Source organism: Numenius arquata, chromosome 1 (assembly GCF_964106895.1).
Source record: "Numenius arquata chromosome 1, bNumArq3.hap1.1, whole genome shotgun sequence".
In the NCBI taxonomy this organism is placed as follows: domain Eukaryota; kingdom Metazoa; phylum Chordata; class Aves; order Charadriiformes; family Scolopacidae; genus Numenius; species Numenius arquata.
In genome coordinates this window covers 122255884-122327972 of record NC_133576.1, presented here as the reverse complement: position 1 = coordinate 122327972, position 72089 = coordinate 122255884, and the positions used below count along the sequence as shown (strand labels likewise).

Here is a 72089-nt window from a genome sequence, read left to right as displayed (position 1 = left end):
AGCATTTGCAATACAGTGGTTTTTCTAGAGGTTGTGCAAGTCAGTCACTTGCCAGACAAGCTACCATATAAAGAACCCATCATCTTTCTCACATGCACTCCTGCCTGGGCTCAGAGCAGAATCTATCAGGAGTCAAGCATTTCGTGAGCATCAAGAAGTCAGTATTACCCATATTGCTCACATCTCTTCTGTGACACCCATTTTCTACAAAACATCTGCCTACGGAGATCTGAAAAGCAGCACAGCTGAAAGTATCTAGCTGCCAGCATGTCTCAACAAGTTTCTATATGTTTGTTTTCCAATGTGATTTTGTGCCTGCCACTAAGTTCTCAAATAAATGTCAGTGATGTTCCCAAAGCAGCAGAAACACTGCTCACAAGACAAATGGGGAAGGAAAACACAACAGCTTTTTTTATAGTTACCAATCTTTACAGAACTCTGAGGTCAAGGGATGATGACATTCAGATCTTGATAATGAACATGACATTTTCACAGTTACATTATCTTCTCTAAATGTCAGAACTGAGTACTCCAGTCACAATACATCAGTGCACTCAGAGGGGATCCAGTCTTCCATTCCCTCACACCAGTTTTATACCAGTTTGACTTCACTTACATTAATAGAACTGTAAAATAAAAAAACAAATTTAAAAATAAAAATAAAAATAAAAATAGGAATACAGCAGAGGTATGAAGCCAGTAATGACTTCTGAATTTCGGTGGCGAACATTTCCCTAAGTAAGATATCTTGGACACTGTAGCAGTTGTAAAGATGATTATATTTTAGGAAGAAATCAACTCAGCCGTTCTCTAATATTTCAGACAGTACAATGTCTGAGGCTTTTCTCAGATGTAAACCAAGACTGACACTTTCCCTGGTGTTTGGTACCTCTGTAAATGACCCTGAAAATTTGAATTAGACTTGCAGAAGGACCTTTACAAACTGGTAAGCAGAAAGCGAAAAGAGCAAACTGAAAAGAAAGAATCAACAGCCAAAATATTGATGCATACCCTTCAGCACAATCAATCCAGAAACTTTAGCCTTTTTGCTCAGAATAGTTGGTTGAAAATAGCAGACAGATATGGGCACATTGACAGTTAGAAGAGCTATACTGCTAAGACCATTTGTCTTATCACTTTTTGGTACACATGTAAAACCTCTCAGTGAAACTAACACAATCTCTCGCTCCTTATCTCTTTTTGTCTTTGGCAACTCACATTATTAGATTCAGAACCTGTGGTACAAGAAGGAATAATGAGGGAGCACTTAAGTTTTAGATCTTTGCTTGATTCCCCCCATACTCTCACAACAATGTTCGTACTCTCATATTGATATTTTTCCTTTAAGTACCTTTTAAAGGGTATAATTAAATAAATACATACATACATAAATCCATTCACACATACATAGCTTTGACAAACTCATGCGTCTGCAAATTTGAGTGAAAAAATAAATTTGTGTAAATTGGCAGATGAGAAACTTTACTTTAGAAAGCAGAGAAAATGACAAGGGTGTGACAGGGTAACCAACTGAATACGAGCTGAGACTGATTTAATTTGAGCTGAGAGCAATTTAATTCTAGCTGAGAGCAAAAATGCAACCTTACAGTGCATTAACAGACACTATGCAGTAGGAGTGGTGAAGCGGTAATCATTCGGTACACATCATTTTGTCTGGTCCTTATGTCACACAGACAAAGGTTCAGAACGCTGTTCAAACAACAGTGGTATGTCCAGATACAGCCTTGTTATCGAAGAACTAAGTTTCTCTAATGGAAGGCGAACAAAGAGCTTGATCAGTCTCTAGAGATCTAGCAGAGAAATTTCTGAAAGTGGAAGGATTTTTAAGCTAGCTGAGGAAAGACACTATGAGATTCAATATGTAGATATGGAAGCAGGAGACTGACCTAAAAATAGGTGGAAACAGCTAACAAGGAAGTTAACATTCTTATAAATGTGATGAGTTTGATTTACAGTCTTTAAAGCAAAACTAGATACAGTTCTAAAGACTATTAACACTCATGGCAATTAACAGCTAGCACAAAACACAGGGAAGAAGAATAAGAGTGATTTTTTCATAAGTAACTAGCTTCTTTAATTCAGCGCATGTTTAAATCATGGCCACCCTAAGTGGCAACAAAAGTTACAGGACATAATAATTACTGCGAGAAATTTAAAAAACAAAGTATTATGGTTAAACGTGTTGACCCAGAACATACTTGGGACAGTTTGATTTCCACTTGACTCCTCTCCCAAAGCCAGTGGCTTTTCACCATTTAAAGAAAATCACACATTGCAAGTGTATTTCCCACATACAAGTACTCAAACATGTTTTCTCTGTTGATGTTAACGACTAGCAATAGAATATAAGTAATCATATTATGTACAGAGAACAGGTAAGAAAAAAATGTCCATTTTCAGACGAGGCAATGGAGCAAGTAAGAAGAGGAAGAAACCCCAGCCAAGTTAAGCCTGGTCTGATGCAAAACCTCTCCTGTGCAATGGCTGGACACAGCTCAGGAGGATGCACAGATATCAGAGTTCAGGCACACTGAGATCTCACCACCAGAAAAGCAAGAACCATGAGAAGTAACTCCTCCTTTCTTCCTTAAATAAAGTGCATTTCTCTTGTTGAGAAATGAGCCTGATATGTTCAAATTAGTTCTGATTGGAACAAATGGTAGTTCTGATAGATGATGCCCTATATTAGCACGATAGCAAGATGTAAGCATTACCTGTTCTTTATCCTGCAATTCAATACACAGTGATGAACATAGAAATAAAAATACAAAGAACTGATAAGTCCAATATTTATAGGAATGCTTTAATAAATAATATACTAACATATGAGCCATTTAGATCTTAATGGTATTATTTTGAAGTGTTTGGATCACTGGCAGGTATGTGTCCTCATACAGCTCTAGCACCCTCTTTAGAAACCCCTTCATCACTTGCTAGTAAAAAGAAGAGGCAGGAGCATACAATGCTTTCCAAGCACAGGTTTTTTAAAATATTTTAAATGACAGAGAGAATAGCTCTGCATAAAGATTTTTTTTCCTCACACATTTTCTATTTATTTCCCACACTGTTCACCTCTCTCATCATGTTTAAGATATCCATTCCAGCACCCTGCAGCAGACCCAATGTTTCGAGAACTTTTTCGCCTTCATGCACTAAAAAGTGTGCTGTTCCATTTGGAATTAATTTCTTTATGCTTCTGCGGTTACTGCTTAATGTTGCCTGCCTGACATCACAAGGATTTCTACTGAATCTTCTGTTTATTTACTTTTCTTCCTGAACCTTCTCTCTCTCAGCCCTGTGTTCATTCTTAGAATCATAGAATCATAGAAGCATCCAGGTTGGAAGAGACCCTTGGGATCATTGAGTCCAACCATCTACCCTACTCTGCAAAGTTCTTCCCTATATCATATCCCCCAACACCACATCTAAACGTCTCTTAAACACATCCAGGGATGGTGAATCAACCACCTCCCTGGGCAGCCTATTCCAATGCCCGACCACTCTTTCTGTGAAAAATTCTTTCCTAATGTTCAGTCTAAACCTACCCTGCTGGAGCTTGAAGCCATTCCCTCTCATTCTGTCATTAATTACCTGTGTGAAGAGACCAGCACCAACCTCTCTACAGTGTCCTTTCAAGTAGTTGTAGAGAGTGATGAGGTCTCCCCTCAGCCTTCTCTTCCTCATACTAAACAGTCCCAGCTCCTTCAACCGCTCTTCATATGATTTGTCTTCCAGGCCCTTCACCAGCTTCGTTGCCCTCCTCTGCACTCGCTCCAGCACCTCGATATCTCTCTTGTATTGAGGTGCCCAAAACTGGACACAATACTCGAGGTGTGGCCTCACCAGTGCTGAGTACAGGGGCACAATCACCTCCCTACTTCTGCTGGTCACGCTATTTCTAATACAAGCCAGGATGCTGTTGGCTTTCTTGGCCACCTGGGCTCACTGCCGGCTCATATTCAGCCGCTTGTCAATTAGAACCCCCAGGTCTCTTTCTTCCAGGCAGCTTTCCAGCCACATTTCCCCAAGCCTGTAGCGCTGCTTGGGGTTGTTGTGGCCCAAGTGCAGAACCTGGCACTTGCCCTTGTTGAAACTCATGCCATTGATTTTGGCCCAATGGTCCAATCTATCTAAGTCTCTCTGTAGAGCTTCCCTATCCTCCTGGGAATCAACACTCCTGCTTAGCTTGGTGTCATCTGTGAACTTGCTGATGATACACCCTATGTCCTTGTCAAGATCATCAATAAAAACATTAAAGAGAAATGGTCCTAACACTGAGCCCTGAGGCACACCACTCGTGACCGGCCGCCAGCTTGATTTAAATCCATTGAGCTCCACTCTTTGGGACCTTCCAGTCAGCCATTGCTTGACCCAGCGGATCGTATGCTCATCCAGGCTGTGTGAAGCCAGTTTTTCCACAAGAATTGTATGGGGGACAGTATCGAATGCTTTTCTAAAGTCCAGGTATACAATATCAACAGCCTTTCCCTCGTCCAATAATCTGGTTATTTTGTCATAGAAGGAGATCAGGTTCTGGCAGGACCTGCCTTCTATAAACCCATGCTGACTAGGCCTGATCCCCTGGTTGCCCATTATGTGGGTTTTGATGGCACTCAAGATGACCTGCTCCATGACCTTCCCTGGTATCGAGGTTAGACTGACCATGAATGAAACAGTTTCACGTGAGTTATGTAAGATGAAAAAAGATATCATAGAGAATAAAATAGTGGAAAACTCTTAGTACAACAAGAAAAACTAATCCAAAACTTCTTGGCAATAACATTGGTCTTCTCCTTACCCAGCCCATCCTTGCATGCTTGATATTCTCACAGTAAAGGTAATTTTATTCTCCCCATTTTTTAAATGAAAAATGCATGTTAAAGATTAGATTTTATTTGATTTTGCTAGCTGCTACATTTTAATGTACATTTATAAGTGAGAGAATGTATTTATAAAAATACATCTCCTTATGTGTTGGTTCCCTCTCCTGCAATGAGCTGAGCGCTGTAAGCCCTCTGCCATAGCGTATGGCAAGAAAACAGTGTTCAAACCAGCCCCCAGAGGAAAGGCTGTCAAAGGGACAATCATTCAAAAGCTTCCGAGTTTTGTTTCTCCACAGAGGCATAGTGGAATGCCTTCTTTAACAGTTTTTTTTTTTAAATAAAGCTGTTAAAGAAGAAAAAAAGGTGGGTTAATTCTCAGGGCTGGTCCCTCATAACCTATTCTACCTCCCAGTTAGCCTAAAAAGTCTTCTGTTCACAGGCTCTTCTCCAGAATTCTTAGGGTATGCAGTGCACCTTCCTGAACCGCAAGAGCACATTGAGTACCTCCTGTGCGTGCCCAGCCAGCTGTGTCAGCAGGTGCTAGTGTGCTGTTGGACCTTTGTGTGCTCTCCCCTTCTCTCCATCACAGCAGGCCAGCCTTGGTGCTTAGTCCAATCAGCAGAGCTCCCATAGGGAGGCTGTCCCAGTGGAGATGCTGAGAGATGCTTTCTGACCTTCTCCATACAGACATAGCAGGACAGTTAGTACAGCCCTCCTGTGTCCTTTGTGCTGGAAATATCCATCTGCTTGAACTCTGTGACACATGGGAAAGGTGTGCTCCCTGCACACTCTTCATCTTTCTAATTTACAGCTCAGCAGACTCACGAAGGGGCAGGGGGAGCAGAAAGAGGAAAGGAATTAATGCTCTTAGTGCTCTGTGGCTCAGCAGGACATTGGGTTATCATCTCTGTCTGGTTTTGGCTGCTGCGTATGTACCTCACCCCCTTCACAATGCAATGCAGAGGATGACTTTCACAGGAAACATTCCTAATCCCAGTTCCTCTGATTTTGTATTTTATGCTAGTTAAACCTCTTTCTCCAAAGCTGCCTCTATGGACATTTTAATTTCATGAGTGGACTGTAGTAATGTTGAAGAGCAGTGTTTGAAACACACGCTCAATCTTGTTCTAGAGTAACTTTCTCACACAGACAGACCCTTATGCCAGCTGAGATAATCACGTGGGGACAGATAGGGAAACCTATAATTTCATGCAGAGCAAAATGGCCTGAACCCACAAGAGCTATGGCTGAAGAACCATGTGCGAGCTAAAGGCCAAAGGAGTAGATTTAACTTCCATAGCCAGCCATGCATGTCCCACATAATGAATTGAACTTATTCAGAATCCAGCCTTTCTAGCATCATTTCTCTGTCTTGCTCTATTTCACACCTTTGTTTCTTATTTTTCTAATTTTTTTTCTAAAATCCAGGTAATTTCAAAATTACATGAAAAGAGCTGGAGTTTTTCTTAATTCATTACGTTAAAAAACCAAACAAAACAGTACCCAGGAAACATTTGTCCAAAAATGTTCTTTGAGAAATGAGATAAGATTTGTATATTTTAAGTAGTCTAACATTATCATGTTCTGAACTAGTGAAGAGAAAAGCAAGAAATTCAGTTCATAATGGCAACATGTTTTAAAAAACAATGTGGATTGTATCCAACATAACTCAAGTTAATCCTCAACCAGGTTCTTGCACACAAAAACAATCTTTACTTCAACTGGATCAGGACCAGTTAGAAAGTTTTATTATTTTTGGTAATGACAGTAGTAACCATAGCAGTAGAAAAACAACTTTAGTAATTTAAACGGCATTTCAAGCATTTTAAAAGCACAATTTATTTTTTACATTATTGAAAATACATTACTCATTCATTTTGTACTGTTTGAGAAAAGCTCTAAGAGTAGTTTTCCAAGATTGTAACTCAATATATGACTTAGACGGTGCTGTCAAAGTACAAACATATTCTAATATCAGTCTTTGCACTGTATTCTTTTAAATTCACATGGCTTTACAGAAAGGCTTTCAAATGTGCAAGATGCACAATACATTTACATAGCTATATATATATAAAGATATCTAGAAATTCACTCATCACCTTTTTTTATCTGTTAGCCTCTCTCATGGTTGCAGAGACCCTTCTAAGCATGAAGGAAGTTCATCCAACATTATCTACGCAAGTACACAGTCATAAGTCCTCCTCTGCTGGACTCCCTGCTTTAAAGCACACAGAAGTCACCTGGAACCAAAACTATCTCATCAAGTAGCAGTCGTATTAGTAGTTCAGATAGGGTAGGCACTGGAGTGAAAATAGATCCATTAGGAGTTGAGTTGCACCATGGCGGGAAACATTACCAAAAAAAAATAGAAGCCTTTTGAAGACAAGAAAGGGAAATGAGCAGAGAGATAAAAGTGAACAAAATAAAGCAGCAGCCTAGAGTGGACCAGATTTTCTTAGTTATTTGCAAATGTAAACAAAAGACACTAAATATACTGTAAGGACCAAAGTGTATAGTAACCACAGAAAGTCACATTCTCCCTCTGATCCCCATGGAACCTTCCTACTGATATCAATAGCTAGGAGCTTTGTGCTTTGGGAAGTTCACTGGCCTGATTTTACAGTCCTGATCCCATGAACTATGTTATGCCTTATCAAATTGTGGCATTCATTATCACAACATGCCAGAGAAATTATATGCATAAATAGGATTCAAATAATTAAACAGATTTATGCAGAGGAGATCTATCAATGACTATTAAACATGATTAATATTTAATCTACTGACTCCAGAAGCTAGAAGGACAAACCAGAACAAGCAGCAACCTGTACTTCTACTGTTTCTCTGTGCACCCACTATTTACCACTGCTTAACAGAATCCCAGATTCACTGAGGTTGGAAGTGACCTATGGAGACTATCTATTCCAACAACCCTGCTCAAAGCAGGCTCACCTAGAACAGGTTCTTCACAGATGAGTTTTGAGTATCTTCAAGGAGGGAGACTCCATGGCCTCTCTGGGCAACCTTTTCCAGTGTGTGACCACCTTTACAGTAAGAAAGTTTTTTCTTATGTTCAAATAGAATACCTCATCTTTTCCATGTGTGCACATTGCCTCTCATCCTGTCACTGGAGACCACTCAGAATCCTCTGGCTCCATCTTCTTTACTCCCTCCCATCAGATATTTATAAACACTGATAAGGATCCCTCAGTCTTCTCCAGGATAAACAGCCCCAGCTCTCTAAGCCTCTCCTCATATGGAAGATGCTTCAAGACCTTAATCATCTCCATAGCCCTTTGTGGACTTGTTCCAGTATGTCCATCACACTCTCGTACTCTCCCTCCTTGTCTTCCCAGCCCACTGCAGCTATCCTACCACCTTGCTGTAATCACAGTGAGATTGTAACCCTGCAGCTACATGCAGAGCTGTAACTCCTCCTGTCTGCTCCCCATGCTGCCTGCACTAGCTTACAGGCACTCGAGTGCCACTTGGTCCTGCTGATTTAGTGGCTTAGTTCAATCTTTGGTCTGATCCTGAGAGGCTACTGGCATGGTTTAACCCCAGATGGCAACTAAGCACCACACAGACGCTTGGTCACTGCATCCCCCCGCAGTGCAATGAGGGAGAGAATCATCATCACCATCAGCAGCAGCAGCAGCAGAAGAAGAAGAAGAAGGAAAAGACGAAGAAAACAACAGAGAGAAAAACAAACCCAAAGAAAGAAATGAAAAACAATTGCTCACCACCAACTGAATGATGCCCAGCCAGTCCCTGAGCAGCTTTCCCACTCCGCCCCCGCAACCTCCTCCTAGTTTTACTGCTGAGCATGACGTACTATGGTATGGAATATCTCTTTGGTCAGTTGGGGTCAGCTGTCCCGGCTGTGTCCCCTCCCAGCTTTTTGTTCACCTCTCACCTGCTCACTGGCGGGGTGATGTGAGGAGCAGAAAAGGCCTTGACGCTGTGTAAGCACTGCTCAGCAGTAATGAAAACATCAGTGTGTCATAAACGCTGGTTTTAGCACAAATCCAAAACATATCTCCATACAAGCTATTATGAAGAAATTTCACTCTATCCCAGCCAAAACTGGTACAGCTACTCTCAGAAACTGGTACTCTGAGTTTTTGCCTTTTCAAGGTCAATATTGTAGGTAGTTACCATAAAATCATAGGCAATAGGTAGAGAAGGAACATTATAAGGTCATGGTCCAACACCTTACTCCAAGCCAGTGTCAAATATTGCTCCTGTTATTTTTTTTTAGCATATTCTTAAGGTGTGCAGTAGTTTCAAATATCAATTATCTCATTAAGTGCTTATCTCTCCTTAACATTTCAGTGCATTTCCATAGTATTTAACCTAACTATTCTTTGCTTCAGCTGAAGTCCAAACTTTGTTCAGCTAAAGCTCCCAGAAGGAAATTCTGTTCCTTCTTCAGTGAACATGGAGGGCAGCCCACTGACTGCTTCCTATCTGATACCTTTTATATATTCCAAGACAACCCTTCTCACTGTTATTCATGTGACCTTTAATTTTCTTTTCATTGGCTGTGCTTTCCTGTCCCCTGACAAGTCTGGCTGCTTTCCCTGGGACTCTATCCAACTGGTCCACCTTTTTCTTGATGTGCTTCCTCCAAATTGGCATAATAGAGTGGTGAGATCTGCCAAAGAGAAAAAGTACACTAAATATCTTTCAGATGACACTTGCCTTGTTCACAAGAACATCCCGTTTACTTTGTAACTTCTAAACTACATAATTTCAAAATCTTTTCACAGAACATATACAGGCCCAGTTTACATCTTAGTTGAGGACATCTACAATGCAATATCTGATGGAAGAAAGTGGCACTAATGGTCTTGGGACACGACCTTCCCTCCTAACAACATCTGAAAAAGGCTGCCACTCATGGAACAGGTAAGTTAGCAGTCACAGAAGAGATATGGCAAAGGAAGGCGATGATGTGTTACTTCTATACAGCAAAGCATTTGTCTTTCCCAGAAACCTATAGCAGCAATAAGTACCCAACCCCACAGACTTCCTGCCTTTCTTTCAAGTGAATCTAACTCTGACAGCTTGCATGAACGTAGTGTATATCTATTATCTTCTGTTATTATTGAAGATACAAAACCTCCGGCAATATAAAAACATATGGCCTCACATTTTTATCACAAATTAGTGCAAACAACTTGTCTTTATGAATAACCTGCTTTTTGAATAACTCTTTACTGATGAGGCAGTTCCTCTGTTTCTTTCCAAGACACAATGCGTTCAGTCATTCTACTTTCTCTGTTCCAAACTCCCACTAATTCAAGCTAAGATCAATGTGAATCACAGACCCTGAATCACTCTTTCAGTAGTATGCAGAGATCACATAGTTTTCTGAATGGGAGAAGCCAAGGGGACTCCTCTGATACAAAAGCAGGTTCACAGTAGAACATGCCTGGAAGTGGCACTCCTTGATTCAAGAGTTTCAAGCACAGAAAGTGACAAAAACAAGAATGTAACAACTATTGAACTGTGTTTAAAAGGGTCTTCAAGTTGCTTTGCTTATTAAGTAGATCCAGTTTATGAGATCAGAGGGCAACATAAATATTTAAAAATACAGAAAGAAGTAAACTTCCATAGGAGCTGACAAAAGCTTCTGTTCCCACATGCGTACAGGCGTAGGAATTGGTTTATGAAAGTGCTAATGCTGCTGTCTTCTACAAGCCTTCTGGAAGTGTACCACTTCTGACAACCAGACATGTCTAAGCTATTTTTAACACAGTAGTTTAATTACATTAAATTAGGTCACCTTGTCATTTAATGATTATTTTCACTTCCTCCTTTGATGCAGCATATAACTCAAACTTTCCTTCTGGGCAGAAGCTCAGATTACTATTAGCATTATAGTTAGAGCAAGGATAAAAGAAACAAATAAAGGGGAATATCAGCTACATTTGGATTTTAAAGGGAATTATGAATATTACAAAGACACTGTATTATTCAGGTTCCTCCTAACAATTAGGCAGGGGGGTTGGAACTAGATGATCTTTAAGAGGTCTCGAACCTCGTCTTCTTGTACTGAAGAAGCACCCACAGTACAAGAAGACGAGGTTCGAGACCTCTTAAAGAACCTGAAGGTGCATAAGTCCATGGGACCTGATGAAATCCATCCACGGGTCCTGAGAGAACTGGCGGACGAAGTTGCTAAGCCCCTCTCCATCATATTTGAGAAATTGTGGCAGTCTGGTGAAGTTCCCACTGACTGGAAAAAAGGGAACATAACTCCAATATTCAAAAAAGGAAACAAAGAAGACCCGGGAAACTACAGGCCGGTCAGTCTCACCTCTGTGCCTGGCAAGATCATGGAGCAGATCCTCCTGAAATCCTTGCTAAGGCACATGGAGAATAAAGAAGTGATTGGAAACAGCCAACATGGCTTCACCAAGGGCAAATCGTGCCTGACAAATTTGGTGGCCTTTTACAATACTGCCACAGACTTGGTAGACAAGGGCAGAGCGACTGACGTCATTTACCTGGACTTATGCAAAGCATTTGACACTGTCCCGCACGACATCCTGGTCTCAAAATTGGAAACTCATGGATTCGATGGATGGACCACTCGGTGGATAGGGAACTGGCTGGATGGCCGCATCCAAAGGGTTACAATCAATGGCTCAATGTCCAGGTGGCGGCCAGTAACGAGTGGTGTTCCGCAGGGGTCGGTACTGGGACCAGTACTGTTTAACATCTTTGTCGGTGACATGGACAGTGGGATAGAGTGCACCCTCAGCAAGTTTGCTGATGACACCAAGCTCGGTGGCGCAGTTGACACGCTGGAGGGAAGGGATGTCATCCAGAGGGACCTAGACAGGCTGGAGAGGTGGGCTCGTGCAAATTGCATGAAGTTCAACCAAGCCAAGTGCAGGGTCCTGCACCTGGGACGTGGCAACCCCAGGCACAAATACAAGTTGGGTGGAGAATGGCTGGACAGCAGCCCCGAGGAGAAGGACTTGGGAGTGCTTATGGATGAGAAGCTCAACATGAGCAGGCAGTGTGCACTGGCAGCCCAGAGAGCCAACCGTGTCCTGGGCTGCATCAGGAGAAGTGTGGCCAGCAGGTCTCGCGAGGTGATTCTGCCCCTCTACTCTGCGCTTGTGAGACCCCTCCTGGAGTACTGTGTCCAGCTTTGGAGTCCTCAACACAGAAAGGACATGGACCTGTTGGAACGGGTCCAGCGGAGGGCCACGAGGATGATCAGAGGGATGGAGCACCTCTCCTATGAAGACAGACTGAGAGCGCTGGGGTTGTTCAGCCTGGAGAAGAGAAGGCTCCGGGGAGACCTTATAACAGCCTATCAATACCTGAAGGGAGCCTACAGAAGAGCTGAAGAGGGACTCTTTGTCAGGAAGAGTGGTGACAGGACAAGGGGCAATGGTTTTAAATTGGAAGAGAAGAGATTTAGATTAGATATAAGGAAGAAATTCTTTACTGTGAGGGTGGTGAGGCACTGGAACAGGTTGCCCAGGGAAGTTGTGGATGCCCCATCCCTGGAAGTGTTCAAGGCCAGGCTGGATGGGGCTTTAAGCAACCTGCTCTAGTGAGAGGTGTCCCTGCCCATGGCAGGGGGGTTGGAACTAGATGATCTTTAAGGTCCTTTCCAACTCTAGCCATTCTATGATTCTATGATTCTATGATTTAAGGTCCTTTCCAACTCTAGCCATTCTATGATTCTATGATTCTATGATTCTATGATTCTATGATCATTCTTCTATGATTAGGTACATGACTGAGGTAAGACGTTAACAAATGCAGGTGACCTTGGATGGAAATCCTTCTATGAAATTAGGTCCTCCCTTTCCTCTAGTTTACAATAAGAGCTATTACAGACTGCCAAAGTCTTACTATTTATTATCAGCCACCTGCAGATTTTTCTGTTGTGGACCAAAAAAAAAAAGAACCCCAACCAAACCTAATTTTAAAGTATTGCAGTTAATACTTCATCCTAGAGAGAGAACAGACAGCAATATCCATCAGTCTTTAAATCCCCTTGCTTACTGTACCACTAGACTTTATGTAATGTTGTTTTTCTTCCTGAAATGTGTCTGCCAGTGATATGAAATGATCACAATGTAATATCCTAAATGTTTTCATCGTGTGTAATTATTTATTTTCATGCCATTCTGAAATCCTAGGCAGATTGCCGGCTTGATGATCATGTTTTCCCCCACAAAATACTTAACAGACAAGAGAGAAAAGCCTTAGAAGGATCAGAAATAGAAATGTTTACATAACCTGCCACTTGAATCATCAGAAAGCAAATGCTATCTCTTAATAGAAAAACACAAACAAGCTTTTCTTGTCAATGGCTTTTTATTAATTGTTGTAAACCTTTATCAATTAATTACAGTAATAATTACAAACAGAAATTACAATAAAACAAAGAAAATAAGTAAAAGCCAAGCCGACTGAACTGATTTGCACCATCTTTGCAAAACCTGGCAAAAGGCCAACATGTAATTTCAGTTAATGTTATTAATTTAATTGAATGCCTCTAGAACTGCAGTTATATTAATTCAATTTATGGCAATTTGCAAATAAATTTACAGTGTAGGCCCTAGTTTTTTAAACTGGATGGAGAGAAACCAGTAATAGCATCACAACCTCTTTTTTTTTTTAAAGGAACATATTATGTGAGTACCTCAAAAGATATTGTTCAAAAATTCTCATACCAGATGGACATATCTGAAGTCTGCCATCAGAACAGATAAAAATGGATGGGCTCTTTAATACAGCAGCATGAAAAATGCACTTGTAGCTACCCTGCTAAATGAAAGATACCCTATAAATGTGTTCTCTATGGTCAGATTATTTTACCATTTGGGCTGAATTAACTCAACTTTGAAAAGTCAGTTGCTGGATGAGCATAAAATGAAACCTTTGCTTTTTTTCCTAGGGACTGAGCTTTCAGGTGCCCTTGGCACTTCTGCACACTCCTTCAAAGTTTCACTTCTAGTAAGCAATTGCACTTTGGTCTTTCTTCAGTCGTGCTTGAAAGCATTACTAAATCCCAATCCCCGTATATGGCTAATGTGCATGGACAGAATGCAAGAGAACTTGTACAGGTTGGAGAGAAGAGAAAACTCTTCCATACACATTAACAGATAGCAGAATCATTTTGGTGGGATTCATCTCAGTGAAAGGTTGTAATGTAGATATCTCAATCTCAGATAGTTTCTCTAAGTTCCCTTTATGGTCAATGATGGTCAATGGAGAAAAATAAGCGCTTTTAAGTATGATTCATCTATTTTGCTTTAAACATCTCCTTGAGAACGCAAAGACCAGTATGCTAAAAGTGCCTATTCCTCTTCACTAATTACAAGAGGGTGGACAGACGAATCATGTCCAGGTTGCAAAGATCTAGGAATCCATATGCTTATAAACTGATCCTTGAGGTGACATAGCAAATGCCTATTATGGCTGCAGTCATGATCTTCATCACAAGTAGCAGAGAGCTGGTATTCTCCACATCCCTGGGTCCCATGTCATTTTTGTCTGCTTATTCACAAGTAATGGTTAGGCAAGTCACCTTATTCACAAGCAGGGCTAAACAAGGGCTGAAACTGCATTCACGGAGTGTTTGCAGGGAACCAGCCCCATCTGGAAAATGTTATTCTGCATGGTCATTTCTGCTCAGAATTCTTCTGACCCTGGCTTTCTTTAGAGGGTGTCAGCTGGGTGAGGAGGGAGAACAGTAAATTAGTCAAACACAACATGTTTTCAAACTTTTTCTTGTGATGTCTTTGAGAAACTTTCAGGAAGAATCCAGTGAAGCCGTATTGCTGTTTTGCCATCTTCACTTCTTCCCCGCCTGGGATAACTGTTATAATGAAGAGCAACATAGCTTAACAGTATTCAGTATATGCTTTGGAACTCCTTTTGAAGCTGTATCTTTAAATAATACTACAGGAAACCTGAAAAATACAGTGCTTTTATTAGCCTGAAGAATTAGTAAAATTTACAGCCTATTATTATTCTTAAGAAGAGCTTCTAATGCTACATAAGCAGAAAAAAACCCAAGGTAAATAAAACCAGGTAAAATTTTCAGCAGAGTATTCTGGGCAGGGATGAATACACATTTTTATCAAGCTTTTTCTCCTTAAGTACTTCCTTTCCACCTATACTTTCACAAACACCATAGCTCTTTTCTTCTACGTTCTTAAGTAATCTCCCTTCAAGACCACATCTAGAAGCTGCTGAACCAACCTGTCTTAGTTAATGACATTCCTCAACTGCAAACTTCATACATAACCCCATCTGAGAGGTATGTTTTTTTCAAAGCGCTTGGCACAAAACAAAAAAAAAAAAAACCAAACCAAAGCCCCCAAAAAACCCAAACCAAAACAACATACACTGTCAAACCACCAGTAAGCTCTTTCCTGGACTCAGTAGCAACTTCAGGATAAGAACAAATTGATTTTGCTTTCTAAACATATGTCCAGGACTCTTGGACCTACGACCTGCTTGGAAAGACTGAAAACAACAGACCAGGGATGAACTGATCAACTTTGCCTGGAATGTGACTGAGCTCCTCTTTGTAAATACATGGAAATATACTCAGAGCATAGCATTTCTGATTCTATCCTGGTATTTTCCATTATTTTAATTGAAGTCTGCTTGAAAAGTTTGGATTTGTTTTTCTCCTTGTTCCAGCCACTGCTCTACTGCTCCAATCTGGCTGTGTATGTTGTTCAATTCAGAAGAACAGGTTTCACATTTTCCATTTAGAACTCCAGTGATTCCTGGAATATATGTGATTTACAGGGAAGAGCTTCCACACATTATTTCAGGCTGAAAAGTGTGGCTGAGATGCAGTGTGACTAGAGAAAGCAACATGGAGAAAAAGTCCAGCTAAGCCCTTCCTTCACAGATGACAAACAGACACTTGGAATGCTCGAGTTTTTTGTCCCTTGATTAATACATGTCATAAATTTTCATTAAATAGTCTCTGAAATAATACAAACGGGAGACACGTTTTAAGTATTCACAAACAAGCTCATGTCTGAATTAAATTAGGTGCCAGAATGCCTATCATAGGAAGTGTAAGCCTGTGCTTTAACTGCTCCTCAAGATTCCTCACTGCATTTCACCAACAAGCCATCAGCCTTTACTGGAAGGATTAAATCTTCATGTGAAATAAATGTTTTTCCCATTCTGAACTCAAACACTGTCATCTTTGCTAACAGCCAAAATGCTGATCGGGATGTTTTCCCAACCAGGGAATACACTAAAACTCAAAATGTATTTCAGTGATGCTAGCAAACAGATAGTCACTAGTATCATAAATATATTTAAACCATATATAAAAAATAATCACACACCAGAAATAAGTGTGATTAATGTGTAATATGTGTGTAAAATATGCGTGTAAAAATTTTATTGTATGTATACTGAATCCTTTTGAGCCATGGTTGAATTTAGTTCTCCAAAGAGAGGCACTCTATCACAGTATTACTCTGCAATATTAATTTTTGATCTGTATTAGATTCTTGGGGTCAGAATCTATTAGCATGGAAATAAAAGCAAAAATATACTGGTCCGCACCAAGAAAGAATTTGAGAAAAGTGGCCTTATCTCTTACTGTGGCCATAAGTGGATGTTTAGAGCAAACAAATAAAAATAGGCCAGTGTGGAATGGTGCTTCCCTTAGAAGACTCTCTTGCTATGAGCATTTAGAAACTAACACAGCTATAACAGATCACGTGTGCATCATCCTTTTAAACAGTTCTTCTGGTCTAATTCATGGACCATAAAATTGACTGATCGTATTTTAATACATTTATAATTCTGTAGGAAGTAATTTTTATTGTTAAATTATAGATTGTTTTCAAAAGTACTACATCTTGCTTAATTTAAGTCTGTAATTTCATCATTTCATCAGGTGCCTTGTGCTTCTTATGTTACTTAGAAGGAATGAACAACCATGTCTGTCCATGTTCTTACAGAAAACTATCATATACTCCGTTCTTCAGTAACATCCATCCTCAGGGTAACAGCCCATGTAAGCCTTCTCCTATGGAAATCTCTGCATGCTTCTAATCATTCACAGTGATTTTTATCTCTACCTTCAAATGCAAAGAACAAAAGTGAATGCTCCTGTAAGCGATGTGGAGACATTTTTCTTCATATCAACCTCAATTTTATGCTCAGCATTATATGAACGTACTAAAAAATAGCTTTTTCACCAATAAAAGTTATTAACTACGTATTTCAATTATTATTGTAGAAAAAATCAGAAAGATGGATAAGTACATAAAAGATGAAGCAGCCAGCTATACCAGCCAAGGTAAACAAGAAGACTTCCTGTTCATGATATTTTCTTGTATTGTGAAAGGAAGTGAAACTTAAAATACAGATTATTTTTTTTATATTCAACAAAAGCTCTGGGTGTATTAATTCTCATATGCTGTATACACAGCGCTAACACTTTACACTTTCTCAAATAGCAGATGTGCACCCAAAAAAATGAACAATACAAAGATCATTTCTGGGAACAGTAGGTACAAGAGGCATACAACCACAGCTTTCTGTGGGACCACAAGCATTGTGTTTCTTGGATTTTTAATATTATACCTTGTGTAGAGAGTGATAGATTTAAAACTAAAATACTCACAGTCCTGAGAACGTGCCCCACCTACTTAGCAGTCTCTTGAAACTCAGATTCTCCATTTGTCATTGTATTAATTATGCATGAATAACATAAAAACCTTAAGACACAGAACAACTTCTAGTAAAATACATATATTTCCCAGAATAGCAAAATTAATTTGATAGTAATTATAATGCCAGGGATTGGAATGGGTGTGCCACGGGGCAGTAATCCTGTTCGTCTTAAACAACACTTTTATCAGTAAAGCAACAGAATTCAGAACCAACAGTATGTGATACTTTTCACAGGTATTACAACCCCTAATAGTTGTCCAACTCCTTTGTCTACAGTTTTGGACAAAACATCACAAAACAACCAAAATAGACAAGGGGAATCAATGACCAAGTAACTAACTAGCTAAAGGTCATACAAGGAGCTAGTGGAGTATTACGCTACTGAACTGTCGTTTCATCAGTTTCAATATCCAAGCTCATCACCATCAGACAAAGCCTTATTAAGCATAGGAATAATCCATACTCTCCCTTCATCAATCCCCACTTCCAATGCATTATGAAGAATTCTAACTAGTAAATCTTCTAAATGCCTTCTTAAGAAATCAAATATTTTCTACATATTGGTTATAAAAGACAAAGAAGCTAGTGGTTCTGTCTTACAGACAGGTTCAGTAAGGGACACCAAAGCTGAGCAGTCCAGTAGGATGCTGAGAGGCTTACAGAGACACACATGGTAAATCTTATTTTAAACAAACAACTATGAGGGGAATCTCATTACATATTTGCCTCTTGAACTGCTGAAACTTTGTGTACAGGCACTGAAAGAATACTGCTGATCTTTTAATTTTCATCTCACATTAGGTGATCCGGCAAATCTTCTAATAAATTTGGTTCTTAGCAAAAGAAGGCGTCCATCACAGCACACAGTGCATAGCTGTTGACTTAGAAAGACCCCAAAGGAGAACTGAGAGAAGAATGTCTTCTCTGTCCATTTCAGGTGAGGCGTTCTGGCTACTTACAGCCTTTGCATACAAAGTTCAGTGTAGGTCATGAATCCAAATCTCTATGGATACAAGAAGAAGAGACCATGCCTGTTTTCCAGAGTGTTTATGCTTTTCCCAAGCCTTTGCCTTCACCACCTCTGTTTGTGACTGGCAAATAACGTTCATCTTTGCCTCTGAATAAAAAAACATACTACAGCAAGGGATGCAGTTGCAATATGCGTATAACTACCTTGGTTCCAGTCATTCGGACAGTAATACATTAAAAGATGACGCTGCGAGCCTCAGTGTGCACTTTAAAGCTTACCAGGGAGTCTGGTTGCCCAGGTTACGATGTCTTCACTCTCTTGCAAACAAGCTCCATAAAACATAGCTGGAGTTGTTCTTTCCATACATGAACAGAAATATGGCAGTCAAAACTACATGCAGTCTTTGCAGCAGTGTACTACACTACTTTCTGCAATATTACATTCCACAGACTGTGGAATCACTATTAATACAGTCTATCTCATTTGGTTTCTGAAAGCAATGGCACAGAAAGCCATTCTGTTTTTTTTCCTGGAGAGTTTATAGTAATTCTGGACTACACAAGCATGTATGCAATTGAAATATTTGCTTCCAAAAAGCATTGCTCAGCACTTGTCAGTGTTGGGTTCATGTTATTCAAATACTGCTATTCCTTACACTCTAATAAAGTCTCCTGAAGGCTCTATGTACCTTTAAACACTTCCAGTATTTTTGAAACTGTTGTTTTAAAATTGCTTAAGCAATAAAGGATGAGCATAAAGTTATATTCAAAGAACAAACCTGCCCATCAGCATGTTCCTCTTAGCTATGTGTTTAGACCCTAAAAACCTAGACGCTTTTTCCCACCCGTTGTACAAACTAAACAATAATTTATGCTCCAAAATTTGGGACTATAAAGACTATTTCATGAAGAATTTTACATGGCATTTTTTCTGTGAAACCAAGTTTCTTAAAGATTTTAAAAACAAAGGAGAAGTTTGATTTGCCTAGAGACAGGATGTCATCTTCAATAAGCCTAAGAGTGGCTGATCTACAACATGCATTCTGGAAAGATTTCAATGTTGTCTATACATTTTCATGCACACAAATATAATTGAAAGACCCCCAAACAAACTTCAGTGCCTACACAGAGCCTTCAGTCAGACCCCACAGGATACTGCAGTCTCTTTGACGCTCATTTCTGCATTAGGGTCCAAATCTGTGTGTTGCTACAGACATGCTGAGTTTCAGAGGCTGAAAGCTGAAGTCAGAAAAAGCTTTTCTGCTTGTTTAGCAAGTCTTTATTTCCAGATATCTCTATTTATACTCTGTGATCAAGGTGCACTGTAGTCTTTTCAATCATAAATTAAAATTGGGAATAGATCCTCAGCCACACTACTGGCTGGACCTGGAGAGATGGAGCTCCAACAATCTCACCTCTGCCGGGCTTCCAGATTCAGCAGCTGAGCACAACAGGCAAGGCTAACTCACAATCCAACCTCTGGCTGCTATTTCCCTACATGCTAAAAGAAGATGGCATTTAAACAAAAATAACTGTTTATTCTCACAGTAAAAAGCTTGCAAGATGAATTTTTTCTCTGGAGATCTTCAAGACCCACCTGGATGCAGTCCTGAGTAATGTGCTCTGGGCAACCCTGCTTTAGCAGGGGAGTTGGACTAGATGATCTCTAGAGGTCCCTTCCAACTCTGACAATTCCGTGATTCCGTGATTAAAGGATGAAAGCTTGATTCAAGCACTAAAGGTGTCTTATAAAAATTACAATAACATTTTAAATTAAATGTTTTTATAGCTATGAATTTTCATGTCATATTTTTACTACTAATAGACGTAAAGGCAGACTCAGTAAATCTCTTACACTGTGCTTCAGACAGAATAAAAGATTCTTTAGAGAAAAGAAAGTAATGTGAGTTAAGACACCAATGCTACAGAAGTATCTAGGACTAAACTGTCCACCATTACATTTACAGATAGTTTATTGGGTTTAACCAAGAGTGTGGATGAGAAAAAAGTATGTGGCATACTTTGCAATCAACTTCATTCATAGAAAATTAGATAAATAATAGCTACTTGATATAAACACCCAATAACGACTACTATGAGGACATGCCCATGCAGGAGCAGCTGCTGACTGCATTGTTAAATGCAAGGATCCAAGGTTCTCAGTATGAATTATGAGGAAACTAAATAGTTATTCAACAGCAACTTACAGATCTAACTGACTGTATGGCTCCAGAAACACTAAAGAACAAGGAAAGGGTGAACACACACCTAGGACCAGAAAAATGCAAGGCGTACCCTTTCATCAACAGCACAAGTTTAGCTCAACCTTTAATGGTCATAAAAAGTCATTTTAGGCACAGTGATAAAAGGAACACATTAACTGAAGATGAATAAACAATAATTTTTACTTGAATGACTGTTGCCAGATACTACAGTTGTAACAATTTATTCTTTATAATGATAGAAACTTCACTGAACAAAGCACCAACTGTAGTGTTAGAGCAGAAATTATGCACACTGGGTAATTCTAGAAATCACTAATGTGCATGCTGGCTAACAAAAAAACTGATGGTCCTGAAATGTCTAATCTCTTTCATAGTCTAAGTAACCTAAATCTGGGATATTTCAGAAAGATAATTAGAATTATGAGCCAGAGTGATTAAGTACAACATTTCCCTCAGGTATCAGTGTCTCTCTGTTAGACCACCACAATGTTTTGAGATTAGTTGTCTAACTCATGCAAACCTTAGAAACCAGATAATTCAGTTGCTAACGCTACATAATTAGCATTTCATTGATGAAATGCTAATACCTACACATCCACTATCCGCAAACTTTTCCAAATCACTGCATTAGGCCCTGTCTGCGGTAACATAACAGGTCTCCTTTCTTCTGCAAACACACGGGCAGCCCCTCACACAGTAATTAGGGAAAAACTGTTTTTCTACTTCCATGTAATAATATGGCCATACTACAGAAAAAATCCAATAGCAGTTACTTACCAAATAACAAAGACATACATTGCAGAATCTATCATCTAAATGACCAAAAAAAAAAGGAAAGGAAAAAACCCCAAAACGAAACCAAGCCAAAATCCCACAAACACTGGCCAGTTTTAGTGCATTTAGTCATTAAATTTTGAAAGCAGAAATTCTTGCTGAGAAAGGGCAAGATAGAGACAATGAGAAAGGAGGCTGCATTTGAAGAAACAATTGGCTGAAAAGATGATCTAGACACTATATAGGTTTTCAACTTGCATTTGTCTATGATTTTTAAATACAACTACATTATTCACACCAAAGACAACAGTCTGTTCAGTATTATCTTTCTACTGCAGTGTACTTTCTACCACAGACGAAGCTAGTGAAGAGCCTGAGATCACACTTGTGCAAGTAGTAGCGGACAAGTGTGTCCACCCAGGCTTAATCCATGCTGCCATCTTGTGGTCACCCACATTAGAAACACTGACTTTTCCATTGCCTGCATTTTAAAAACTGTCGTATAAAATTAAGAAACATCAGTAATGTTCTTTGAATAGCTAATGGCACAGAGAGAAGGTGTTCCTTCTTTTCTGGAAAACTACTGTTGTCTTTTCAGACAACAAACCAAGTTGTGGTTTTTTTCGTCAGATTTTCAGGGTGGCAGGACAAAACTGAAGGGGTGCAGTGTGTGTTTATTCTTTCATATACAGGCTGGCAGCTACAAACAAACGTAATATATGCGTGATATATAACATAAGATGTATATATATGTCTTTTACAATTCTTTGCAAAGGCACAGAGAACAGAATGTGCAGCTATATTTTTAAGAATTTTGACAAATTCATAAGCAGAAATTGATAACAACCATTTGTTGCTAGTGTTCACTGATTTATTAAATGGAGGTAAAGTTGAAATATAAGCAAGGATGAGCTGTCTTTCCATCAAAGACCTAATTAGGCCTAATTAGGCTTCTCATCAAAGAGCTAGTTAGGCTGCTTTTTAGACAATCTGTGCACTGCTGGTTTAAAATTGCATTCAGGCCTTTAACCAAGGCAATCTTCCTATCATTTCCCTTTCTCTGCTACATCCACAACAGGTCTGCCATCACCCATCCTATATTTTACCCCTCAGCTGTTACTCAGTATGTTTTTAAGGAATGTTTCTAAGAGGTAATTTTTAAGTGGGAATTAACATAGAATACAGAACACAAAGACAAAATTTTGTTTCCACAAGCCTTTCCTCAGCCTTGGAACAGGGGAAGCAATTTTCAAAGCTAAATACAAGTTGAGAAAACTCCTTAGATTCTAACTTCATTTCCATAACTGGTTGGCTAATCGGAGAGAAAGCGAGAACTGGTATTTACAGAGCAGAACGGTTAATTTGTTGCCTGTGGAGCATGGAATAGCTGAAGATGGGACAATGATAACATGCCATAGAACCAGTATTTAACTTGGGTCTATAAACTTTTGTGTCAAGAAGAAATAAGAATTTCAGTTCCCAGCCGTCTTTTGACAGTATTTTGTAGGACTTCTTTGGAGGTTGTTTCTGGAAAGTGCACTACTGGTAGCGGGAAGTTAGGCTGTATGTGCAAGTTCAGCCTGGTACATACTGATTTTTATTCTCACAGTTTCCTACAAACTTTCCGTGGGCCAAACCACACCAAACAGAACCAGACTGGGAATGAGGCACAGCTGTAAGATTTGACAACAGATCTCCACAAGGATTCTATACAAAATTGAGTCTAATCAGGTCCTGGTTAACAACGAGGGCTTCTGAGGGCAATTATTTACAAGCTGAATCACTTTAAGTATAACTTCTTGAAAGTTCTGCCCCTCACAAACAAATCATGCACATTCAGGGGTAGATAAACAAAACCAATACAAACTTGCCTGATTTGGGTGTTTTACCAAAAAGTAGGTGAGGACCTAGTTCCATAGAATTGGCTAATTTTAGAACTTTATTGCTCCTTTCCTCATGCTTTCTTCCCCACTACTCCTGAAATTCTTCTTTCGCCCTTTCAGCAGACAGGACTGTCTGGTCCTTTGGCTCTTTTCTCAACAGTTATTGTTTGCCTTGGCCACACCACTTAAGTGCTCCCTATTGTTAAGAAAGCGCAGATTAGTTTGTGTGACCTTTCAAACTGTGCCTTGTTATGAGAGTCAAAACCCCAGCCTAACAAACACTTACTTAGTACATTTAAAATGAAAGGTTTGGGGTAGAACCTAGTTTTACTGTGTGAACAGTGCAAAAAGATGTGTAACATAGGTTTTGTTAGGAAACTTGCCTCTTGGAAAGCTAGCCTAGTTCATGATTTAGCAAGTGTCTAAAAGTTGCAGGGAAAAACCAGTGTATTTTTCATTTTAAAATTTAACTGTATTATGCTAGATGTGATTTAAACACAAATCTGGAGACTATCATGCTAAATCTATGACAGCCAACACAGGACTGGTGAAACACTGCAAAACCGTCTCTCACTTGTCCTGCCAACAATAGGAATGCATGTAGAATAAAGTAACCCCGAAGCATGGACTTAATGGCTTCTCGGCCAGGACGTACCCTTTCTTCAAAGAACCGCCGGTCTCTCCACAGGGGCGGAGGGCGGAAACAAGTTCAGCAGCGCCTCGCAGAACGCCACAGCCTGGCACCGCCTAAGGGCGCCAAGATGGCGGCGACAGCTGCCCGCGTGGGCCGCAGCAATCACCGCCCTGCCCTCCCGCCTCACTGTGATTGGCTGTGATGGGCACATGGGCCAGCGAAGCCATCGGTGATTGGTGGTCGGGGTGGTTGTTTTGGCGCGCGGCGCGCTGTTACCCTTTGAGTTGTCGTGTGTGTGTCTGTCTGTCTGCCCGCCCGCGCTTCGCGCTGAAGGGAATTGCGTCCCGTGCCTGGCGGTCTCGGTATGTCCCTGCTCTGGTCTCTTCACCGGCGGTGTCGTGGCACCTGCAGTAGTGCTGTAGGCGCTGGCTGGGAGAAAAGAGCACATCTCCCGTCGAGTAGCGGGGGGGCGGGAGGAGGGAAGGGGGGGGTGGGGAAAGGAGGGGAGGTGAAGGTGCTGTGTGTAAGCAAATACAGGAGGGAAAAGCAAATGGCCAGATAGTAGGCGTTAAGGAAAGGAGTCGGGGTCAGTGTTTGTGGTGGATCGCAAACAGGGCGTGAACCTAGAGTATTGCGATACTGCAGAAAAGAGAAGTAATCGTATTGAGGATGTATTATTCAAGGAGGCTTGAAGACCAGCAGTTGGAGTAGCTGGATAGTGCAAAGTGGGCCAGCGTTCTGATGCAGTTGAAAGATTTGCTTTTCAAGGAAAAAATAGGTGTTTATTCTTTATGAATTCGATGTCTTTTTCATTTAACTCATTGCCAAGTAATGTAAGTAACTTGTAGTGTTTGCTCAAGTGATGAAATGTGTATGTTGTAGAGAATTTGTCACTTTAGGATTTATTTTTGTGTGCGTGTGGCTTCGGGGTTTTTTTGTCAGACACCATCATGAGTAGAAGAAAAGAGTTCCCCTCGCTGGATAACACTAATGAAAAGCTTAATAGAAGAAAAATAAAAGCTATAAGGTATGTGAATTTTGAGATTACTCTAGTGAGCTTTAATACCTTTAAGTTCTGACAGCATAATAATCAGGAAATAGCACTGAGGAAATGTAGAAACTAATATTTTTATTCTGCAGTGTTGCAAGTAAGTCTATGTGTTATGTATGTGTGCTGTTTGTGGAAAGCTCTAGCATTTGGAGTAGGTTCATGGAAAAAGACATTTTAAATGGGATGTTGCCATAGTTATTAGGATACCAATATCTCGTCTTGATCTGGAGGTATATTTTTAAAGTAAATAAACACTGTTGATCTATTCAGTATATTCTCAGTTAAGTAACTATAGAATGAATGATAAAATTGGTATTATGACAGTTTATTCATGCTGGTTCTCGTTACCATAAATATTGTTTCTGCGTGCTTAAAAATTCTAGTATCATCTTTATGGATTGATGAATTTGGTATCTTAGAGGTAAGTTGCTTCTCTTCCAGTTAAAAGAGGGTAACAAAATTTTTGTGTGCATAGTGTGTGTGTCATTAACTGCAGCTTCTTCTACATAATGCCATTTGGTAAAAAGTGGGCAAGATGAGTTCTAACAGAGCTAAAAGTCAGAATTCATGTGTGTTTGATATTCCTAATGATGTTAAAACTTTGCTTCTGTTTCTGAAGGCAATGTCTTAAAATATTGGAAGAGGATTTTACAGAATCAAATCACAGAAAGCGTGATTTGCGTCATGTATCAAAAGCTATGAGTGTGAAAGGTAAGGCTTTTGGATTTTGATTTTTATTTCCAGCAGTTTTGTGGTGCACGGTATTCACTGTTGATTTATATTTTATATGGTCTGTTAAAGACAATAGATGGACTGCCAGGTTTGATTAATCCATTATTTACTACACTTCCTGTACTTTGCAAGAACAACCAGTACCTTTCTTTTCCTCACCCGCTGTCTTTCTTGACAAAGCTACTGAAACGTTTCTTTTAAAAGAAACCTCATTTTTCTGGGATTTTCTGCTTGAATATTTTTTTTCTGAGAGTTGTAAAATTGTGTTGGGTATATAGGACTTACAGATGCCTTATGAAACAAATTATTTTCCTGACTATAGGTATACTTTTTGAGTGCTTATTTTCTTTTGCCTTTTTGCCTGCCTTTTCATGTGTTTATCCTGTCCCGAATGTAGCAGCAATGTAATGCAGCTAATCATGCAGATAATACCCTCATCGTTAAATGCAAGTACGGTTTTGTAATTCCCAGATAAATTCCATATCTATTTATCTGGAGTTCGGTTCCTAGCTTTCAGGTTCTGTTATTATAAAATTCAGTGTCCAAATTCTTACTGACTTGAATACTACATAGAAGACTACTCCAGTGATCATATATTCCTGTTTGTCTCATTGATTAAGATGCCCTACAGTTAACATTCGCAGTCAAGTTTTTCCTATATTTGCTCTTACAGCCGTTCATGATAATGTGGAGGATGAAGACATTGATTTATTTGGTTTCTCTTCTGCAGAAGTAAGTTGATCTAAAGCATTCTGTTCAGTAGTGTCTGTTGTGGTCTGAAACGGTGATATTACGGGATCTTTTGCATTTTCATCGAAAGCAGTTAAAGCAAGCTCAGGTCCCCTCTGAGGTAAGGGCCTGCAATTTGTAACCACCTGCTCCCTAGCAAGTCTTTGCCAGCACTTCTCGTTACACAGTGTAGCTGTGTAGTGTACATCTGATGTCCAAAGTCTGGTGTGTATGTATGTGGGTTGTTTGGGTTTTTTTAAAAAAAAAAAAAATCTTTCCCTATCAACTCCCAAATAAAAGGACTGCAAGGATTTTTAAAAAAAAAAAAAAAAAATTCATTTTGCACAGTAGGGCATAACTTATGAATCTGTTTCTGCATTTAAAAAAAAATGCTCTGGTTGTGAATCTTTCCTGTGTTATGACATACGAATGCTATTTGTTTCACAGAAATTTAGATTTTGGGCTAATGTTAAGTGCTTTTTTTAACTTTTAACTTATGCAAAAGGTAGGATGTGGCTGTTCTGTTTTTTCTGTTACAAAATTCAGATGTAGCCTTTATTGCAAAATACAAATAAGTTCAAGTCTTTGGAATGTAAGCCCTGTCCTTAAACTTTACTGAAAAAATAAGTTGTACCCAGGTTCAATAATGCAATATGTTAAAAGTTTTGCGAAGTAGTGGGAAAAATGCTAAAAGCACGCGGGAAATCAGCATTCCTTTTACTAGGAACACTTTACCACAGAGATATGCTGATGGCTACAGAGCTTTGGCTTTGGTTTTCTTACACCTCCCTGCTCAGTTCAAGAGCACTTGCTTTGAAGCTTGATCTCATTGAAATGATGGTGGGGGCAGTACTGAAGTTACAGAACATTTTTTACTGAGTCTTTTATGTAACCCTGTATCTGAACTTGCTTTACTTTTTCCCTCTGAACTTAGACCAAAACTGATTTTAAACTTGGGCTGTGCAGTGGCAACTCACAAAGGCTGGCAAGGTAAACCTTTATTAACTCAACTGTTAGGTGCCTGACTGAGAGGACTTTGTTGAACAAGCGTTTCCGGCCATTTTTCTTGGGTGGTTTTTTGTTTTTGTTTTTTTTTTAATGTGTTCTTTAAACTTTATTAGGGTCGTCCTACAGTACTAGACACCCATACTGAGAACACAACTTGCTTGACACTTAAGTACAAATAACGTTTCATTGAAAGGCAACAAAACCCAGATTGTTTTGGCTTGAAAATGTTTGGAACTGAAAGTTTTAAGCACTGTGGTAACTCCCTGGTAAAGGTTCAGAGGGAGAGTAGAGAACTGCTGAGATGCTAGGCTGTGATAGGAAGGACTGTATCATTGAAGCACCTCCTTCCACCCACCTCCCTGCTGCTCCCATTGCACCTTAGATAGGAAGTCACAGCTATAAAGATTAGATGTCAGCGGTGTTTTATGGTATTGTCATATCTAACTTAATTTAACTTGATTTTTTGTCTAGCTTGCGTTAACTTGGAGGAAGTATTAAAGTGAATATCTTTCCCCCCACTGCCATTGCTGTGGAGATTCATTTTGATAAAAATGAGAATAGGCCCAGATAATTCTTAAAGATGTATTACATGAGGGATCTGTTCTATACAGATCTCTTCTGTGAGGGACGTATAGGAAATTTATCTTGTGAGATTGGGCAAGGTTATCAATGCACGCTACATGCACCAAAGTAAAATAGAAACTCAGGATTTCATGGATGGCTGTCAGTCTCTGCAGCAGTGTTCTCCAAGTCCTCTCACAGTCCATCAGAAATAACAAACAGCATAGGAAGAACACTACAGTGCTTCCATCCTGTAATTGGGCTGGTTTATGCAGAATGCTTTTGTGAGAGTCGTTACAGCTGTTTAGATCCATGTGTACCTTGCAGAAGAGCAGGCATTGGTGATTATAGAACAGCGTTGAAGAGCCTTTGTAACAGGTTGTTAGTAGATGATTTTACTATAACCTGTCATGTATTCTTAAGACTTTAATGGCCTAATCAGTATCTGATGGGCTATCTAAAAGAAAGTATTTGGGCAACAAATGAAAAATTAATCCTGGAATGTTAATAGTAATGCATTTTACTCTCACTGAGGATAAAAATCAGTACTAGCTACTAAGGTTTTATTCAACCTTGCCAAAATTGTCAGGTGAAAAATAGTTATTAAAGATGAATTTTAAGATGATGATAGTAGAAGGAAAGCTCTTGAAAAAATGAGGCATCTGTACTATAGCACCATGTGAAGCCTTCTGTTTCAAAAATAGGTGTGCGTATATGTTTAATGACAGGTTCTGAAATGATCAAATTGTGTCTAAAGTATTTGTGGGAAGTTTGATATTTTATTCAAAATGTGTAGGGTTTTTCCTTAAAGTTTTGTTTTGCAGGCCGTTCAGTCACAATACTGAAGAGAAAAATGTTCAGCACCCAGTTTCTTCAAGTGGTGGGCTGAGGGATAAACCAGCTCTAGCTCCATCAGCAGACATGGTGTGTTAATATGGAATTTCCTTGTATTCTCACTTGTTATTTTCGTATATGCGTAGTTAATACTGCACTTCTTAAAACACAGAAACCCGTGGCCTTAATAGTTATGTGCTATTATTCCATGTTATGGAGTTGATATGCAGCTACAGTTTTAATACAATAACTTGATAAAATGAATGCAGCTCAAACCCAACGAGGTCATAGCTGAGGACGGCTAGTATATTCAGCTGTCTGTGAAACTATGTATTTTGAATTTAGCTTTTCTTAAAAGACACCTGAGGCTTCACAATATTTGTGTTTGGGGCTTTTTTATTTCTTTTTAAATTTGAGACAGCTGCAGGGCTCATGCAACCCATCTTTAAAGCAGTCATTCAGGGCAACAAGGTTGTTGAACACATGGATTTCTCTTGAAACATTCTATTAATTTTTCTAAGGTGATCTTTCTGAATTAGGTTTGTGAAGTTTTAGGCCAAGTGAACTAATGCTGTGGGTGTTTTAAACTGACAGAATAAAAGGGAAATAAATGATACATCCTGTGCCAGTCCTGTTTTCTTCATGGAGACTGTTCTGTACACTGTCCTTGAAAGAACAAGAAAAGTTATTAGCATAACTTGCTAATATCTGTATTGGCTTCTTAGGTAGTTTTGTTTGGTGTCCATTAAAGTTTGAAAATTGTTTTCTATTCTGAATGGTTTTTTTGAATTGCCTACTTAAAATAAAGCCATATTACATTATCCTAAACTTCAATATATTACTGTTGACAAAATACTAAAGGAAATAGCCTGAGGTTATCTTTGGAGTGTCTTGAATCTGAGGTTGTAAGTAATATTTTTATGGTAGTGACCTCTTCTGGTGACAGAACATGTTCTTTTTTACTGGAGAAAGTTGTTGAGAATTAGCTCATGTGAAAACCCACATTTATTGAGATTGTAGTCTAACTGCTACTTTCTGTTTTTTTCAGAATCCTTTATTTTGTAGCTGGTGATTACTAGATCTTTGGCAGGATCATTTCTTACATCACTGAATGAGTACATCCATGCCTTTTGAATTTTGGAAGGATTTTTATTACTGCATCACTTACCATAATGAGAACCACAAAGTAGAAAGGGAGCAGTGTAATTCCATGACGTTTTTACCCATTATATCTCCTTGCATCTGCTCAAAATAGAGTGAGAATAGTTGTCATAGGAAAGTATTCTTTATACAGTTAACATCCAAGTCATAATAGGAGAAGGGTTTTCTTCCCTTGTTGCTGCTCCTAGGAAGGAGACATAATTGGAAAATTTTTCTAGAGATGAAAATGACAACAAATAGCTTTAATAAACTCCATAATTAAGTTTGACTAGTGGGTCTCTCACAGATTATGGGCAGCACTTTTACCAGTGCCTGATCAGAGACAGAAATATTTCAGGTTTTTGACCTCTAAGCTTTAATTTCTCTCCAGTTTGTTTGCTCTCCTTAACACTAGTGAGGAAGCCTTTAGAAATTGGAGATGTTTGCATGTTAGTTAAGTTGCCTTTTGGCAAAGTGAACTGGTTGCCTAATAGTGCCAGACTTACACAACACCATCCCTGACTTTTTAGGGTATCCTCAGCTGATGATCTCATTTTGCTTTTAGCAAAATACCAGCATTCTAACCAGTACTCTTAACACCGGCTTCAGTAAGGCCAGTGACAAAATAAGACATTTATGTATGTACGTTTACTTGTGTGCTAATTCATCTGCAAGTGGTGTATTGTCTTCTCTTGCATCAGCATAAGACTGGGCGCTTACTACATTTTTTTTCATTTTGTTGGTTTTCCCCAAGTGTTATTCCTAATTATTTTACTTTTTTCTAATCTATTCCCATTCTTCAATGTTGCATGTTTTCTTTCCCTGGTATTATAACTTTAGTTTGCTTTTCCTTCACATACTATTTTTTCATTTGCTTTTTGTGCATGTGTGTGTACAAATAAACTGCGTGTATTTAACAAACAAAATTTAGAATCCATGTTTCAGAAATACTACAATGTAAATGTACTTAGTGTAATTCAGGTGAGCCAAGTGTTTTGGGCCTGCTTGCAGCTATAGAACTGCTCAGAGCCTCACACAGATCATCAAGTGCCTCTTTGTGAAAATGGCAAATGAGTACAGCCTGTCTTCTCTTCTAGTTATACAGGCAACTCTATATTCATTGGCAAATCTTTCCGCAGGACAGCAAAACTACAGAAGATATTGATGAAGCTTTGTGCATAGCTATTTGTAATCTTAGCCACTTACATGATGCAGAGGAGGTGGGTTGAAGATAAGTTAATTTTTCACTGAATCTAAATCCTATCCTTGATTGAGTCTTTTTGCTGTAAGTAGTCACACATTAACATGCTATTTAAACATGTTTTTACTGCCTTTGTTTTGACGTCTCTCTTGTCCTTGCAACTGTTTGTGCTATTTCTGTGAATGTACAGCTTTAAACTCTAGGCTATAACCTGGAGTTTACACAGGAGTAGTCTGTAAAGGAATATATGAGCCTATACATAATTTAAAGCTAGTAGGTCAATCCATGTATTTAGCAGAAGCATATATTGGCCAGCCTTTAAGTACTAAACTTGTGTTTCCTTGGTCCGGGTAAAATCGAGCACTTGGTTTTGCTCTGGCAACTATGCTTACTGTCTAGTTTTCACATGTCACTTTCTGGATTTAAAGGTGGAAAAGAAATTATATGGGCAACAGAAGTAGTAATTTTAACAGACAAAATATGCAAAACATGTAAATCAAGTAATGCATTTTTACGCACAATATAAAATACAGGAAGACTCCTACAGTACTGGATAATGCTGTTAATAGGTTTTACCAAGTAACCTATGAACTTTATCAATAATTACTTTATTGAAGCTTAAATCATGTTAAATGTGCTGTGAAAAAGCTTACAGTTCTGTCTTTGCCATTTATTTATATTTTACATGTATTCTAAGATGCATAGAAGTTTTTAGTGATCTAAAAGCTTAAAGCAAATTTATTCTAATAAGTGTGGCATGAAGTGTTCTAGAAACCTGTTTTCCATTCCCTTTCTAACTTGTTCTGTTGCAGTGGCCAATCTGTCAGTTAAGCAAAGTTATGTTAAATGCCTAATTCATATACTGATAGCATCTTTTAAAAACCTATTATTTCAACAGCTCTAATGTAATAATTCATGCATACAACTGTGGTCCTCCAACAGCTTTTCAACAGAGACTGAGAATTGCCAAAGCAGTGTTGCATTTACTGAGATTTTTTTCCTTTATAGTCTCTTCATTAAAAGTAACTATAGCAACAAAACTGATGCTTAGCCAGAGGAAGAATCTTTATTTTTTTCCTTTATGCTCAAAATGAATTTAAAAATACAGTAGAAATCTTAGCATGCTAATTATCTGTGTATGGTGCTATATTAAAATGTTAGCTAAGGGAAGTGAGGCGGTGGGCCCAAGATCCTGGTGTTTCTTGCCTCATAGACCTATAGACTTCAGTTGACAGGAGGATCCAGACAGTGCAAGCTGACTAGACGTTAGAGAAAACAAAGGGATTAATGAGCTATAATTGGTTTAAGCATCAATCTTAAGTGGTTTAGTGTCACTCTGCTGGAGTATTGATCACTGTCTTACTGTTCATTGCTTCCATTCTGAATTTAGAAAAAGTAATGTGAGAATAATAACCTGATAATAATGAAATAGTAAATGCATTTTTATTCAATACTGAACTGAACAGATGCTGAAATACTTGGACTTGAAAGTGAAGCATGAAGGAGACAGAGTTGCAGAAACTGCAGATAAAACGTTTGATGAACTTATTGCTTCTCTCATCTCAAGGTAGTAATCTGGTTTGTAGGATGGTGGGGGTGAGTTATTTTTATCAAGAAGTTGTTCTAATTCAGATAAAAGAATTCTAAATAAAACTTCAGTCTTCCTCGTAGCAGTATTTCATAATGGCAGTCTTTAATTTTTTGTGTGATATTTTTGCCGTTTCATAGTGGCATCTTGGAGCTGGGTTGCATGTCTGGAATACATTCGTTTATGCAGCCTCTGCTCTTTAAGAAAAAGAAAAATTAGTCTTAATGATGTTAGTTTTCTGAAATAGCTCAATTTTGAGGGTTTTTTGATACTGCCATTAGTGGATGATCAGTTTAACAGCAGGAATAACTTTTTTTTAAAATTAACTTTCTGCAGGTTTTCAAGCTGGTAGAAACCCAAGGACATATTATTTCTTCATTTTCAAAAATACTTGTATCTTTAGATTTAAGGGGGAGGGCTGTCAAATCTTAGGGTTCCCGAAGAGCCTCCGAGTAGGGATTCAGATATCTTAGTAGACTGAATTGTAAAATCCAACTGTTTAGTTTTCGGTTGGATGTGTATAGAAGTACCAGGAGGCATGAATGGAAGAGTGTTTTAAACACTTAATAAAAAAATCTTCCTCCAAACTAAGTGGCTTTTCAGTGTGAACTCTTTAACTTTTGTGGTTCCTCTGATTAGTAAGTGCTTTCCACTTTGCACTATTTGAGGAAAATGATATTTCTGTGTGAGATGTATAAACTTCATATTGTTGTGTACCTCACAATTATGTGGTATAGTTGAAGTTTGAATCTGTATGGCTGAACACTTAGTAAGTTCTGAAAAGTAATGTGTTTTTAATACAGGAAAAGGAAGTTGTGTGCAGAATTAGTGAACAGCATCAATCACTACAGTGCTGGTATTGCAAAAGCTAAGGAAGTCATTGAAGAGAAGAAAAAGTGCTTGATTGGTGTCATAAGGATTGCAAAGGAATTGAAAATTACACCATCTGTAAGAGCCTATTGTGATCTTCCTCAGGTAAATATTCTTGCACTGGGAAATAATTTAATGAATACATTTGGATTGGAAGTTTCTGTGATCCGTCTTTCAGCTTGCTTACTTCAAGAGAGATTTTTACAGTAACATATTCTTACCCCACCTCTACACGCACACGCCCAGACATTTCGTCTTGGTCACAAATTAGGGTCTGGTGACTGATGTAAAACAAAAAAGAGCTTGCTGTCTGAAACAGGAAGGTGGAGAGGGAGGGCAGGAAAACTGTGACATAATACTTGTCAGTGAAAGGGACAGTGTTTTCAGCATTTTAGAGTTCTCTCAAGCCTTTCCCATTCCAGAACTCTCCAACTTTCTCACTGAACTACTCCAGAATTAATAGCCACGCTCTCCTGATGTTCTTGGTCCCAGGCTTTTACTTCCTTTCTTCCTCCCAGTCATGTCTTCTGTGCATAGAAACATGCACTACCTGCTGTGCTGTCCATCCTGTGATGTCTCCTGTCTCTGATAACAGAGAAAAAGATGCTTGGAGGAAAAATCTAAAGAAACTGGGCATTTAGCGAGTATAGGAAGTTGAAGGTTAAGGCCTTATTTTATAATCTGTAGGATACATCAGGGTCATTACATGTAGTAAACAATTTCCTCATTATATCATATGCCTGTGTAACACTTCCTTGAACATCGTCATAATTCTTCTGGCAGTATGTATGTGTGTGTATGAATTCATATGCAGTGCCAGTGAGCTCCATCTTTTAATATTCAAAATGAGGTGTATATAAAATAGCTACATCTGTTCTTTCTTTCTAAATCTGCTACCCAGTTGTCTCATCTGGAGCCTTGGTAGTCCTTGTGTTGAGAAAAATAATGAATAACTGGCCTCATCTTTTTTTAAGTAGTGTGATTTTTAGACTAGACTCTCATATTTCTTGCATCCAACTGTCACTTTTGTCACTTTCCATGTGAAGAATCTTAGTTATTCTCATCTGACCCAGGAAAGAAGTCTGATCCATCCTTTTCTTTTTTTTTTGGCATTTGCCTCTATCTTGCCCAATGTGACCTTTGGGGCCTGTGTCCTCTAATTGGCCTTTTTAATTAGAAGTCACCTCAGTAGCTGTTCATATGAAAGGAAAAATCTTGAGTCCTTGCTTCTACTGCATGCTACTATTACAAAATCCTTAACCATTAGGTCTTAGCAATGTAAGAAGACATAATTGAGAATTGATTATTGGCTGTTAATGAATAAACTATTGGGGTTTTTCTGTGGAATTAAAGATGTCATACTCTGGCTTTGTCATGTTGTAGATAATAGGTGCCTGTTTAATCTGCTCTTTGTACTACTTAATTTCAGGTGTTACATAATTTGAAGTTGCCAGTTGAGGCTGAGCTCTTAAGAGTGAATAGTTTGAAGGAAAAGGTATCTCCAAGGTAAATGGCTGGAGCGGGAGGTACATGGGGAGGTAAATAGATGAACCAGTTATCTTAATTAGAAAGACTGATTATATAACAGTTAAAGAGCAGAAATCAAGCTGTTCCACTTGCATTTTGCTGAGAAACTACTAGTTCAGTTGTATATAAACTCATCACTAGCAGTGCACAGTAGCCACTTCAGAGGCATCAGGGAGAAGGCACATACATTTTAAAAAATTCTTGACGGACTTCTGCCACTTTTAAACTTCCCTTCCTTCCCTTATAAGTAGAAATAAATCGGGGAGATAATAGCTTATTTATTTTTTTAAAAAATTAATCCATTTCTCACCTTTAGGAAAGACTTAAGTGCGTTTTGGGGCACTGATGTCTAAGAAGATACTTGTGGAAAATCCCAGTTACCATGTTGTGCTCACTGGAAGTGACAAGTATGATTCCTATACCAGAAACGAGAAACAAAATGTGTCGTGGCTATGGTACAGCTGACCATCTGCAGCTTGGTCATAAGACTAGTCAGAGTACTGTAATCCTAGTGTATAAAGACCACATTAAGGAACAATGAGGGAAAGAAAGAATGAAGATGGTGTTGGTTGGAACACTTTGGGGATCCCATTGTATTTCAGGACTTGGAACCAGACCAGGCCACAGAGTGGTCGTGTGCCATTGGATTCTGACTGGCGCAGAGGAATGAAGCTGAGATTTGATTATTTGCATGCAAAGTGTGAAACTTTACCACAGAATCACTTAAGTTGGAAAAGACCATCAGGTCCAACCATTAACGTTACACTGCCAAGTCCACCACTAAACCACGTCCCTACGTGGGATGTCTACATGTCTTAAATACCTCCAGGGACAGTGACTCAACCAACCACTTCCCTCAGCAGCCTATTCCAATGCTTGACAAAAACTATGACTCCTCCTGTCATATGTTGAGCCATTAGAATATCACAGAATCTTCTTGGTTGGAAGGGACCTTTGAGATCATGGAGTCCAACCACAAAAAAAAAAACTGAACTCCAAAACCGAAACAAATAAACAAAAACCACACAAAACAAACAACCACACACCGCACCCGCCCACAAACAGACACAAACCAACAATCTCAGGCACTAGAGCATGCCCTGAAGGCATAAAGGAATATGGGTGGAAGGAATATTTAAAATGAGCTTCTGATAAACTTAGTGGCTTGATAGGTAGGTCCTTTTTGTAGATAATGTCAGTGCTAATGAGAATTTCAGAGAAGCCTATTTAAATGCATAATGGCAAACTCTCCCAACCTAGAAGAAAGCTAAAATATGACAAAATCAAACTTGTTTTGCATTGGAAGACTTTTTAAGAACTTGAACAAAATGGGGAAAAAGGAGATCTGATGAAGGACGAGTATAGAGGTCTCACATGCTGGTGCCACTCTAAAATAACACCAAAGGTTAAAAAACCACAACTTGGGGGTACATAAGAGTTGAGGCACATTCTGTAGACCTGAAATACTGCAGAACAAAGGGTTAATACATTCCTGAGATGGGCTGGGGGAAGAAGAAAAGATGGGCTGTTTAATACTGCTTAGACTTCTGTTTTCACAAATTGTTCATTATAACTGGACAACAAAGCTAAGGATTTGATTGAATTAAGTTGTATGTACGCTTCTGTTAGCCTGTTAAAGGGCTTAAAAGATTTTGTTAGCTTTCACTGGTAAAGGAAACAGCTGTTTATTAGTGTAACAATAAAAAGAATATACATTTTGCACTTCAGTTACGGTTTTGTTCTTCAGGACTGTTGGAGAATTCTTTTTCTCCATGCAGAATAATTTCTTGAACTAAACTGGGTTTATGTGTGAAAACTTAGTGAGTGCTGGAGTACTCTGCATGAGAGAGAGAAAGGAAAAAGGTAAGGGTTTTTAAATCTATGAAGAGAAATGAGTTGTTAATAGGAGTGGAAGAATGAAACTGGAGTAGGTAATTAATCCTTGTTTTTGCCCTTCCATGAACATTGTGCTGAAAAATATTGTACATCTCAAACTGTCAGAGTGATTTTAGGTATTTGTGGCACCTGTGTAATGCTGCTTCTCTTCTCTCGAGATTCTTCCTAAACACCGATGAGATTACATCTTTGTTAAAAAAACTGGGCAAGATTGAATGGGGAACAACAGAGCAGTAAGTATTTTTTTTTATAATAAAGAGGATAGGTACAGTAATTTACCTGTTCTTCTAATGGTTAAATATTTATTGGAGATTAAATTTAAAAATAAAAAACTATGTATTTGCATATTGGTTTCTAAGAGTATAACGAGACAAAGCAAAACTTCAGATGCCGATATTTCAGTCAGCGTTCCAGTCCATCCAGTTACTGTCTCTGATCATTTAAGCAGAGGTAACTCTTGTTTGCACTGAGCTGTGCCCAAGAACATGTGCTGTTTCTGTGCCAATCCTTCTTAGGTTTCAGAAATCATGTTACTGTTTTTCTTGTCTTGGTATTCAAAACCATAATAAAGGTTTTTTTTCAACCAGCTCTGAAGAGCGCTTAACATAGCGATATGTTCTTAATAAAGCCTCTGCTTTGACTTGTATGCTTTTCTGAAAAGGGTTTGGGTTCTGTTAATTTGTCTCCAAATAAATGTTTTCCCAAATACAGTGAAGGTAACGAACAACACGCTCTTACCCTCGCTGCTGAAGAGGAAGCGCCAGGCTGTAATACTCAGTCATCTGTAGAGCACACGTTTCCATCACTTACCAGAGAAAGTAAAATAAGGGCTCTTGCAAATCAACTCTGTGTTCACAAAGAAGTGAAAAATCCTCAAGTACAAGAAACGCTTCCTATGATATGTCATCAGAGCATTCCTGCTCTGCCCAAGTCTCCATCTAGTCCTGATGTCATAATAGAGGAAATATTTGAAGATGACCTGGAAAGTAAGTTTCTTAATACCTACTGCTTTAAATGTTCCGTTGTTGAGCATGGTGTTATTTATGCGTTTTGTGTTATGTTGCCTGTTTGTAGTTAACTCAGCTCATATGAATTCTTAAACAATGTTTAGGTTTCACTTTTATCTTCCTTTGAGGTAGCTTTATTTCTTTTTTTCTCTTTCAGCTTAGCTCAGTGAAAACTTTCTCCCAAGTTCTCTCAAAAAGGGGTCATGAGGTCCTGTTTCTACTTGGATAATTCTCTTTGACTCTTAGTTATTACAGGGGACAGTAACAGGCTGGTGTCCAGGAGGTGCTCAGGGACGGGGCTGAAGGTGTTAGAACAAGCTGGTACATAAAGTTCCAATGAGAGAATAGGATAGATAGATGTGTCCCACAGTGCAATTAAGATGCTTAACTTCAGAGTGTTTTATGTCCACAATTTACCTAGAAAATACCTATGATTAGTAATGGGGAGGATGAGGGAGAGGGTAAGGGTGGTATGTGAGGGTAATTGTGGTAGCACATGGCTGTGATCAAGGCAAAGTAAATTTCAGAGCTTGGGCCTGATTGTCTAAAGTAATATATTCCAGAATCCCAGTGGACTTCATGAAACTTGTCAGAACAGAACTCCCTCAAAGTGTGGTGTTATCTGAATTTTGCATGTCTTGAATCGAAGAATTTAATGATAGTTTTGTAATTTTGGGATTAGCATGTGAGCTGGCCATGTACACATAGTTACTGTGTGTGCAACTGTTGCAGTCACATCAGATAGAATTTTCACTTCTGCAGTACCACTACATGTACATGGAATTTCTCCTTACTGTGTTTGCTGCTTTACTACTTATGTATAAATGATTAACCTAATTTATTAAATTTTTCTCTTAAAACAATGAACAAACAGAGTTTCCCACAGAATATCATGCTGATGAACAGAGGAAGAAACTCTTCAAGAAGGAAACACCTTTTCAACACAAAGCTGGTTAGTGGTATTCCTATCTGGTAAATGGTTTAGTTCACTAGAAAAGACCCATCCTTTAAGCAGCAAGAGCAGACAGTGGAATTTGTCAGAGAGGCTGGACGCATACTAGCATTCTAGTTGAGGTCAGGAATGTACTAGGAAGCAGATCACCTGACTGTCCCTAGTAAGCATCTATTTCCTCACATGTAAGAGCAGACTTGAGGCACATGTATTGATTTCCTTCCAGTTAAAACTAGTCTGGGAGGTGCTTACAGTGCAGATGTCATTCTTTGCACCAGCAGTTCTGCTCTGCAGAAACACTCCCTACTCTGCTCTCCTTGCTAATGTAAAGACTATCCTATCTCTTAAGATTTGCTATAAAACCACTTAGTTGGAAGATGCAATAGAGGAAGTCCCAGGCAACTTCCAGAAACTCAGCATTGGCAGTGTTTCTCAACACCTGGCAGATATTTGATATAATGATAGCAGTGCTTGTTGTGAACAGTGGGACCCATTTCTTTGGTCTGTACTTCATGTACTGAATTTTGAACTCTTGTCGTCTTCTCCCTCCATGTATGTTTGGGTTTCTGAATTATGACTGAACAGGTAAATGTGCAAAACTGACAGTAATTTGAGGAAATAAAATACGTTGTTCAGAAGTTCTATAGGTGCAGTTTGTGGGGTGCTTTGAGCTTTGTTCATTGTTGAGTGTAAATGGTAATAAAAGTTAGAGTAGAGATCAAAGTATTGGGAAAGAAAGTAAGTGACCGAAGAAGTCGATAGAGGAAGAAGCACTGCTGCAAAAAGATGTGCCTTAATCTAGGACACAAAATAACATTAGCAGAGAAGAAAGATGAAGAAAATAGCATTTTTTTGTGTTTGTTTAGTTTGGGGCATTTGTTTGGGGTTTTTTGTTTGTTTGTCTGTTTTTTTTTTAACTTCAGAGTTATATAAATGTGCTCTGGTCTGACAATTTTCTATCCAATAAATTATTAATTTACTGTGAGCTCTTAATGAGACCTGACAGAGTATTAGGGAATTTGATCCATGTAAGTCCATAACAAATTCTGTGGAAGCAGTTAGCAGAGAAATTCGTCTAGTGCCCCTACTGAAATTAGTGTAGTGTGTGCTCACCCTTTTATTAGACATCAAAGAATTTGCATGGAGAAAGAAACACATGTGATGTTAGAGCCTTACCAGACACTTAAGTTTGAGTCTCTTTCATATGTACAGTAGGAGAGCAAGATCTTAAGAGACATAATGATCAGAGTTACTTAATGTGATTGGTTTTATCAGCAATATGCTAAAATACATGCAATACTGGATCTCTTTGGATTATGGGAAGCATAATTTGAAATTTGGTGTTATAAGTTTTTTTTCTTCTGTCCCGCTAATAGGGTTAGTTATCAAACAAATAATATTTGATAGATATTTCAAATTCTTTTCAAGTAGCTGTGTTTTTTGTTTGAGTATGTTCCTTAAACTAAATGCAGACAGCTTAAAGACATCTCTTCTGGATCCATCTGGCTGTAATGATCCATAACTGTCCCAGCTCCAGTTACTGTTTTTGGCTGGAGGTATTGGCCTCCACTGATCTAGTGAAGTGACTGTTACTACATGCTTCTCCTGGTCTACTAAGACAAGCTACCTGCCTCATCCCATTGTTGAACATGGTGACCAGGGGTGATCCAGAAGAGTTAGTGTACCTATAGCTGAAATCTTTCAAGTCATTCCGACTTTTTACTCGGATACCACCTTTCCCACTGGAAATGCCCAAAAGTAATCTTGCATCTGTTCTGGATACTGCATTTCCTAAACTTCCAAGCACAGTCCTGCGTACATGCTCAGAATGCTTCAAATGCCAAATAACTTTGTACCATCTTTTGCCCATGATCAGTTGTAGTTCAGAGATGGGCACAGAGACAGCAGTGCTCTAGGATTCTGCAGATCTGTCTGTTTGCTGTGCTCTGATCAGTCACACGTGGCATTGGATCTAGATGATACTGTCCACTCTTTGTAGGAAGTTTTGTGTAAAATACTTCTGTAGGAATTTGCTAGGCTTCTGAAACCTTCTGACCCATTCACCACTTCTAGCTTCAGTGAGTAGCTTCAGAAAAAGCAACCTGTGTTTTGGATCCCAAATCAAGGGAGGTACCTGTAGTACAGAGGATGTGGATGGTTAGTCAGGAGTATTGTCTTACATGGAGTAATCTCTTGGCTAGCTTTAGGCCACTCCTTGATCTTTAGGGATTATCACTGAGTAACTATTCAAAACTGCTTAGCATACCGATTCTTAGATGTAGGAGTCTTAACCTCTCTAGTTGCTTTCTAGAAGCTTCCTATTTCTCTGTTAAAATAGAATACAAACTCTGAATTACCTGTTTAAATTTAGGCGACCACTTTGTAAGCAGTGAGAAAGCCTTTTGTTTTTGCAGGGTAGCTTAAGGGAAGTAGTTAAAAAGCTGATTTAATCAGAAAGCAAACTTGGTAACTAGTTTGAAACAAGCGTGTGCAGACTTGTCAGATTAAAAGCCATTTGAGATAAAGTTATAATGATTTATGCAACATAAACCTAATCACATATCTAATAATGTTGGTTGGAGTCACTTGGAAAGTGACTGATAATCTGTTTTATGTCATACTCAGGTTCCACAGAACTAGTGTTTGTAAGCCATGTTATAAATCCATGCCACTTCTACATTCGGAGATACTCACAGAAGAAAGAAGCAGGGGTTTTGGAGAAGAAATTGAAAAACTTTTGTTGTAGTAAAAGTTCATACCTCTTGCCTTCAGATGTTTTGGAACTAGGTAAATTATTAATTTCCAAAGGTCTACATTAGCTTAGAATGCTATCTTGCAGTATGTTTCCTTTGTACAATATTCTCTCTCCCCCTCCCCCCACCCCAGCTTTACATAGTAAAGCAGTGCTTCCATGTCCTGGAATCTACAATTAATGCTTTTCGGGAAACATTGTACATATTGTTTGGTAAAGTAGACTTTTAAATCATATAAATGAAAACTGTAGACATAAAAAAGGCTCTGTGGTGCTTCCCAGCTTCAACAAATTGAGTGCTTAGAGTAACCAGCAGTCAAAACACCTGACTGTAAACGTAATGTTTTCCAGCATTAGGTGGTAATTGTTAACCGATAGTCCTTTTTTTCAGTATACTGATTTTAATGACTAGCCTAGTTCTTTCATTACTTCAATAAATCGGCTTTCTTGCATGCAAGCAACATTTCCGTTGTGTGGATATATGATTAATTTTTTATTTTTTTTAGAAGTTCACTAACTGGATAGAAACCATTCTGGAAGTAAAAAGGAAAGACAATAATGCATTGCTAAATCATTAAAACTATTTTCTATCCCACACATTGACAGTGTTACTCTGTTCTAGAAGGTGTTAAGAAAGCTGATAAAAAGTATGTAATAGCCCTCAAATTCAATGGGTTTTTTGCCATTTTACTAAGAGGCATAGAAAGTTTGCCAGAAATTACTCCTTAATAGAAGTCTACTACCTCCTAGCCTTACAGACATTGTGTAAATGAATGTAGGGAGAAAATTTCTGGTGGCTGTCAAGGGTTGTAATGTCTTTACTTTAGCAGTAGCACTCCTTACTACCTATGTGGAAGATAGGCAACAACGGAACGTTATGCAGAACTATAATAATGCTTCCAGTGTGAAGTATCTACAAATACTGAATTCAGTCCTTGGTTGTTGTTTGTTTTTTTTTTTTTAATTTGCTTCTGTATAGGTGCTAGAACTTTTATTAAGAGTAAGGAAACTGGAATGTGGTGCCGTGGAACTATCACTGAACTAATTCCCCTGAAAAGTGAAAATGAGAGGAAGCCTTGTGGTCCAATAGGATACAGAGTTTGTGATATTGCCTTGCTGGAAGTATTCCTGGTAGATTTTGGGAGTTCTGTAGTTCTAATTTTCTCAGGGTATGTTTACGGAGAGAGTTTTTTTGTCTGCAATTGTTGTCCTTGACTGTTGCTACTCAAGAGGATCTCTACTAAGAAACAAGTCCTCCATCAGCTTCATGCAAGTAGATAACCAGATATCCATGTGAAACTAATGTTCTGTACATATGTATTTCTCACAAGAAAAGTGGCAGTGTATGTAAGTACACAAGTGTATAAGCCTTCACACCTTAAAATGTTTAACTTAGACTTGCATTGCAAAAGAGAACACGTAAGTCCTCAATGTTTAAAAAAAAAAAAGCATATCATTGAGACTTTTCTAGTTTTGTTTCAATGACATGACATTATGCCCATTATTGCAATAATTACCTTTAAGTCGGGCGTTTGGTTTGGGGTTTTTTTGGTGTTGGTGGTTTTTTGCTTTTCTTTGAAGCTAGTAGAGCTTTTATTCCCATTGACAATAGGTATCATGCTGAAAGGCCCAAACCTGCTACTCTGCAAACTATTGAAACAGATGACATTTGTTTGTTCATAAGGAAGCCTGATCAGCATATTGAGGCAGAACTTGCAGCTTTTCCTCCTTTAGCAGTACGGTGTTCGTTGAAGGATGTTGTTCCCAGAAATGCAGTGAGTAAAAGCTGTTTGTACGATTTCAGGAGATTTTTTTCTTCCTAAGATCTATATATTAAAGAACTTAAATACATAATTTACAATGATCTCTTTGCAATATAAACAGAAGGAAACTTGAGAGGAGTACAGGATATATATTTTTTTTTGAAAAAGGTAAATAATCTCTTGTAAAAAGATGGGTTGCGTTGCTTTCATTGGAAAGGAAACAAGCTTATAGCACTGCCTTAAAAAGCCTCTGGATTTACAAATACATATTTCAGGGTTAAATCTCACTACTCCATGTTCTTTTGTCCAATTTGAAAAGAAATTACAGAACTGATACTCCTATTTGTTCTCTTTCAGTATAACAATAAATAAAGTACTGATAGCCTTTATTCCCTTAGAAAAATGTCATATTGCAGCATTATTTTTTCAATTATTCACTTATTTACTGGGCTTTTTTAAAATTTTGCCACATTCACATGGGAATGATCTATGTCCAGTGCAGCTGTGCATTTCTGACAGTAGAACTGCCGGTTGGTTTTATGGTAGTTTGGTTTTTTTACCATTCTGATGTTGTCTGAAATAGCTTTAAATAGGAAAGATCTGGAACAATTTTCACAGGTGTGGGTAAAATGTCTTACTATATATGCTTTCATTTTTTCCACACCTAGAAGGCACAGATCTTTGCAGTATCAAATGAGAAATGCATTAACTTGATCCAAGAGAAATAAATTCAGACATGCTTTTTCAAGATAGATAAAACATCAAAAAGGATGTTGTGGAGGGAGGAATGTGTAAATTGACCAAACTTTGTTGTACTTTTGTATAAAGACAACAAAATATAAGAATAAACTTTCCAACTATTTAGGAGAGCAGAAATATAAGTCATAAGATGAAATAGTGTACGACAATTTTAGTTTGTCTATCAGAACAATCAGAGGGGATAAAATCTTGAATCTTCAAAAGAAATGTGGTAAAAACTACAGCCCTTTGATCTGACTCAGTTTTACACAGTTAAAAACACTTACAAATCCATTGTAGAAGAATACTGTTTAGTGCTGTCCTGACTATGGACTAGACAGTCTTAACTGTCCAGTATTTCATCTGTTCAGATGTGTCTGTGCTCCTTTCCTTGCTGCTTTTGTTTTTTTAATTACTAATTATATTTTTTGTTTTAACATTCTCTGACATCTTCAGTAACTACCTTTTTCTTCCTAACACAGAATGAAGGTTGGGGAGAGGAAGCAAAGACAACGTTTTTAGGAATGGTCAATAATAAAGTTGTTTTAATGACCATATTTAGAGAAGAGGATGGTGTTCTCATTGTGGATTTGAAAAAATCTCCATTTAATAAAATAAGCAGTAACATGCCAATGTCTCTCAAGGATGCATTAGTTTTTTTAGACTTGGCAAGGTATGTGTTTTCCTTTAGTTGATGCTCTGCTGCCATAAATGATAACGGCATAATACTTATCAAGTGAAGTTTATCAAGCAAGTTGTTTTTTGCACTTACCTTTGGCCATTTATGTTGATTTCATTTTTTTCACCTTCACTAATAAGTGCTGTGGCTCACTCATTTGCACTAGTTAGGGCTTTATTTGGATAATTAACTTCATTATAGAAAATGACAACATTTAAATTTCTGTACAAGTTTGAGTAACAAGGGGTGAAAGGAGAAGCTCTTGGTGTCTACCACGGATGGAAAAATGTACAGGAATCACCTTTGTATCTGATTTGGCTAGTAGGCAAGCACAGGCTACTCAGCAGATCTGAACCAACCATGTGAGGCGATGTGTATAGCACAATGAGTAGGAGAAACAACAATAGGCCATAAGGGGGAGGGAGCTTGATGGTTGGCATTAGGACAGAGGAGAGCTGCTTTGGAGGAACCAGTGGAAGAGGCAGGAGATACAGAACATGGGTGTTTTGATGTTTGGTACAGGGATGCGGCATGTAAATCTGTAGGAAATTGCAATTCATTTTCCTGCACAGAGAAAGATCTTTGTTTACATTGGAGCATAGCTAGTTAGGGTGGTGAGAACAGTGGGAGATAACTTTTTTTTTTTTTCACTACATCTGTGTTCCTCTGGTAATTGCTTTTTCTTGTTAAGTAAGGAAACGGAAATCTAGAAGAAAATGGTTTTGTCAATGTAGTGAATGCTAGCCTTTATACTTTTTTTTTTTTAACATTTTAAATGTATGCTACTGCATCCCAAATAAATTTTTTTTTTAGGAGCCAGCTGCCATATATCCTATTTCATATGTTGCTTCTTGTGTCACAAATGTATTAGAGAGAACTAGCTGCACCGAGTGCAAGAAGGAAAGTTCACACTATTCATACAAACATGAATCAAGTTATTTGTATAAGATCATTTTGTGGTTTTGTGAGAAATTTGACATTTGTATATAAAAGGGTTCCTTCTTAGTGAATTTTGACAGAGTTTATTCAAAATTTCATTTTGTTTACCTTAGGTTTAGGTCACAGCTTCCCAGTCAGTTAGAAAATAATACCGTCTTGCAGTATAGTCCACCTAAGATTCCACAAGAAAGAGAAGAAGTCTCTGTTGTAGTTTGTCACGTTAATAGCCCAAGTGATTTCTATCTCCAGTTGGTAAGTTTAGAAATAAGGTCTAGTTAAATAAAACTCTAAACAATTTAATCTTGAGCTACTTGTTCTTGCTACATTAAATAAGCTACGATTTCCATTATACTTCTGTCACTTATTGCCCATTTTTAGGATTCCTCAAATTAATAGACGAGACAAATCCTGGATTAATTCCAGGAATTCTTAGAATTTCAGAAAGTTAACTTTTTTGGTCAGTTTTGTCACATAGGTTAATTCTTACGTGGGTATATAGTGTTTCACTGTTCGGAGTGGTGATTGACCAGAGCAATATTCAGCAACTGTTAGGCTCTTAAATTCATGCATTTATAACCACTGTTTAACTTGGGGGTGAAGGCTAGGATGTATGCTATTAGAAAATAAATGTCCCTTAAAAGAGAAAAAAATAGCATTTAAGAAAAAAAGAACATCTGATCTGATATGTATATTTTGTATTTGTTATTTTAGAGAGCGAGCCTGGATTCTTCAGCTCTTTCAAAGAAAATTCAGGAGGCGTATAAACACGAGTATGGGAAAAACTTGGAAATTGTCTGCCCGGTTGAAGGCCAAGCCTGTATTGCAAAACAGGAAGATGGGAATTGGTACAGAGCACAGATTATAGGTGAAGTATTGATTCTTTCACTCTGATGCTAGGTTGCGTTACTACATCAGAGTCCCACACTCGATATGCGTAGTAACAAACAGCCATTATTTTTACTAGGTACTCTTACACTAACAAGTAGGTTCATAAAGTCAGTAGAACTAATTCATGTTACATTGTTTTGCTATTAAGGGAGTGGTTTATACCCTTTTTTTTTTTTTTAAATAAAGGAAGCAATGTACTTAACTTTCTATATATTATTGAAATGCTATATAATTATTTTAACTAATGTTTCAACTACTATTACAGTTTGAAATACAGGTTTGTCTGTTGTAGCCAACCTCTAAGTGTAACTAGTGTGGGTTAATAATTCCCCATAGTAATTCTGAGGGAGATGGGGGGTGTACTGGTACTGACCTTGATGTTGCCTGTATGGGCAGTTGTAGCATGCCTGTACGCTGACATGTCTACTTGGCTTGTATTTAATGTGCCAGTGTCTCATAAAGTGATTAGATTGAAGGTGACCAAAATGCTAACTCTGTCATTTCAGGAACCCAAAAGAGCTGGATCTTAAAGAATATAGTTTTTGAATTGGGTTATAGAATATTTGAAAATGTGGTTTATTATGATGTAAATATGGATTTTGCTCTGAAATCCTGGTGCTTTAACCTGTATCAGATACTCATTTTCTGTTTTAGTAACTTGGGTTGTTTTTCTTGAAGGGCTGCCGAGTTCTCAGGAAGTTACCGTAAAATATGTTGATGTTGGCAATATTGCCACCTTAACTCTTAATGACATACGCAGGATAAAAAAGGAATTTCTGAGCTTCCCAGAAAAGGTAAATTGGTGCTTGCCTGGATTAAATACTCAAAATTAATAGAATCTCAATGGATGGAAGGGGAAAGAGAGGGTAAATAAAATGTTAAGCAAGTTCCTTTTCACATGGGTTTATGATTTGACTTATTAAATATGTTATGGGTGCACACTGAAAACTCTTTATTAATTTTTTTATATTAATCAGTTTTAAATGAAATTTAATGTTACCTTGCAGTGAGGAGGTGTATATACATTGTGTATGTGTACTTTATTCAAATACCTTCTTTTACTCCACAGTAAGCCAAATGAATTTTTACATTCTTTCACTTCCAAATAATAAGCTAATAATAGTCTCTTAAAAAAATGTGATTTGGGTTTTTTTAACGGGATTTAAAGTTTTGTGCCTTCCTAACTTCAGGTATTGTAGGAGTTTTCCCCTTCCAACAAGCAGAAAACTGAGTGGAAAAGTAAATGGCAAAGTATTTCTGTAAAATAAAAAACACATAAGTAGAGAATAATCCTTTTTCTTCAGCTGTTCATTCAATAGTTCTGGTTGCCAACCATAATTATGCTAAGCTCTTAAAAACTTCCTATGTTGATAAGGGTGTTTTAACCAGTTGCAGGCACCAGAAGTAGTGATTGTTGTAACTTAGTTTGGCCAGGATCTTTTACTGAAAAAACGATTTAATTGTTCATATTTTGAGCAGATATTTCTGGGGAAAGTTTCAGCCAAAATAATTGAGCCTTTATTGATAGCAAGGAAGAGGAAAATGGCAAAATGTTCTTGCAGTGTGTACTGCAGTTCTGCAGTGCAGTTCTTAATCAGATCTTGATCAGAGTGGCTAGTGAATAAGGGTATTGGGATGGTTTTTTTATGTGTATTATCCCATTGTGCCAGCTGATTGCTTGTTATTGACCAAATGCTCAGAAAAATCTGTTAGAGTTTGACAGCTCTTGGCCACGTAGCACGAGGTCTTCTCACTTTGGTAATAAAGGAGGAGGTGTTTAGTGATGGGTACAGGTGGGTATATGACCTCTAGAGAATGATCTAAAAAAACTTGAACCCATGAGCTATTCTCAAATTTCAGCATTCTTATGCCATATATAGGTTATGGTGAAACACTCCGGCAAAGTGTTTACACTTCAAGTTTGCTTAAGAAGTAACACCTTCTTGTTGCTGTTAGTTTTAATGCAAGTAGTAGGTCAGTAGGCTTGGGTCTGCTTATGTGTTGCTATAGTTTCAAATCTTTTCTGTATAAAAAAAAAAAAAGATTTTTTTAAGGATTTAAAATTACTTGAAACATGAATACCCAGGAGATTGCAAAATCAAGCAGTCAGAAGGTAAGAGTATGAGAAGGAATGTTCCTTGTGCAGCTCTATCCTGTTGGCCTCTAAGTGTTGGCAAGTCTTCACATGTGATCACAGATTGCATTGCCTCAAATGTAAGTTAGTTAAGAGATTTGAATTGGGCTGTTACAAGAGAAGTCGGACTTTTTTTCAGCCCATTAATAGAGTTTGCAGGTGTTTTAATGGACTTGGGTGGTACAGAAATCTTGGCCAAGGCTAGAATTAGTCTTGTGCTTAACATAGTGTGTCAGTCTTATTTTCATGTTCCGGACTGCCTATATCCTAAAAATATCTGGACAAAACATTCTTATTTCTATTATCTTTATTTCCTTTCTCTTTTCCTCCATGTGTGTTAGTCTTCTTTCTTTCGGTGCAATAAACAAGGAGGAAACGATAACATTCACAGTTAATTTAAAATTGACCCATAGCATAGCCACCAAAGTTTGCAGTAATGATGTTAAACAAAAGTTCTTATAATCAAAGAACTTCAGATGGTCTGATTTCCTGTGTGTCTCTTTTTATGTCTCCTAATTAATAGCTTTCAGAAATCTGGCAGGAATTTCCTGACACAGGTACCCTGGTACTCTAGTGTCTCTGTGTTTAGTTCTTCAGGCTTCTACAGTGGTATAGTCATGTTAATTTTAGATGCCTTGAGTCTGAGTTATTACATCATGTTAAACAAAACAGGATGAAGACTTGCTTTATCACACCTCTGCAGTAATCTTTCCTGATGTCTGCACCAATTCTATGTCTAACCATAAATGGAAGCAAGAATGTATCTGAATATAAGATTTGTGCTCAGCTGCCAGCTGGGGGTGGAAGGTGTCATCGTAAATCAAATAATGGTAATGTGGAACCAGAAGCCAAGGTCATGCTGTCAGGCTGTCCTGCATGAGTGCAAAGTAAAGGCTGTGATTTGGCTGTAATGAGATGGTCTTGATATATGATGGTTGATACATAATTTGAGTTACTCTTCAGGCAATCAGGTGCAAGCTGGCCCACATTGAGCCTTACAAAGGGGCAAATGAGTGGAACAGAGAAGCCAAGGAAAGATTTGAAGAAATGACTGAAGTTAAATTTATGCTGTGTTCAGTTGTCGGTAAGTTGTCAAGAGTGTATTAATTTATATTTAAATATTATTAAATTGACTCATGTAGAAATGTGCACTTTTATATTTTAAATAGTATTTATTTGTAATGCTTATGTTCATACTTGCGACAGGTAGCTTACAGTGAGAATATTTAAACATGGATTAATTGGAGGAGATGTAACAGATACAACTTCTGACAAAAGCTCTGTTTATGTCTTCTCTTACAGACCACACCAGCATTAAGTGATAAAAGTATCATGGTTTATTAAGATGGGCTTGTTTCCAAAAGTACTAGCTACCTTTGACTCTTTCTGACTTTATTGGTACATGGAAGTGTGATCGCTGCTGCTCTGAAATATCACAATCAAAAAGAAAATTCATATAACAGATACATACTTTAGTAGGATTTTTCTCAATACCATTTATTGTTAATATATAGCTGGTTATTTTTGAACAAGTGTGGAATGGGGGTTTGGAACCCATCTAATAAATGAAAATACATGTACTGGTGGATTTCTTTGTACAAAAATACTTTGTAATTATTGGTGTATTTTAAGTTAATTTTACGGATATGTGCAAAGCTAAGCCTCTACGTATTGTTCATGTTCATAAAGCAAATTTTACAAAATTCTTCTAGTACCATTTATGTGCCTCCAAAACCATAAATAGTCTTTGTACTGTCATTGATTTGCACTAATTATGTTTATATTATTCATTCACAGAAGTTTTAGATAATAACGTCTTATCTACTGAGCTCTTTGACTTCTCTGCTGCTCATGGAAGATTTAGTATTAACTGCCAGTTAGTTAAAGAAGACCTAGCATCCTTCATACCTGGGTAAATACATTGCGCATAACTTTTCTATACGCTATGTATAACAACTATTTGGAAATACTGAATTTGTGTAACAAAATTACTGGTTTTAGTATGTCATCTCCAGTGGCTGGAATTTATCACACTTGTGATAAAGTCATTACAGATCACATTCAGCAACTGACGTGAGTTACAGAGTGTAACTCTGCAGTTTGGCGAAGTTGAACTGTCAAACTAAATCTTGACTAACGTATTGAAATTGTAATTGATTCAAAAGTTGGAGATGAAGTGTTTGCATCATGCTTCAATGTGCGTAAGTGTCAAGTCATCCCAAACTGGTTACCGTTAAGGTTACCATTCTCTTGTATTAAGAAAAGAAATACCACTTTTGTGTGTTTAACCTGCACCTAAGGGAAGTCATCTCTTTGGAACATCTGTTACTAGAAACCAAATACTCAGAAATTCTGTGAGCTATGACAGGGACACACAGAAGAGCTGGGAAGCCTGCTGGAGGAGATGAGGCTGATAGGGAGATAACACTGCTGCATTTAATTTGTTGGCTTCTTAAAAAGACAGTCTGTGGGCTGTATTCATGGAAATCAATAATTACTCTTTCATTAATGATTTTTGATACTGATGAAAATAAAAGGATTGTTAAATAGGAAGTTTTGATTCCAAAAAAAGGGAATTCCTGAATTTGTTTTTTTTTTCGTCAGGAAGCAAATAAGTGGATTTGCATCTTTTAGCTCAGAAATACAACTAAATCCCAGTAACACTTTTCTTGTGCCGGTCACAGTTTGTAGTAAGATTTTTTGTAAAGTTTAGCAGCTTTATTTAAATTTGAACAGCTGAATTGCTTTGTCACTGTCACCAGGGTATTTTATTGTGTTGCAGCTATACTTAGATGCCTGCTTGTGGCCTGCAGTCAAGTGTGTATGTTACTTTAATATAATTTGCTGTGTAACGCATAGCTTTACTGATGTGGATTTTTTGGTCACTCGCTCACTTGCCCTTCTTTAGTTGGACTGGAGAGAAAATAGAAGAAACAGGAGCAAGAAAACTCATGGGTCAAAATAAAGACAGGGAAGTTGCTTAACAAGTACTGTTGCAGGCAAAGCAGGCTTAATTTAACTTAACTTAATACTAATTTGCATAAATATTTAATTACTGGTTCAGGCATTTGGACACAAAAGACAAAATATTTATAGGACGTGCCCTCCTCCCCCCATTTCCAGGCTCAAGTTTATTCCAAGCACCTTTCCTCCCCCTCATACCCTCCAGTTACACTCCATCCCCGCAGTGAGCGGTGCAGGGGTTGGGGTCAGGACCAGCAATTTCTCTCTGCTGCTCCTTCCTTCTTGTTCTTCTCTGCTCTGGTGTGGACCCTCTGTGGGCTGCAGTCCCTTCAGGAGTGTGCCTTTTCCCCCACAGAATACCTTTTGCTCTTCTAAACTTGGTGTGTTCCCTGTGTTATTTCTCTCTGTTCCTTCCTCTCTCTCCCTGACGTTTTCTGCCCTTCATTAAATTAGAGGTGCCACCAGCTTCACTGAAGGGTTCAGCCATTTCCTGTGGGGGAGTCTGTTGCAGAGATGGCTGAAAAGGGCTGTGACCACCATGGGGCAGCACTGTGCTGCCCTCTTCTGCACCAGCAGACCTCTTCTCTGAGGTCGACCTTGCAGCCCTTTTCCCCGGCTAGCAATACTTGGCCATTTACACCCACTACACCGTGTCTTGAAGTTGGAATGATGTTTGCATTGCGGGGGCCAGGGTAAGGGGTTTGTTTTGGGGGGGATTTGGGGAGTTTTGATTTGCTTTGTTTTCCTGTGGGCATAGGTCTCTACCCCTTTAGAGCTCGTTTGTCATGCTTTCTCACTGAATTTCACATTTGTGAAGATGAATGTCTGCAAAAAGGCAAGACACTGGTGAATAATTTAAACCTACTTCAGATCATTTAGAATCACATTTGGGTTATGATTACTCCTCCATGTTTAATGTTATTGAGGCGTACCCAGGCCAGCTCTGAACTAGCACAAGACAATATAAGCAGGAGAGCACAGCACTCCACTGAAGCTGACTTTCTGACAAGCAAATGTCGGTAACCTTACTCTTGCATTGGGATGGGAAGTGGTCCATAGAGAATTCCAGGACGAAACCTTGGAGTCTGAAGTTCATTCCAAATTGATTGGTTTTTCTGATGGATCTGCAGTGATAATGCTATACTGGAATTACTAGAGGGGGTTGAACTCTGATTATTGAGCTCTTTTTCACTTTGTTTAAAATGTGCTTAAACTTTTCATTCAGATTACTTTTATGCTCTTTACAGGTACACTGGAAGTACTGTTGTAAGGTCCAATGAAATCTGGGATGTTTCTGTAGAAGAAATTCCTGAAAACTTGGAAGCTTTAAATCCTGTAAACGTGGAACCTGTGGATGAAGGAGACTTGAAATCACTTTCTAAGAAAGAGCTAGAAGCGAGAATTAGTCACGTTGTGTCTCCTAGTAAAATTTTTGTACAGTGGATGTCATCAGAAAGTATACTGAAAAGGTACTAAAATTCAGAGAAACATTTATTGAGTTAAGGCATTCTTATTACAAACTTGTGAAGTATAGTTAGAAAAAAACTCTGGTTAGGATTGCATTTGGCACTGGATACTCTTTGAATGCTGTTGACTTATCTTTGTTGAGGAAGGCATAGGAGCAGAAGACGCATTAGCACTATGTTGTGGTTTATTAAATATTTGTTATTCCAAATAAAGTATATGATCTATCTTCTATTTCAAATCAGTTTTAATGTAGTAAATATTGGAGCTGGACAAATGCAACGCTGTCCAGAAAAATTAAATCTTTCTGCTCTTCCTTTTCTTCTCTCCATTCCTTCATTAGAAATCTTGTTAGGTAATACTGGCATTATTATATGACCAAAGTCATAGAGCTTCAATCAAGTTACTTCTTTCAACATGATTCTAATATGCTGTTAGGAAAGTTTTAAGGGAATTTCTAGACATAATATATCAGTCTTTCTTTTGATAGATATTCAGGTAACTGTGTACTGTTTGAAGACAGTTAAATGGAAGTATTATTGCATAGTGCAAATTGCTTATCTTCTGCTTCTTGTTTCTCCTTTCTTTCATCTTTTTTTACCTTCTTGCATGTAGCTGTCTAGGGTCCCATTGAATTAGTCATGATGCTAAATGAGTACCACACTCTAAAGTTCTAAAGAGGAAACAGTACATATTTCAAATAGTGCTATACAGAGGAGTCAGGATTGCTCAGATTAATTCCATTGTTTTAGAAAACATGACAGTTTTACAGAATTTTAATGAGATTGTATGTGTTTTGAAGCTTGGTTTTCATGTATTTCTATCGTCATGAAGAAAAACTACAGTACGATGTGTCTGTTAACAGTTACTAAAATTTCACTGTATGCTAGTTAAGCAGTAATAAACTAAATAAACTCTTCATTCACCTGATAAAATTTTACCACTAGAAAAGTGTCTTTTTTAATGTTAGTTTACAGGAGAAGATGGCTACCGTCTATAAAGAATCCCAGCCACAGTCCATGAAGTGGGAAAGTGGTATGCACTGTGCTGTTTACGTATGTGATTTGAAACAGTGGCAAAGAGGTCAAATAAGCAGGATTGTCTCTGAAACGAGTGCAGAGGTAAACCTGTTAACATAAGAGGGTTCATGCTTTTATTTCTAGAGTTTGTATGCATTCATTGATTAAAATAATGTCAGATCTTTGCTGCTTACTTCTGCGTTAATATTTTCTTATACAGCCTTTTGCTTTTTTCAAGAGTTTTAAGTTACATAGTACATTGCTGCCAATCAGAATAACTGTATCATCAAAGCTCAGCTAGCTTTAGCAGGTAACTACACCTGGTAGTTGAGGAAGGCTCTTGAGGCTGACTTTGTGTATGTTTACACAACAGTTTGCAACATAGCACAGATTCCCAAGCTGTAGCCTAACAGTTTACCTTGGATTCCAGAAGCTGTGTGAACCTGAGGGTCACAGTAATTCAAATTTAACAAACCTTGCCAAAAGGTGAAGCCATTTGAACTGAGTGCAGCACCACAGGAATGCATGTAGTCATGCTGTTGCTTGAACCCCAAACTGATGGTGATGCACTGTGCCACAGTAAATTTTCACACAGTGATACTTTAAACATGCTTTTTTGTTGCACTCATTTGAAAAGAGCAAGGAGCATCAGAAGAGGCTTTTCATGAATAGATAACTGCTTGCCTCAAAAGTAAGAGTGGTGCTTTAATCATACAGATAATCCAGGATTGGATTACTATTGGTTCCCTCCACCATCATCAGGTTATGCCTATGGGTCTTGTTAGTAGGAAGCAGAAGTGGGACTTCCTATAATTCTGGTTTGCATTGTCTGGTTTCCTAAGGCTAAGAGCCCTCAAACAGCTATTTAACCTTGTCAGAATAAAAAGCAAGGGGTGGAGGAGAGAGATTGCAGCATTTCTAGGTTTACAAATTTAAATGCACCAACATAACAATCAGGGGAAAAGACATTTTCTCACTCAAGTAACAGCCTCTATAAAGTTGTCTAACCCCTTTTGAGCACATTTGTGTCTTTTTTTTGTGTCTCAGTACGCTGTGGTAGTCATTTGGGTTGTGTGATGGGGTACATCAGTGCAAAAGCCATTTGTTGAGCCCTGCTAATGTTTGAGTTTTGTTTATCTAGTCAAGTGTGCTTAGAATTATCATTTGCTACAGGTAACACTTAGAGGGCTGGGGTTTTTTCTATTTTATTGTGTTTCTTGTCTGTAACAGATAATGCTGTATGATTCTGGAGCTGAAAAAACAGTGGATATCAGCTGTCTAAGAAAACTTGAGGAAAATCTGAAGATAATTAAGACATTAGCAACAGAATGTTCCTTGGCAGATATAAGGTAGCCTTTCCCTTATACTGAGTAGCAGTACTAGAAACCTAATAATAACATAACTTAATATTTTCCCGTGTTAGCACTGATCATGTAAGGTTTGCTTTTTGAGTAAAGAAGAAATGGGATGGTGGCTGTGATTTGTTTTATAAATGCCTTTTTTCATAAGGGTTATGCTACATACCAGTAAAGCAGAAACTGCTATAGAAAGAATATTTCTAGGATGAATTATAAAATATTAGACAGATGATAGAGGGTTTTCTTATTTCATGGAATGCTTTTTTTCCTTGGCTTAGAATTTGAGATTAATTAGATCTCTTGAAAATCACAGCATCGCAGAATGATACGGGGTTTGAAGGGACCTCTGGAGATGCAACCCCACTGCCAGAGCAGGTCCACCTAGAGCAGGTTGCACAGGAACACGTCCAGGCGGGTTTTGAATGTCTCCAGAGAAGGAGACTCCACCACCTCTCTGGTCAGCCTGTTCCAGTGCTCTGCCACCCTCAAAGAAAAGTTCCTCCTCATGTTTAGGTGGAACTTCTTATATTCAAGTTTGTGCCCATTTCCTCTTATCCTGTCACTGGGCACCACTGAAAACAGGCTGGCCACATCCTCTTGACACCCACCCTTTAAGTATTTATAGACGTTGATCAGATCCCCCCCTCAGCCTTCTCTTCTCCAGGCTAAAAAGACCCAAGTCTCTCAGCCTTTCCTCATAAGAGAGATGTTTCTAGTCCCCTGATCATCTTTGTAGCTCTTTGCTGTACCCTCTCCAGCAGTTGCCTGTCCTTCTTGAACCAGGGAGCCCAGAACTGGACACAGTACTCCAGATAGGGCCTCACCAGGGCAGAGTAGAGGGGGAGGATGACCTTCCTTGACCTGCTGGCCACACTCTTCTTGATGCACCCCAGGATGCCATTGGTTTCTTGGCCACAAAGGCACATTGCTGGCTCACGGTCATCCTGTTGTCCACCAGGACTCCCAGTTCTTTTTCCTCAGAGCTGCTCTCCAGCAGGTCAGCCCCCAGCCTGTTCTGGTGCATGGGGTTATTCCTCTCCAGGTGCAGCACCCTACAATTGCCCTTGTTGAACTTCATTAGGTTCCTCTCCAGCCTGTCCAGGCCTTGCTGAATGGCGGCACAGCCTTCTGGTGTGTCAGCCACCCCTCCCAGTTTTGTGTTGTCATCAGCAAACTTGCTGAGGGTACACTCCATCCCTTCATCCAGGTCATTGATGAATATATTGAAGATGACTGGACTCAGTACTGACCCCTGGGGAACACCACTAGCTACAGGTCTCCAACTGGACTCTGTGCCATTGATCATGACCCTCTGAGCTCTGTCTTTCACCCAGTTTTCAATCCACCTTAGTGTCCATTCATCCAACCCACACTTCCTAAGCTTACCTATGAGGATGCTATGGGAGATAGTGTCAAAAGCCTTGCTGAAGTCAAGGTAGACAACATGCACCACCCTCCCCTCATCTATCCATCCAGTCGTGCCATCATAGAAGGCTATCAGGTTAGTCAGACATGACTTCCCCTTGGTGAATCTGTGTTGACTACTTCTGATAGCTTTCTTTTCCTCCAGATGCTTTGAGATGACGCCCAGAACAATCCAGAAAATGGACAGGCGGTCTCTCTTTTCTAGGCTGTAGAAAAGAGAGAACAGGGGTATCCTTCCACGTGTTTGTTCGGTGCTGTCTATACTGTGAAGAAAAAGTAATCATGTTTATAATATCCATTCCCTGAATGAATATAAAAAGCCCAATTTGCAGATGAAGTATGGATTTTCCTTTGTTCTGTTAAGACAGGTATCATACTTTTGGAACTCATGATCCTCCTCAGTTTTGAAGTTTTGGGGTTTTATTTTCGAATTCTTCCTGTCATAGATACAGCAATTAGTGACCATTTCTTTTTCTGTTGACTGTAATGAAGATTGTCTTTTTTTCCCCTCACAGTACAGGCGGTTCCAAAGGCATCAAAACTTGGTAAAGGGAAGGGTTTGTGGTTAATCTTAGGAGATGCCAACTTCCCTTGTACTAAAGGAGGTAATAATTTGTTCTGTGTTAGACCAACAGGTGGAAGCATGCAGTGGACAGCAACAGTCTGTGAATTTTTATCGGATTACCTAACTGGGACACAAGTAAAAATAATTACACAGGTTTGTAATCAAAACGAGAGGTATTTGTAAAACTTCAGAGTGTCTTTTATTTTATTTTTTTTCTGAATATTTTCACTCTTCATAAAAGTCCTGAGTGGAACTTGCTTAGATTGCTTTTTGCTGTAGGGGTAAAGATGCTTTTTCTTTTTTTCTGCTTTATTTTGTTATTCGCTGGAGCATCAGAGCAGTTCGGCTACCCAGTATGGAAATAATACAGTCTTAGATATACTTAGTTACAGAAGACTAATATTTACATTTTTGGGATGACTGGATGCTGGCAACTTTTATGGACAGACGAGTAAGGTGCTCATGTTCTTGGTGAGAATAGTTTCAGCAGCTGCTACTATATTAATTTTAAGGCCTCAGAAACCAAACGAATGAGTCCAATGCTGTACGGATATTGTTAGTAATTTATTTCTTCCACTGGTAAAAAAAGCCCTGAATTATTATGAGAGTTTGATTTGTTTAGTGTCTGTTGGCAGCTGCCAGTGAGGTCTTATGCTTTGTCTGGAAATAAAAGCGCTGCTGAGCAAAGTTAGTTATGAGTGGTTTAAAGCTCCTGCTAGAGGAAAACAAGTATCTGGCAGTTCATTCTAATAAAACAGCTAAGGGAAGAAGTAAGGTTTTACTCCGCTACTCTTTTTTAAATATCATGTTTGGGACAGTTGGTAAAATGATGGGAACGGTGACATGAATTAAGTAAGTTTTGTGTCTTCTGATGTGGGCATCAGTTGTTCAGCAACATCTGATTTACAGTCAGTACCAATAAAATGAAAGATACGCCTGTAGTTTAGAGGAAATGCACGTTGTAATATATTGTCCAGCGCTCTTTTTTTTTTTTTCCAGGAAAGCGATGTGGCTTGTGCATTGACTGTGAAAATTTTTTACAAAGATGAAACAGAACAATTGATTGATATTTCACAACACCTTATTGAAAAGGGTTTGGCTTTTAGAAACAGAAGGTTTGGATACTTTTATTTTTATATTCTTTCAGACTCTTATATTCACATCATGATAAGCTAATCAGCAAAACAAAAGTTTGGATTGTCCTCGACAGCATCTGTAGCAACACAACTCAATCTTCAGTGAACTTATTTGAGTATAGCATTATTAATTGTATCCACTGCACGTTTCAGTTCTCTAAGTTGGTAGATGAGATGATGGTATTTTAACAAGCGTTTGCCATCTTTCTGTGTTTCTTTTTCCCCCCCCCTTCTATTATTTTATTCTTTTGCACTTTTCATGTTCTTGATCGGTTAATGTTGACATTATTTGATTGAATCTGCTAGAACTGATAAAGCTGATGTGGATTGCGGAGACTCCAGGGAACATCTTAAAGTGCATTTAGAGCAAGAGAACACGCGACTGGATGGTTGTAATTCAGAAGCTCCACGTGCAAAAAAAGATGCTGCTGCGGAGGAAAATAGCACTGTTTCAGAGAGTGAACAAAATTCATGCAAGACATATAAGGCACTACTTCATTCAGGAGTGGATGAAATATATAAATCTCCTGCTATACCCAAAGCAAAAATTTTTCAAGCAGTAGTAAGTTGCGTTGGACGTGATGGAACTATTTATATAATACCAAAATCACTTGGTAAGAAGAAAATATGATTATGTCTATGAATGTGATAGCCTTGGTATATCAGACTATACCAGATATGTGTTCTAGTGTACATGTTCTGTATCGGAACACAGTTCTGGGGGATCCCTGTTGGGGAAGGTTGCTGGTGAAGGCAAGGGGTGCGGGCCTAGGCACCCCTTACTCTGCAGCGTAGTGGTGGGAGAGCTTCCACAGCTGCCTGGTGGAGGGGACCTAGATGGCCCAGCAAGTGGCCCCTGTCCATAACCCATCCGCATCGGCTCTCCTCCCACCTCCCAGGACACCCAGACACCCCTGGTGCTTGGACGAGCGGGTCTCTTGCCTCTCTTCTCTAGGCAGCATTGGGAGTGCTTTATTTTATAATGTTGAGACTGTGATATGTTTTACTAATAATAATGAAGATAAAATCATAAAGATTCTCGCAAGTTAGCCTGGTTCTCAAATATTACCGGATTCTTGTCCTTCATTGTGAGCTCAGTACCCAGTTTCCTTGGGCTCTGTGTTGTTCTGTGATAGATTCTGTGTCGCTTAATACTTTCTGTTTGTACTATTTGAAAGAGAAACGTTTTCATCTGACAGATGGAGTGTCAGGCTTCAGTACCATGATAATATATTATGCTTTAGAGAAACGGTTCCATATGAGAACTTTTTTTTTTTTTTTACTCTAAAAATACATTTACCTATTAGATCATATCATAAAACTTTGAATTTCAAAATACAGTAACCTTACTTGCCCAAGACTCTGTTCTTCTTGTAAACTGTACCCATAGCAGAAGAGGGTCTTCTGGACATCTGTTTTGTGTTGTTTCATGGTTTCCTACCACTGTCTCTGGGAATCTGTTTTCTTGTTCAGGGAGAGGCTCTTCTATTACCTTGATGATCTCAAAGGTCCCTTCCAACCATGAAGATTCTGTGATTCTGTGATTACTGCTGCCAAAGCGTCAGTTGCAAAATTTAGAGACTCTTCTCCGAGATTAGAATCCAGAATCACTAATGGCTTCACAATTGGAAATGCAGTTTACTTTTTGTTTAAGTAGTAACTTGTTTGCATATACTAGAAGTTGAACGTATGTATTGTGTCAGTGTCAGAAATCATTTTTTGAGCAGCACGTGTATTTTATGTTTATACATGTCTTCATCTGAATCTGCTGGGTTTTAATGATTCAAATAATTTGCACTAATATGTTATATGCTATTTTGAATTTTATTTCCCTTCTCCCCCCAGAAATTGAACTAAACAAATTGATGACTGAAATACAAAGTAACTTCAAGTGCCTTGGTCTTCTGGAATCCTACTGCTGGAAAAAGGGAGAAGCTTGTGTCGTAAGAGGATCAGATACCATGTGGTATCGAGGTAAAGTTGTAGAATTTGGTGGTGGTACTCTCCAGGTAAGTTTGATTATCTGTTGTGTGTGTGTGCATTATGTTGAAAAAAAAAAAAAATGTGGGGGAGGCAAATAAGCTAATCTTCTGAAATAAATTTATGATCACACCCTTTTTTCGTTCAGCTGGCCTGATTATCCAGATCCTTGTTCTGCTTAAAAGTGTGATAACTGTCCTGATGTTTACATTTATTTTAAAGATTAATTCTATCTGCCTGTTTCAGTTATCACAATTTTTCCAATAGTTTCCCTAATGGTGATCAATATTCTTAAGTAAAAAGCTACCTTTGATCGCCTGTAAGTAATCCCTTCTAGGTTTTTTCTTCTTTTGATGTTGTTAGCGTATGTGGAATGCTTTGAAAATTTTCTAATTAGTGGTTAATCTTATCTAAACTCTTGAGTCTGCTCAAGTTTTTTTAATGTAGATTTGCAAGTCTGATGCTATCCTAGTTCACAAATGTTTTATTTCTTCCAATTTTAAACTGCTGTAGATAATTACACAAAAGGACGGCTCTCTTGCAAGACAAGTTTAGAAACTGGACTTCTAATCTGCCATACCAGTAAATGAACCCTTTCTCTTAATAAACTTGACTTAGAAAATGGGAATTACTTCAGGAAATCTTTTCATATAGGTACAGTACATAGACCGTGGCTGCATAGAGATGGTTCCTCAGTGTCATCTGTATCCAACAACATCGTATACTGATATTCCTCCGTTTTGCATACCATGTGAGCTCTACAAGACAATACCAGTGAGTAATGGTAAATTTGAAGACATTTTAGTAGGTACTCAAATCAATACACTGTTTCGTCATACAAAGGGTGAGACTAGTTTGTGGTATTTTTTTTCTTGCCTACAAGGAAAATAGCTGATAAGGATCATTTCAGCAAGGCAGTCTTTTATCGGGAAATGCCAGATTGCTTTATGAAGTGACCGTTCTTCAAAAGCAACTGTTAATTGTAATTAAATCTTAGTGAGACAGGACTCTGTAGTAGTTGGCAGAATGATAACTCTTGACAGGTGCTTCATTTTGCAATAGCAACAACAAGAATTAAGGCCTGGATTACTTAATGCAAAATTGCCAGAAAATTTTAAATCTTCGAGTCCTACAGAAGTGCTTCTATTGTTCTGAATTTAGCTGTGTAGGAAACAATGTTATGCTAAACTAATATAAGTGAATTGTTTTGGGGGTTTTATTAGTAAGTAGTTGATATGTAAATAGCATTTTCACATATCACATTTTAGTCAAATTTGAATGGTGCATTTAGTAAATGTCAATTACTGAAATGACTAATTTGCTTTTAAATTTACTTTAAAAGAAAACCTTTTTACTGTTGGAAGCAGATCAACTAACAGATTAAGAAAGATGGGCTTGCAAACCTATGGGTTAGGACATAAACAGATACTGCAGGGAATAAAAGAGGTATTTAAAGTATCCTGTGTTTTCTGTTGTATGTTAAGTTATCTCCAAGTGGAATTCTGCATTTTTGGGTTATGCTTCATGTAACTGTGCACGCATACGGTATTACATCTAGTCTAGGAAAGGTTAGACTTCACCAGCAGCATCTTTCTGATCTACTTCAAGATCTGAAAATTGCTGGTTGGCTTTGTCACACGTAAGTTTCAGTGTATCAAATAGCAGACAATGTCTAAACTGTTGTAGACAAATCCAAATACTGGTGTGTGTTTTCAAATAAGTTTTTCAATGATAGGTGCGTATTTTCATCTCACTACATTAAGAATAGTAAGAATATTATCTGTCAGCATCTTAACGTGGGGGTTTCTTGCTTTTCACCAAGTAGGTTGGAAATTATTGGCAGCAGGATGCAGTAGATTGCCTTCAAGAACTGCTTACAAATGAAGAGGTTGAAATACATGTTCAGGTAGCTTAATTTATTCATAGATGTGGAATGAGGCTTACTTTTTTGTTCTTTTTTTTTCTTCTAACTTGCATTAAGAATAGTAAGTGGAGTATAGCAGTAAATGTATTCCTTAGACAAAATAAAATCCAAAGCTGAAGTTATTTTTCCTAGGACTTTATTATAGTTTTCAGGACTTAAATGTGTCCTTTAGAGGTATTAGTATTTTTAGGTCCTATTTGTATTCTGTGGTGTTGTTCTGACAAGCAACCTACCAACAACATAAATTGTTCTAAATTCAGTTGTAAGTTACTAAAATTTCATAGAATCATCATAGAATCATAGAATGGTTAGAGTTGGAAGGGACCTTAAAGATCATCTAGTTCCAACCCCCCTGCCATGGGCAGGGACACCTCCACTAGAGCAGGTTGCTCAAAGCCCCATCCAGCCTGGCGTTAAGCACTTCCAGGGATGGGGCATCCACAGCTTCCCTGGGCAACCAGTTCCAGTGCATCACCACCCTCACAGGAAAGAATTTTTCTGATATCTAATCTAAATCTCCCCTCTGCCAATTTAAAACCGTTACCCCTTGTCCTGTCATTATACTTCCTGACAAAGAGTCCCTCTCCGGCTCTCCTGTAGGCTCCCTTCAGATATTGGAAGGCTGCTATGCTATATTTGGCATAATTAAGTATGGACATGCTTAATTAATACACTAACATTATAGGGAAACACGTAATCTGTATTGTCTGATAATTTAATTTCTAATGATAAATTGTAGTATTGAGTGAGGAAACATGGGGTGTTTCGGTGTTACACTGGGTAGGCAGTGCTGCCTTTCCAGAGATATATATTCCCATTTGTGTCATAAGTTACGTTAGTAGCCCTCCTTATTAGTTTTATATCTTCGATGAATGAGTATGGTCCATGTAGGAATGACAGGTTTGAATTTCCTGGTCACTATTTCTAAAACCTCAGTCACGCTGTTACTGTTACAATCTTATTTTTTTCCTGTGTAAGTAGGAATTACCAGATAAACCTTGGGGCAAATTATCCGTCAACCTGTATTTTGGTGGAATGTCACTTTCTTCCTTCATGGCATACCAGAAGTACTGCGTGGCTGAAGATTGTCAGGACGTCTTAAAGGTGGTGAGATTTGTGTGTGTGTGTTTTGCTGTTGTTCTGGCACTAAAAAGATTACTCAGTTGCTTGTTGTGACCTTTGATTTGTTACTTCTTTTTACATTTCTGTACGGTTTTGTGATGTGACAGCAGTAAAACTAAGTGCACAGCTCTGTAGCATAGCAACTGTAGATAGAATATGTTGCTACAATTGTATGGAATAATGAATTGCTAAGATTTTGTTCTCCGACTCATTCCTGAAAAGAGATTCCTGCATTTCTGTTTAAAGTCCAGTTAGTTTTTGTGTTCCTCTAACACTTAAGAGGATAGGAATAGGATAATATTTTTATCACTTGAAGGGATTAGTTATTCATAGAAATATATAAAAGGATGAAGATACTCAAAAGTAAATTTAATCAAGTGTTCAACATAAACCTAGGGATTTCTAAGGGTGTTACCTAGGTTCTTCATTCCAGGTGTCTGGGATACTCATTTAGGGTTCTTTAGAGGAGGATTGAGATTTTAACCAAACTTTATTGTCTTAACACAAAATTAGATCGGTAATTTCTCTGGGTTTTTCTTGAAATCTGAGGATCAGGTTTATTTAAATTATTAAGACTTTGTCATATTTTTCTGCTTAATTCTGTTTAAGCTTGCCAGTGTATTTTTCATTCCAACATGTCTCTGCTTCAGAAAATGATTTTGCAATATTGATTATGCTACTGATGTAAGTCTTGACATGTATACCAGTGGACTTGTGGTGCAGTTACAAAAATCTTTCAATGTTTATTAGAACTGAGTAACCATGGAAAACCCAGTTGTAAATCAGTCTCTCAGTAGGACATTGGAGAGTACACCAGAACACCAAGCGTGGTGACCTTGCAGCAGTGAATCTCATTCTAAGTGTATGTGTACATAAATGTATGTTTGTGTGTATACACATATACACACTTGCATACTTGCCTATATATACAGGACCATTATACTGTGGTATTTTTTGATGGAGGTTTTTTGGTTGGTTGGTTTTGTTTGTTTCTCTACCACTGTGAATCAGAACTGAGTAGCCAGGTGCTGCCTTGTGCTCGTATATTCAGGCGTGGGGGACTATGACCTTGCTTCATTTGACAGACACGTTTTTAATCTCTTTGTTCTGAGCTCAGGCTTAACTAACAATAATTTTTAGAATTACTTTTTCTACAGCAGTTGGACTACAAACCATTTCTAACCACCTGAACCAAAATCAGTTTTAAATTCCTTATACAGACTATTTTTGCATTTAACTGTATTGCGTGTCAGCCCCCCAAACAAGTTGTTTCCTTGTTAAGAATTTATCAGGACAGGTATGGATGAAGGATGGGGATGTCAAATGACTGTGGACACATGTCGAAGGCCAGCCATGTGGGTTGAAGGCCAGCTGTGTTGCTCGTCAGTCCTACCATCTCGGACACGAAGAAGACCTGTTCTGTCTTTGGTGTTTGCAACAAGGCTAGTGGAAAAGCATTCTGCAGACACCTGGATAGAAAGACCTTTCTGCTTCCCTTTTGTCAATATAAGAGTAAAGTCTAAGATATCCTGTCCGTTTTGGGGAAATACAGAATCTTGAGACTTGCCAGACTATCACTTCGGTCTTCATCATCCCAAAAATACCTTTAATGCCTCATGCTACTGGGTGGGCTCATGTGGGCTGTTCATAAACACAGCGTTGCGTGGGGTAGAGAAGGAAGTACAACATAACACACTGCACTGCAGCCTACCATTTACTTAGTTTGGATTAAGTTCTTAATACTGCATATTTAATAAGGGACCACAAGAGTGCTTTTCAGCATGATGTGATGTGTAAATTATAAATACATAATTTCTGCCGTGGCGTTAGAGATGTAATAAGGAATGTAATCCATTTTAGATTTTTAAAGAATAGACACAAAGGCAGAAAGGATGGGGGACAATGTTTGAAATAGGTAACTCCTAAAGATGTCTTGGGAGAACATCTTTTTAGTACCAGTATTTACAACTGGACTAAGAAAAGGCTGTTAAAAACGAAGAAAATGCAAATGCAGCTTTTCTTTCCAAGACACATGGAAGAGCTGACTAAGATAGCCAGCTGAGCTACCTGCAGTGCTCAGTAGGGAATGAGCTGGAATTTAAGTTGAATCTTTAGAGCCAGGTGTAGTCAGGTGGCCTGTCACAGTGTTCCTGATTGTTTTGCAGAAATTTGACATTTAGATTGCATGCATCTACGGTACAGTCAGACTTCCTTTCTTTACTAGTATTTATCAAGATAGATGTTTGGAGTACATACTTTCAGTGGAAAACCTGTTTTTTCCTAGTTAAGTCTGGGTAGCACAATGGGCTTTTGTATTGTATCTTATGTCAGAATTTATTGTTTTATTTCGCAGTTACATATATCTGGCTGTTCCCACTTCTTGTTTTCATCATGTCTGGAACAAAAATATTCATCAAGTAGATGTGTAAAAATAGAATGTACTTTAGAAAAACTGTACATTTTGTTATGTATCATAGTGAAGTCATGACTTCTGATCTAGCTGAGCTATGTGCTGTACATACTTATAAAGGCATAATTCAATGCACCAATGTTTCTTTTGTCATGAACCTAACAAATCAATGGCATGTGGAAGTCATACTGTAAATTACAAGGTTTTAGAAGAAGACACAATGGAGCATGCTATGCTATTGAGACAATATCTATCTGTGCTTGGCAAAATCTGGTATCTTTTTGAAGGAGTGATAATTCTGGTGGCGAAGGAGTTAAATTATCCTTTGCCTTTCTCTTAAGGAGTAACTTCCTCTGGCAAACAGCAGTAACATTGGGCATGGTTTAATCTTTGTCAATTAATTGTTTCAGTTCTTTCTAAATCTTTTCTCTGTTTAAAGGGAATTCCATTATTGAATGCATTTTTGAATTAACAGCAATCAAGTTAGCAAGTCAGTATGTTAAGATCATTTCAAAGATATGTGCTTTATATTTTGAAAGTTAATTAACTAGTTCTGTTGTGTTAACTTTAAAGCTGTTTTTAAAAACCTAGTAAGTATTGAAAGGAAATGTTGATTAATATTTTTTTCATCAAGGACATGCTGTTTGCATTATTGCATAACTCCTGATTCTTGACTAAAGTCTGTCTTGGTCTAGGAGCTACTTCTAGGAGACATTCCTGTCTTGCCTTCATACACGTTGCCACCACTACCTATTCCAGGAGATACCTTTCCTGTCAGAGTTACACATTTGGTGTCCCCTAAGGAGGTACGTTTTGTAAATGTCTTGTATCTGTTGCAGACAGGAAATGTTGCAGTCCCATTGTGCTGGTGAAAAGGAAATCATGGCTAACAATTTTAGATAATACAAAAAAGTAAAATGCTACTGAGTTATTGATAGAGGTGACTGTGCAGTGCAACTATCTCAATGAAATCTTAATTGAAATATCCTCTTGGGTAGGGGCAGAGAAATAAATACTGACCATTTCCCTAAAAAAAAATTAATTTTAAGAATTGCAATGCTGTTTTCTGATATGTAAGAAATTAGGTCATGGGATTTAACTTGGCAGAACAATAATGGTTTATCTCTTCTTTATTCTCCAAAAATAAAATTACTGGAACATTGTACAATAACCTGAACATTTTCTGGCTGTTAGTTTTATTTTACTGCCTTTTGTCACTGATTGATCATTGATTTTTGTGTAAACTGCTTTGACTAAATACGAGATGGAAGTGTTTGGGTATTTTAGAAAAGCCCTTTTCTAAAGTTGTGTATTCTGCTTCCTCTCTTGCAGGAGAAACATAACAGGTTTTTTTGTTCATTTTGTGCAAATGATTTGAACTCTTGCTTTTGAACATGGTATATAATTGTAAACACTAGATCCTGCTCTGGACTCCTATAGATTTAAGTAGCAGTTGCATGTTGGTGTTGTGGCTTGATTATATTGTGTACAAATTAGAAAACGAACATTGATTTTCTTCCTGGCCAGTGAATTATAATGCTGAGTTTAGAAAAAATAATTGCCTAATCATTAATTTTTTTTGACTATCAGTAAAGTATCTTAATGTTCTGAAATGGCTTGCTTCCAAAAAAAAAAAATAATCACTTTTGTTAGAAGCTGTTATGTGGATTTTAATTTGACTGTGCATATTGTTTAAGTTTTCATTTCTTTGACCTATAGCATTATGCTGGTGACCTGGTTATAAATTAGGTGAATGGAATGTCTGTGTAGCAAACAAAACTCCATTTCAAAAGTTCTTCTTTCATTAACTTTAAAATTAGTTTCTGGTTTGGTATTATGAAGTGAGGTTATTTACTAACTAGTAGGAGGGAAGAATCCCAATAAGACACAGCTGTGAAATTTTATATGGATATATTCTTTAATATGTCCGTACCTTTTATTCTTTTTAACGCTGAAATATGGTGGTAATAAATCATTAGTCACTTCTGATTTGGGGAATAATTTTGTGTAAATATGAAATTATTCATAAATTGAGGAAAAAAAAGCAAGGATGTGCTGAACCTTTTGAAGACAGGAACAAGTAATCTAGTAATGCTTGATCCCTAATGGAATTTGAAGGTTCTGAGTAGTCTGCAACGATTGTAATATGAGAGCCTTTTCTTGGAGTAGGTATATATTTGCTTTGATCCTTCTAAGAACCTTATGAAGCAGTCTGCCACAGAGGGAGATGCCAGCTGTGACTCGGAGGTGTTGAGCCTTGATGAAGCCCTGAAGTGGTGCAATAAAAGCGTGGAGTCTCTTCCTCTTCTGACACACTTCCAAAGAGGTACATTAGCCTGTTTATTTTCCCTGTTGTTTCGTACAAAAGCCTGAAGTTATTTCTGAAGAATAGGAATAACTATATTCTGTGAATCTTTCAATAAAATCTTTGGAGAGTGAGGAGTAGAGCTACACTACAATCAGGAGTGTAAAAAAAAAAAATGGAGGCTCAGAGGAGACCTGTTAAAGTTGATAAACTGAGCTTAGATTGCAAAAATATAACTTTTCCCTTAATGTGACTGTCAATGAAGCTGTAGCTGAAAATCTTGCTATTAAATATTCAAAAGACAAAACTTATGTACAGAAAAATTATGTTATCAAGAGTTAGAAATTATGTGAACCCTGAAGAGCCTCACTTTACCTTATTCTGGATTTCTCCCTTGAGACAAAAGTTGGGCTTTATTTCTCTTGTCCACAGCTGTTGGGCCTAAAATAACAAAAAATAAAAAAATAACAAAATGTGGGTCTAAAACTTTGTGAAGAAAGCAGTTACTGCTGGTATTTGGTTCTACCAACTAGTAAAATTCTGGTTGAGGTTTTAGGCGGCATCTGCCTTGTGTCCTCCAGTGTCTGTTTTCTTACAGATCGATCTGTTTACTTAACTGAAATGTGCAAATGAGTTGAAATGGAAAAGATTAAATGTTAAACAGTTTGGATCACAATCTTTACCAAGCAATTTTCTGTTAATTCTTATTGTTGCCATGTGAGGTAGAGCCACTTGACTTTGATCATTGACTTGATCATTGCATACTAATGATTGTGAATTGGAGGATGCATAGAAAAAAATAGTGAATTAGAGAAGGAAGAAAAAACCTAATCTTGGTCACAAGGAGGATGGATTTTTCAAGTTCAGTTAGTTTGTGCTGCACTGGGAGTATATTTTGAGGTGTTCAGTGGTTTGTTTTTTTCTTTTTACAGAAATGCCTTGCCTTGTAGAATACCAGGATGGTTTATGGTATAGAGGAAAGCTCCTCTCCATTGAAGAATTTGACCCTGTTAAGATCCTGGTTCAGTTTGTTGACTATGGTAGTTTTTCAGTTGTCCCAACAGGCAGGTAAATACGTAAGAAAAAAATGCATGTAAAATATGTGCGTATGTATACACTTACTTTATAAGATATGTACTTATAAATAAGTGTATGTTTACTATTATTATTTATTTTATGTAGATGTATACAATATCATACATAATACAATGTACATCTACAACTGTAGATGTATGTAATAATTCAGCATTAGATTTCAATTGGAGAGAAAGTTGGTTGGCTGGTTAAATAAATTCTGTCAGCAGGGTATGTGGTTGTGCACCTACTTCCCTTTCTCAGGTTGTTCTGAGAAGCCCATTATTACACTATCAAATTTCTCCATCATCTTTAGGTTACTTAACCTGTGAAGTAAGCTTAGGTTTATAATCTGCTTTTGCACCCAAGAAGCTTACAGAAAATAGGGACTGAGCCCTTCAGGTGTACAAACAAATCCTGTGATCCTGTGTGACTGCAGTCTGCATGGAACACAGCTGGGGAGTAAGATAAGGGAATATCTGAGTGGGACACACCCCAGGCTGCTTGTGTGGAATTTGGAAGTTCAAAGCCCTGTTCTGCCTGGTGCTGAGCCACCCTAGAAACTGCTCCTGTGCTGGCACACAGATGTCAGCTAAGTCTCTCAAACACCCCAGGCTTTTAGGGTCCCCTAAGCTTGTCTGAATTTTCTCTCTTGAAGTACTTGCACTTGGTATATATATCGCTTAATCACACTGAATTGATCTTGAGCTCATTGGTGAATCTACAGGTCCTGGCTGCAGATGAGGCAAAATAGGGATTTGAACAGATTTCCTGCTTCACAGACTATTGGGATCATGGGAGAGAGTGTGTGTTCTACAGGGTTGCACTTCCTGTTGTGCTTCCCCATTCCCTTGCTTCTGGGATAGAAGGATAGAAGAATGGGGAGGTGACAATATAAAACCAAGGTACTTGTTTCCAGTACTGTGACTAGAGCACATCCAGGCATGAAGCACTTTGGACCACAAAGGTCTCTGTCATTTTCCAGACACACCAGATTTGGAGCCTGCATTGTGATGGCTTGTGCTTAGACTCTTCCCCAAGCACCGTAATGAGGAGTCAGTGTGCCTGGAGGGGTCTATACGATACCGGCCTGCTTCTTACTGTGCTGAATTCCTTTCGAAGGGCCTGGTCCTACCTGAGGAATTGTGCGGTCTGACCATCAGCAGGTTGTAGAGCAGGGACTGATCCCAGTTTCCACACCATAAATCTACTGTATGAATTGTTACGCTGTTCTGATGGCCATACTGACAGTTTTGCTTGACAGGTGGATTGTTGCAGGCAAACACTTTTCACTTCTGTTCTAGATTGCGTCACATACCTTATCATCTGCTGAAGTACCCTGTTCAGGCAGTACGAGCTTTGTTGACTGGATTTAAACCTGCTTCATATGATGAAAATGTGGAAAGAATTCCTTATTCCCCAGAATGGAGTGTGGAAGCGTTATGGGCTATGATGGAGTGCGTCGAAGGAAAACAGCTCTCTGCTTCCATACTTGTGAGAAACACTTCTTCTCTTCTCCTAGTTCTTGTGCAGCCTAAAATTCGGAGTATAATTCCTGAGTATTTGTTTCATTGTGAACCCTCATAATTTAAAACTGTGAACCATTTACCATGAAGGAATGCTGAGGAAGAGAGAAAATCATGTGGTGCTGTTCTTAATCCTGCAAACAAGTTTCTGGGCAGTTTCCTTTACTTAAAAACAGAAATATTTTTCATATATTCACAGTTTAGTTTAGGCAGCGAGTGTAGCCACCAAAATAACTTTTGGTTAGCTTGAGATTTAAATGTGTTACTGTCAAAACTCTTGTCAACTTCTGGTTTTCAGGCTGTTTCACCAGAGGTCACCATTTCTTTGTATGAAGGTGATGAAAATCTAGTTCATATGAAGCTGATAGAAATGGGACTTGCAGATTTGGATGAGTAACGTGTAAGTACAGTGAGTATGAACTACAGATTCATACCTTTGCGAAGGGGTGATTTCAGAAGTTTTAAGCAAAGTCTTAACTGTCAGTAATGCTGACAATTAGAGTTTGTTTTTTAAAAAATCCCTTCTGTCCATACTTCCACTCTTTTAATAAAATAAAATGCTGTTTAAAAAATTGAATTTCTTTACATACATATTACTGAAGCCCACAGTATATATATTTTTAAGAACTAGCAGGTACTGAAACAAAGAGCCCTAAGGCAGTATAACAGAAAGAGCTTTTGCTGCTAGTAACAGAGGAAGGTAACTTGCAGATGTGTGACAGCGTACTCTGACCAAACAATCAAAATTAATTGTTTTCCTTCATTTTCAGCACTTGATCTCAGTGTCCAGTTCCAGT

At 38.2% G+C, this 72089-nt stretch overlaps 1 protein-coding gene across 1 annotated transcript; it reads left to right on the top strand.

Moving 5' to 3' along the window:
* Positions 1-24981: 24981 nt before the first annotated feature.
* On the top strand, positions 24982-71689 carry RNF17 (ring finger protein 17). Its single transcript, XM_074150843.1, has 36 exons — positions 24982-25058; positions 25702-25784; positions 26488-26546; positions 27478-27533; positions 28937-29036; positions 31226-31306; positions 32754-32854; positions 33679-33850; positions 35175-35251; positions 37327-37401; positions 37880-38154; positions 39041-39127; positions 41753-41914; positions 42859-43048; positions 43492-43654; positions 44863-45053; positions 46112-46250; positions 46710-46863; positions 47565-47680; positions 49984-50104; positions 50818-50932; positions 53232-53453; positions 54419-54569; positions 55698-55816; positions 57878-57968; positions 58815-58930; positions 59258-59565; positions 60797-60960; positions 61586-61705; positions 62757-62837; positions 63837-63962; positions 67083-67193; positions 68557-68713; positions 69625-69760; positions 71071-71260; positions 71591-71689. The coding sequence occupies exons 1-36, from the start codon at positions 24982-24984 to the stop codon at positions 71687-71689; spliced, it is 4785 nt and encodes a 1594-aa protein (XP_074006944.1).
* The last annotated feature ends 400 nt before the right edge of the window (positions 71690-72089 follow it).

Bases quoted from the DNA above. Each gene is read 5' to 3' on its own strand.
- RNF17 (XM_074150843.1), top strand. From the start codon at position 24,982: ATGAGTAGAAGAAAAGAGTTCCCCTCGCTGGATAACACTAATGAAAAG. The intron at 38,155-39,040 runs GTAAGTTTCTTA...CTTAAAACAATG, and splicing joins ATTTGAAGATGACCTGGAAA to AACAAACAGAGTTTCCCACA. The intron at 62,838-63,836 runs GTAGCTTAATTT...CTGTGTAAGTAG, and splicing joins AGGTTGAAATACATGTTCAG to GAATTACCAGATAAACCTTG.